Raw genomic sequence first — 63,029 nt, 5'->3', positions numbered from 1 at the left:
TCCTAGGAATGAGTAAAGTATTACTAGGAATGAGTAAAGTATTACTTGGAATGAGCAAAGTAATCCTAGGAATGAGCAAAGTATTACTAGGAATGAGTAAAGTAATCCTAGGAATGAGTAAAGTATTACTAGGAATGAGTAAAGTAATCCTAGGAATGAGTAAAGTAATCCAAGGAATGAGTAAAGTAATCCTAGGAATGAGTAAAGTATTACTAGGAATTGGTAAACATTACTGGGAATGAGTAAAGTATTACTAGGAATGAGTAAAGTAATCCTAGCAATGAGTATCGTATTACTAGGAATGAGTAAAGTAATCCTAGGAATGAGTATCGTATTACTAGGAATGAGTAAAGTATTACTAGGAATGACTAAAGTAATCCTAGGAATGAGTATCGTATTACTAGGAATGAGTAAAGTAATCCTAGGAATGAGCAAAGTAATCCTCGGAATGAGCAAAGTATTACTAGGAATGAGTAAAGTAATCCTAGGAATGAATAAAGTAATCCTAGGAATGAGTAAAGTGTTACTAGGAATGAGTACAGTAATCCTAGGAATGAGTAAAGTATCACTAGGAATGAGTAAAGTATTACTAGGAATAAGCAAAGCAATCCTAGGAATGAGTAAAGTATTACTAGGAATGAGTAAAGTAATCCTAGGAATGAGTAAAGTATTACTAGGAATGAGTAAAGTATTACTAGGAATGAGCAAAGTATTACTAGGAATGAGCAAAGTATTACTAGGAATGAGTAAAGTATTACTTGGAATGAGCAAAGTAATCCTAGGAATGAGCAAAGTATTACTAGGAATGAGTAAAGTAATCCTAGAAATGAGTAAAGTATTACTAGGAATGAGTAAAGTACTACTTGGAATGAGCAAAGTAATCCTAGGAATGAGTAAAGTATTACTAGGAATGAGTAAAGTATTACTAGGAATGAGTAAAGTAATCCTAGGAATGAGTGAAGTATTACTAGGAATGAGTAAAGTAATTCAAGGAATGAGTAAAGTAATCCTAGGAATGAGTATCGTATTACTAGGAATGAGTATAGTATTACTAGGAATGAGGAAAATATTACTAGGAATTGGTAAACATTACTAGGAATGAGTAAAGTATTACTAGGAATGAGTAAAGTAATCCTAGCAATGAGTATCGTTTTACTAGGAATGAGTAAAGTAATCCTAGGAATGAGTATCGTATTACTAGGTATGAGTAATGTATTGCTAGGAATGACTAAAGTAATCCTAGGAATGAGTATCGTATTACTAGGAATGAGTAAAGTCATCCTAGGAATGAGCATATTATTACTAGGAATGAGTAAAGTAATCCTAGGAATGAGCAAAGTAATCCTCAGAATGAGCAAAGTATTACTAGGAATGAGTAAAGTAACCCTAGGAATGAATAAAGTAATCCTAGGAATGAGTAAAGTATTACTTGGAATGAGTAAAGTATTACTAGGAATGAGCAAAGCAATCCTAGGAATGAGTAAAGTATTACTAGGAATGAGTAAAGTATTACTAGGAATGAGTGAAGTATTATTAGGAATGAGCAATGTATTACTAGGAATGAGCAAAGTATTACTAGGAATGAGTGAAGTATTACTTGGAATGAGCAAAGTAATCCTAGGAATGAGCAAAGTATTACTAGGAATGAGTAAAGTAATCCTAGGAATGAGTAAAGTATTACTAGGAATGAGTATCGTATTACTAGGAATGAGCAAAGTAATCCTAGGAATGTGCAAAGTATTACTAGGAATGAGTAAAGCAATCCTAGGAATGAGCAAAGTAATCCTCGGAATGAGTGAATGAATGAGTAAAGTATTACTAGGAATTGGTAAACATTACTAGGAATGAGCAAAGTATTACTAGGAATGAGTAAAATAATCCTAGGAATGAGTAAAGTAATCCTAGGAATGAGTAAAGTATTACTAGGAATGAGTAAAGCAATCCTAGGAATGAGCAAAGTATTACTAGGAATGAGTAAAGTAATCCTAAGAATGAGTAAATATTACTAGGAATGAGTAAAGTAATCCTAGGAATGAGTATCGTATTACTAGGAATGAGTATAGTATTACTAGGAATGAGTAAAGTATTACTAGGAATTGGTAAACATTACTAGGAATGAGTAAAGTATTACTAGGAATGAGTAAAGTAATCCTAGCAATGAGTATCGTTTTACTAGGAATGAGTAAAGTAATCCTAGGAATGAGTATCGTATTACTAGGTATGAGTAAAGTATTACTAGGAATGACTAAAGTAATCCTAGGAATGAGTATCGTATTACTAGGAATGAGTATCGTATTACTAGGAATGAGTAAAGTAATCCTAGGAATGAGCAAAGTAATCCTCGGAATGAGCAAAGTATTACTAGGAATGAGTAAAATAATCCTAGGAATGAGTAAAGTAATCCTAGGAATGAGTAAAGTATTACTAGGAATGAGTAAAGCAATCCTAGGAATGAGCAAAGTATTACTAGGAATGAGTAAAGTAATCCTAAGAATGAGTAAATATTACTAGGAATGAGTAAAGTGTTACTAGGAATGAGTACAGTAATCCTATGAATGAGTAAAGTATTACTAGGAATGAGTAAAGTATCACTAGGAATGAGTAAAGTATTACTAGGAATGAGTAAAGTAATCCTAGGAATGAGCAAAGCAATCCTAGGAATGAGTAAAGTATTACTAGGAATGAGTACAGTAATCCTAGGAATGAGCAAAGCAATCCTAGGAATGAGTAAAGTATTACTAGGAATGAGTACAGTAATCCTAGGAATGAGTAAAATATTCCTAGGAATGAGCAAAGCAATCCTAGGAATGAGTAAAGTATTACTAGGAATGAGTAAAGTAATCCTAGGAATGAGCAAAGCAATCCTAGGAATGAGTAAAGTATTACTAGGAATGAGTACAGTAATCCTAGGAATGAGAAAAGTATTACTAGGAATGAGTAAAGTAATCCTAGGAATGAGTAAAGTATTACTAGGAATGAGTAAAGTAATCCTAGGAATGAGCAAAATATTACTAGGAATGAGTAAAGTATTACTAGGAATGAGTAAAGTCATCCTAGGAATGAGTATCGTATTACTAGGAATGAGTAAAGTATTACTAGGAATGAGTATCGTATTACTAGGAATGAGTAAAGTAATCCTAGGAATGAGCAAAGTAATCCTAGGAATGAGTAAAGTCAAACTACGAATGAGTAAAGTATTACTAGGAATGAGTAAAGTGATCCTAGGAATCAGTAAAGTAATGCTAGGAATGAGTAAAGTAATCTTAGGAATGAGTAAAGTAATCCTAGGAATGAGTAAAGTATTACTAGGAATGAGTAAAGTATCTTTAAGTGCAGGAAACATCTGGACTGTTGGATCCCATGTGGAACCCGGTACAGGGGACTCTCATAACGATGGTAAACAACACCCATTAACTACACCTGCTTTATCCAGTTCAGGACCATGTGGGGGGCGGAGTCTATCTCAGGTGCCATTATCAGCATGGACAGGCTCTGCCCCTTGTGACCCAGAACTGGATCAAAGAAAGTGTAGATGATGGTTGTTTTTAGGTGGATCCTGAACCTTTAGTGTCCAATAATAAAACATTTAGAGGGAGTTATTAGCTTAATGTCCAGATTAGACTAAAAACAGGTGGGCACGAAGACAGAAGCTGCCAACCCTTTATGGTAGATGCAGAGGCAGGGCAGGCGGGCGATGGTATCCCCTTGCTGCAGATCCTCCAGGCAGATCGCACATTCTCCTGCATCCTTAGTCAGGACGTCCTCTGTAAGACATGACACCACAGGTACGAATCAGGAGGGGGCCGTGCTGCACAGACTAGAAAAATGGCGGCAACCTTCAGTAAGTAAATGGGGGGAGGGGTGTAGAATTAAGGAAAAAAGTGGTTACATGATGTAAAACATAAACCAAATGGAATAAAAACAGATCGTTTTTTAGGATAGATTAGATTAGATTAGATTAGACTTTATTATCTCACAGTGGAGAAATTCACTTGTTACAGCAGCTCTTGTTACAGAATAAAGTGCAGAAAGACAGAATAAGGTGAACATGCATCACAGCAAGAAGGTGCAATATAAATTATTTACAAGAAAAAAAAAAAAGTCTAAGAAAAGCAAAAATATGTACCATTATAAATATAAAAGATATATATATATACTATATATATATATATAAAATATAACAACTTCACAGACTATATACATATTTACATGGTGATGGTGGGATATAAAGAATATGATGATATTGATAATGGGGGGTATTGCACAGTAAAATATAAATAAATATTACACAGTATTATGACTATACAGATAAGTTGTACAGTCTGACAGCAGTGGGAATGAAGGACCTGCGGTAGCTCCTTCCTACACTGAGGGTGTCTCAGTCTGCTGCTGAAGGAGCTGCTCAGCCCCTCCACAGTCTGGTGCAGCGGGTGAGAGGTGGTGTCCATGATGGATGTGAGCTTGGCCAACATCCTCCTCTCACCCACCTCCTCCACAGAGTCCAGCGGGCAGCCCAGGACAGAGCTGGCCCTCCTGACCAGCTTGTTCAGTCTCTTCCTGTCCCGGTCAGTGCTGCTCGCTCCCCAGCAGACAACGGCGTAGAGAACAGCAGAGGCTACCACAGAGACATAAAATGTCCTTAGCAGAGGCCTGCATACTCCAAAGGACCTCAGTCTCCTCAGGAGGTGGAGGCGACTCTGGCCCTTCTTGTACAGGGCGTCTGTGTGGTGTGACCAGTCCAGTTTACTGTTGAGGTGAACACCCAGGTACTTGAAACTGTCCACCCGGTCAATGTCCTTCCCCTGGATGTCCACCGGTGTGTGGGGTAGTGTCCTTCTCCGGAAGTCAATCACCATCTCCTATATATAATAATCCTGTATTGTAGGTTTTTACTCACTTCTGGATAAATACTTGTAATCAAAACACAAGCTTTATCAGCCAACTTCACACCTTCTAACTTTTACATCCTCCATTTTTACACTCGTCTGTCTGGAGTCGGGACCGATGAGCGTGATCACCCACGTGAACAGCTGGTGCTGGAGCTGGTGGGTGATGCTGGGTGAATGCTGGCGATGGGACAGTCACATTACATGATGTCTGTAGAATTGACAACGTTTTATCTCACAAATGTTTTCCTGGCACAAAGAAAGTAAATCAAATTACATCATTTAAATAAATACTCCCTCTTTAAATAATGTTACTGAAGATGTTCCTGCATCAGTTGGTCTGTAAACAGTAGTTACTGTGAAACCCCCCCATGCCTTCCCCTCATTGCTCTGTGGGGACAGTGTCAAATCTCGGCCTCATATTGTGGTGAGCCAGCAGCAGAAACCTCCACCTCTGTCAGTGTGAGGGTGGAGCTGCTTTCATCCCAGCCTGCTATGAATAGCATTGGTCTGTCTCTTAAGTGGAAGTCACCATAAACCCATCACCTGCAGCAAAACACACAGTCATTAGGACTGGGCTGACGTAACCTTGGATTAACCCACATAGGCCTGCAAAAGCTTGTTATTATGGGCTGGAGCACATGGTATACAGCTCAGCTGAGGGCAAAAACATCTCTAATGTATTGACAGTCTGCATGCACGCTGAAAACATCAACTCTCTTTTTACATGAACAACAGCTTTAGTCCATCAGGACGTCAGCTGGATGTTCACAGTCCTGGAAATGTTTCGCTGTAGTCAGTAAACTCCTTAAACTCCTCTGTTTGAGGCAAAAAACATATTCCCAACCTGGAGGAGGCACTCCACCCTTTTCCACTCAGATTTTAGTCCCATTCCCACCAACGTCTCCAGCCTGGGTCAGAACGGGTTGGTTCAGTAAGCCCTGATTGCTGCTGCATTTCTTCAGCCAAACGTACCAACCAAGGAGGAGGAAAGTGGAGATCCAGCAGGTTTGTCCTCTTTCTTCTTCTCATGTGGCTTTAAATAACAATAAATCCTTTGTATATTTGACCATGGAGCTGTTCCTGCTTTCTTCCGATTACTGAGTCACACATGAAGTCATGAATCTTTCCACCAATCAGAGGACTGCAGTGTGTCAAGCTCCACCCCTTAGGATAGGATCAGTGAGACTGGGACCCCCAAAAAAGAAGAAAAAAAACAAAACAATGAGAAATGTGAGAAAAGGGCTGGATTAAAAGACCAGAGGGGTATTGCACGAAACCAGAATAAAGAAATCCAGGATAATTAAGCAAGCCCAGCTTGACCTAGCTTGCGCGGCCTATCCTGGCTTAATTGGTTGCACGTTTGCTGAGCCAGGATGAGAAGGTGCGGCTATGTTAAGCCAGGTGAAGATAGTTGGGATATGTGCGTGTGCACGGCATACTGAAGCAGACCTCGTGATCGCTCACAGAATCACCGATGGGGAAATGGATAAAAGTCGCGCGTCCTACGTCACGGCCGCTGAATAACAGCTCCTGACGGAGTTCTCTGACGAAGTTAAGGATATTATAAGGAAAAAAGGCAATACCAATGCCATAAGTAAAGAACGCGAGAGAGCCTGGCAGACAATAGCCGACCGGCTCAATGCGTAAGTAGTCAAAAACTGTACAATTAATAAACAGTGCTCCACTGGAACTGTCATAATTAGGCTACAATTAAAGGAGTTACTTTTCAAATCCACTAACTGTTGTATACTTTAAGAGTGACAAGCAGGTGCATGTTACTCAGGAAATGTAGAGTATGATTAGGTGCAAACAATCATCCACAATGTGTCATTTAATCTATTTTCCTCATGTTACGTTTTTATCTATTTTATCTTTCTGTCCTTCATAAAGGACAAACCTGTCTGGCCATAAAAGGACCTGGCAGCAAGAAAAAATTAAATATAAGAACATTTTGCAGGCTGGTAAGTGACTCCAAAGTAGATAACTGTGAACAAATGAGGTGAATAGATGAGCTGACATGTTCAATGTCTGTATGATTGTAGCAGTTAAAAAAAGGCCTATAGAACTGGCACAGGGGGCGGCCCACCAAGCCAGGATGTGACTCCAGCAGAGGAACTGGCCTCCATTTAAATAAAGGGAGGCCAGTGATGGAGGGGATCCAGGGAGGGACAATAACTGACTCTGTCCCAGCCACAGAAACTGTCCGCTTCATACAAGGTACATCACGTACTGCAATTCTACTGCACATGGAACACAATCAAATATAATATAGTGTCTGACTTTGGATAACCTTGCAGTGTCTGGGAACATAATTACACTTTTGGAGCCACCAGAAGATGATCCGGTTAGTACAGTGTCTCGAAATCACAGGCTTGGTATGTTCTGTGAAATCTTAATCCGAGTCCTCTCGCTGCATGTATACGGCAGGGGGAAGGCACATCTGCAGCTGCAGAATGCACATCTGCAGATGAGGAGACTGTGTCAGTGGAGTCCAGAAGGCTTGAGACATGTTAGTTTTATGGGATTGGCCTGCTTATTTATTCCATGAAGGATATGAAGTCAGTGATGTGGTGCTAATAGAAAATGTGTAGCAGGACCCGGATGCTGCACAGTCTCCTAAGCGGCCTGGTAACATTGTGAGTATTGGCTAAAGTACATCTACGTTATGCACAAATCCTGCTGTGCTAACTGACATTTCCTTTACAGACCTCACAAACTGTCAGAACGCTTTATTCAGGGCACCTGGAGAGAGAGATAGAGCTGGCAGATGTTAAAAGCTGACTCAAAAAGAGAAAGCTCCAAGGAATAGAGCTGGATCTAGAGATTAAACGCCGGACACTCAGAAAACTGGACCTGGAAATCCAGAAACTAGAAAGAGAAGTGAGTGTTTCAATGCACACAGTAACCATATCTGCAATACAGTGTTTTAATCCTTGTTAGTTTTGCTGTCGTAGGATCCAAGCAACCAAGACAAATGACTGCTTAATAAAAAAAAAAAAGAACTAGAACATTGGTGTCCGTCCTCTTTTCATGAATGTAAAAGAATTTCAAAGAACCACCAGTGCTAAACAAAATGCTCACACAGGAAAAGCTCTTTTATTAAATAAAGGGGCTAAATCCAAAAATTAAGTGAAGAAACCTGCAATATATTGCTCCCTGACAAGTCTGCCATTAATGTTGTCCGGGAAGATGGGAGCATTTTCCCAGTCAACATCAACAGCCACTCGGGGGGGGGGGTCTCTCCTTTCTTAGGCCTGCAATGTTATGCAGTACTACGCATGCAGCAATAACATCACAGGCTCTGTCCGGGGAAACCCTCAGGTGGTGCAGGCACTGAAACCGAGATTTCAGAAGGCCGAAGGTCATCTCGATTCGAGCCCTTGTCTTGGTGTGTGCATGGTTGTAGGCCTGCTGTGGTGGGGTTTGGGGATCTGCAAGGGGAGTCAAGAGGAATGACTCACAGGCGTATCCTTTATCGCCCAGCAGCACACCAGAGAATTCACCTGATAATACAAAATATAAGTTAGAAAACAGAGTTACACACACAATGTCCAAGGTGCTTACAGTACAAATGTGTGGGCTACTTTGTGAAAGTCTCTCATAAATTGGACTAGCCCGAAAGACTCTAGAGTCATGCACTGAGCCAGGCCACTTCGCCTCTAAATTGCTCACAAGGCAGTCAGCATCACAGATCATCTGAAATATTTAGTTGTAGCCTATTAAGGTCATTAAATGCACAGAACAGATTCATGTAGGTCATAACCACAAATCACTCTTACCTGAACATTGATGCTGTGGAAGGATTTCCTGTTAATGTAATCTCCCTCATGTTCACCTGAGGGGCGTCTGATTCTTATGTGTGTGCAATCCACTGCCCCAATGATGTTAGGGAAAGCTGTAACAAAAAATAGTGAGTATCCAACTGTGACAGATATACTTAGAAACTAATGGGTGCACATTAAAATTGAGGTTACCTGCAATCTTGTAAAACTCCTCCTTGATGTAGAGGGGTCTTCTGTGGCCAGGGAAGGTGATGAATATATTGCTGAATGATTTCAGCGCCAGACAAACGCATCTGATTGTCCGGCAAATGGTTCCTTTATTGAGGTTCTCTGCATCCCCAACAGAATAAAGGAAGCTCCCACTCGCAAGCCATCTCAATGTGACACAGATCATCTGTGGTACAGTGAGGGCATGGCTTCACGCTGTCTGGTGCTGTATTTTTGGACTCAGCAGCCTACATAAATATCTTAGTCCATCACCCGAAAATCTGTATCTCTCAATGACATAGTCATCTCCAAAGGCCAGAGGATCTGACCTGTCCCTGAAGACTCGTTCACGTCTGAATGCTCTTCTGAGGATGCGGGCTTCCTCGTCCAGCACATCCTCATCCAAAAAGGGCAAGCCATTATAAAGCGGGAACAGGTGAAGGGGAGTTGGACCAGAATATTCTACATTGCCCTCGTCACGGATTTCTTTGAATACACCTTTGTAACCTCATCCGCTGTGTTTTGTAATCTCAATTAATGCAATAAAACACATATTTATAAAACCTCTGACAGCAATTTGACGAGCAGTCTTCATTAGCATAGCAATATAACACTTGGTCTGATGAAATCATGCACTTATGACCAAGTTGATATTGTGGGATGAAATCGTGATCCTGTATTTAAATAAAATGACTAAAAAAAATAAATAAATAAATAAATTATATGCACTGCACTAGCACTACACGACAGCACCTGGGTCTAACTGGACTCAAAAGCGGTCTGACTAACACTTAATTATGACGTCCCATCTTGTTTGAATTCATGCTTGTGTTGTTCTTACTCTCAAATGTAAGTCGCTTTGGATAAAAGCGTCTGCTAAATGACTGTAGAATAGAATAGAATAATAATACTGCAACTCGAATCCATATAAAAAGGCTGTTGCGATTACGAACAGATTTGGATTAAATGTACAGCGACTGTATTTGTAATATTTTAATACTGGATGATTAAAATGACGCGCCATACTTAGGAAGACCATGGACATGCTGTAAAACACATTAATTCCTCATAGAATTGACGTTGGACATGCAGGTGACTCGCTAGGATTAATCTTAGCCTGAGCAGTTAGCCTGGTCTGGAGCAGGCTAGCTGCAGCGGATAAATCACCACAGTAACTTGGCCGGGATTAGTTTGAGCTGCGTTCATGCAACCGACTTAGGGCTAAATTCAGCCAGGATAACCAACATATCCCGGCTTAATCCCTTATCTTGGTTTCGTGCAATACCCCTCAGGTACACAAAGTCCGAAAAAACATGTAAACACAGATGATGTTTCCCCATGAACACGAACAAACGGCTCCTCTACTGAAAGCTCACATCTCACAGATTCCACAGCTGGAAGTTTCATCTCGCTACGACCAAGATTCACCGAACCAGAGACAGAAGAAGACCCGATTTATGCTGCAAGTTTGTAAAAGTCAGAAAGCATGTTTAGGCTGTCTAGGCTGTCTGGCCTAAATTAAAACCGCATTTATTAAAAAAAAATATAGAAAGTTTCTCGATGACTTTTGGGAGCATTTTCCCGTCCAAAAACCATGATGTTCTACCATCTGCAGGTTTAGACAAAGAGAAACGTCGGTTCTTCTTCTTCTTTCTTAAGTTCCAGCCAGAAAACGTCTCTTCATGTTAATAAACCCGCTCTCTCCTGATTACATCATCACCGCTGTAGCAGGGAAGAGAGACACGGACGCCATGTTTGGGTGGTCAAAGCCAGCGGCCAGAAAAAAAACAACTTTAAGGTGCGATTAAAAAAATTAACGGTTTCAATTAATCGTTGTATTAACGCGCGATTAACACGTTAACGTGGCCAGCACTATTTTTTATATATATCGTATAGAATTAGAATTAGAATTAGAAAACTTTATTATCCCCTTGAGGGGCAATTTGTTGTGCAGCCAGCAATGACAATGAAAATGACGCCACATTCAATTTAAAAATAAAACAAGCAAACAAAACAAAACAACAACATCACACAGGTTAATTTAAACACCCACTATTCATTAAGCCAATGGAAGCCGGAATAAATGAATTTTTTAGTCTAGGCTGCTGGTCTCATTAGATTATAATGGCGGAGCCCAGGAAGAACAGCTAATCCTAGAGAAAAACAGAAAGAACTACAGATGGACGCTGATTCTCACGTATAGTTTGTGTTCAGAGTGAGAATGTCCATCTTCGGGTTAAAGTTGGCTTTTGTCGTTGTGATCTCGGGTGACTTCCACTCTATGGTGAGGTGAGAACGATCCAGAGCTTACTGAGACTATGTCCACATGGCACTGAAGCCGGTTCAGGTGTGAAAATGGTGGCGAAAACTAGAAGAAAGGCTTCACCATCTTGTCACCATCCGTCCACCTTGGTACCTTCAGACCTGGTCGGTTTCATGGAGGCTCATCCCTGCTTCGTGGGGATGAAAGGGTGGATTGCTGAAATACTTCATCGTGGGGACGGGCCCTGAGAGTCAAGATCAGGGAGGCTAAGGACAATTACAGGAGAAAGCTGGAGGGGAAACTCCAGCAGAACATGAGAGGTTTGGAGTGGGATGAAGACCATCACTGGTTTCCGGCCATCCAGCAGCGGAGGAGCTGAGGGCGATGAGGACAAGGCCGACAAGATGAATGTTTTTAACAGCCCCCTTCTAACTGGTCAGGAGCAAGCCACACCACCCTCTCTCCCTCCCTCTCCTACTGCACCTCTGCCTCCTCACCTCAATGTCACTTGTAATCAGGTTGAGAAACAGCTTAAAGCCGGGGGCCTCCAGCTCTGTCTGTGGGTTGGATCGTACTGGTCCAAGTGTGTTGTGGTCAAATGTACCAGTAAATGCTGACTGGGTGCCTTCAGTCTAAATAAAGTGAATCTGGCATTCAAAAAATGCCATTCTGGTTCCTGACAGAAACATTCAGACCCCTGCAGACCGAGGAGGAGGAGGAGGAGGAGGGAGAGGAAGAGGACTAGCAAGAGCGACTCGTCTCAGTGTTTCTCAGCAGGTTGTAAATCCGAGCTAAGGTTGTGAAACTTCTGCCACATGGTGGAAACATCTGTCTTATGTGTGTGGTAAGTTACCACTTCCTGTTTGTTTTATGGCTGACTCAGTGACAGAAAACCCAGGAAATATCAGGAGGTGATTCTACACTTAGCGATAAAGCTGCCGGTACAGCACTAGGGTTGGGTTCACAAAATCCATTATTAGAAATTATCGAATTGAATCGATTCAGATGAAAAAAAATCCAATATCAATTCATAAAACTTGAATATCCATTTTTTATACATTTCAATGTTGTGACTAATCTTGCGTGACTTACCGAGGCTCAGTGAGATCTTAGCATATATACACACAACTGGCTTCCTGTGTTGCCTCCGTCCAATCAGCTTCTCTTGCCAAGATGACGTCACATTCAGATGTTTTCATTCACCGGTGTGGATTTATTTAGCTGTAAAATATTTTGCAGCGTATTACCGCTCACTTTGGCAACTAACGCTAAGACTGTGAGCTCTCACTTTAGCAGCTAAAGCTAAGACTGCGGGCTCTCACTTTAGCAGCTAACACTAAGACGGTGGGTGCTCTCATATTTGCAGCTAACACTAAGACCGCAGGCTCTCATATTAGCAGCTAACACTAAGACCGCAGGCTCTCATATTAGCAGCTAACGCTAAGACCGCGGGCTCTCACATTAGCAGCTAACGCTAAGACTGCGGGCTCTCACTTTAGCAGCTTACACTAAGACTGCGGGCTCTCACTTTAGCAGCTAACACTAAGACGGTGGGTGCTCCCATTAGCAGCTAACGCTAAGACTGCGGGGTCTCACTTTAGCAGCTTACACTAAGACTGCGGGCTCTCACTTTAGCAGCTAACACTAAGACGGTGGGCCCTCACATTAGCAGCTAACACTAAAACGGCAGGCTTTCACATTAGCAGCTAACGTTAAGACCATGGGCTCTCACATTAGCAGTTAACACTTAAACCATGGGCTCTCACATTAGCAGATAACGCTAAGACAGTGGGCTCTAACATTAGCAGCTAACTTTAAAACGACAGGCTCTCACATTAGCAGCTAACGCTAAGACCAAGGGAGCTGCCAGGTTCCACAACAGGAAGTGATGTCACCACGCAGATATGTATTTTAAAATAAATCCGACATGGTCATTTAAAGCCACATTTCTTCTAGATGAAAATATGACCCTGGATGCAACCCTGACAATGATGGAACAACCAGAAATTTCTTTTGTTCCCTGGAGACACTGTGGTAAAAACAAGATCAGACTGGTACCTGTCCTCACGTGAACATGCAGTCGTAAAATAAGACACGTTCAGAGTCCAATCTCTGTTCAGGTTTCACTTACAGTAATAATGTGTCTTCTTTTCTGATCGAGTGTCAGACTGATTACAACCATGACACTGACAGACAGGAAGACAGAGACATGTGACCCAGCTGAACAGGAAATCGGTTTTCTGAAAGAGGAAGTCAGCTTGTTACAGACTGAAGTGTGTCGCCACACATGATGATAAACTGCAATTAGATTCTGTGGTTGTTGAGCTTCATCACTATGATGTTTCTATCCAGAGTCCACGGAGGACGACAGGCGGAAGTTCGAAAGCTCCAGCAGCTCCACATCTCCTCTGCCTCCACCTATAGCCAGTCTGTGTCCTGCAGTCAGGTGAAGAAACAACTGGAGACCAGTAAAACAAGGCTGCAGGTCCTTTATAATATAACAATGTCTGAAGCTTTAATCCCAGTATAAACCAGTCTGTAGCAGCTTTTAATCCCAGTATAAACCAGTCTGTAGCAGCTTTTAATCCCAGTATAAACCAGTCTGTAGCAGCTTTTAATCCCAGTATAAACCAGTGTGTAGCAGCTTTTAATCCCAGTATAAACCAGTGTGTAGTAGTTTTTAATCCCAGTATAAACCAGTGTGTAGCAGCTGTCAGACTGGGAGGTAAAATGATGTAAAATGAATGTATGAATAGATTTAGCAGCATTAAGGTCGACCAGAAGAAAAAAGCAGAATTTATTACTAACAGAACTTTGTAGAAATAACACACAGACCAACAGTGACCAAACCTTTTCTCATCTCATCGTTCTCTCAAGTCTTGGCTTTCAGGAGAAAAAATATTGTTATTGAAACAAACACACAACAGAAACTATTTCCATGTTTCCACTTTTTCCTCATTTCCAGTTATTCCTGCTACTATTTACCTGCTATCCTCACTAAACCAACTCCAGCTCAGCTGCTTTGTGGCGCCACCGTGCATCAGAAACGTCTTCTTGGCTTTATTCCAGCCATAGAGGAGCATTATTTTTCTTCTTTTCACACACACATAGAACTTTCTGCTCACTGGTTGATCTTTGGCTGCTCCTGATTGGACGTTACCGTCAATCTAAGCTCTCTGATTGGTGGAAAGTCTGACAGGAAGTGACTTCATCATCATGTCCAGGTCCAAATAGAGGTCTCTTAGCAACATAGTAGTGATGGTGATGTTTTTATGATGAAATGTGATAAATAATGCTGTTATCATGGATCATTGTGGATTTACCAGATAGAGTCTCTGAATAAAACTACATTTAGTGGCTGGATTGTAAACCTCCTGGATAGGATAGAAATGTCTGGAAACCTCCGTAGATCAGCTAAAGGGTAAAATATCCATCACATTTACCCCACAGAGCTACACACCACCACTGCTGAGAGACTGGTGATGGTAGAGAGAGACTGGTGATGGTAGAGAGAGAGACTGGTGATGGTAGAGAGAGACTGGTGATGGTAGAGAGAGAGACTGGTGATGGTAGAGAGAGAGACTGGTGATGGTAGAGAGAGACTGGTGATGGTAGAGAGAGAGACTGGTGATGGTAGAGAGAGACTGGTGATGGTAGAGAGAGAGACTGGTGATGGTAGAGAGAGACTGGTAATGGTAGAGAGAGAGACTGGTGATGGTAGAGAGAGACTGGTGATGGTAGAGACTGAGACAGACCAGTTTTACTACCATCTAACATGATGAACGTCAACTCTGAGTCCTGTCATCTGCAGGGATCAGGGATTACAGCAAATAAACAAATAAATAAATTTGAATGAAAACAACAATACTTTTTTCTTTAAAGGGGGATGATTTTAAACAAATTTTCTATCTTTAGTTTTTATGAAATTTTGACCTTTGACCGTTTGTAATTTTCTCAAACATATAATCATCCATCGATCATTTCAGTGCAGGTTTAAACCCAACAACCAAAAACGAATTAACAGAAAGAATCTAGATCAGGGTGTCATACTCTGGTCCTCCTATTAGGCCTGGGTGATATGAACCAAATTTCATATCTTGATATTTTTTACCTGATTCATGATATAAAATATATATCTTGATCAAATATTTTAGTCAAGTAACCAAAGAGACAGCTTTAATTTACAACTCTGAGGACTAAATGCACTTTTATTAAGTGAGCATTAAACCAGCTGCCTGGAATTAGAGTAGCTGGATATTAAATTAAATACTTTCAAACAAAATGAATGAAAAATACTTTTCAATGAACAAACAAAAATAGTTATGCAAAATACAAAATGAAAAGATACTTTGAACTCAAAACAAGCTATCTGGATATAAATGATACTCCCTCGTTTTATATTGTGTGTGAAAAGTTGTGGTATAGTTGAAAATCTTGATATACTGCCCGGCCCTAGCTGCTATCCTGCAGGTTTCCCTGCTTCAACACTCCTGATTTAAATCAAATATCAATACCAATAAGGTTGAGGAGGATGTATGTGCCTTCTTGGTTGCTGTAAAGCTGAAAGCTGTTGCACAGGCTGGTGGGATTTGTAGTTCTAGGTTAATAAAAGACTGATCTCCGTGGAACGGGATGTCCCGTCTCCGTTAGTTAGACGAACCCTACGGAGCTCGGTTACATTCTCTCTCCACTGCCGTGCACATGGTTGACACGGCAGAGAGGAGGATGTGCAGCATTTGAAACAGGCAGGACGGAGTGGACAGAGAACTAAGTGGATCTAATGTTTACCAAATGAAGAAAAAGCAGTTGCCTCTCAGCTCCAAGCCCATTTATCCCACAACAATCTGTATGAGCATTTTCAATCTGGTTTCTGTCCACTCCACAGCACCGAATCCGCATTACTTAAAATCACTAATGACCTCCTCCTGGCAGCTGACTCCGGTCTCTTATCTATTCTCATCCTCCTTGATCTGAGTGCGGCCTTTGACACCATTTCCCACTCCATCCTTCTGGATAGACTCTCCTCCATCGGCATCACTCACACCCCCCTCAGCTGGTTCAAATCATACATCTCCGGCCGCACTCAGTTCATCCAGTTGAAAACATTTACCTCCCAGTCATTCCCAGTCACCAATGGCCCCAGGGCTCTGTCCTTGGGCCCCTGCTGTTCCTCATCTACCTCCTCCCCCTCAGTTATATTTTTAGAAAACACCACATACATTTTCATTGCTATGCGGATGACACCCAGCTCTACCTCTCCACCAAGCCTAACTCTACCCTCCCACCATCTTCCCTCACAGATTGTCTTCAAGAGATTAAATCCTGGTTCACCTCAAATTTTCTTAAACTAAACAGCAGCAAAACAGAAATTTTACTAGTAGGCACCAAATCCACTCTCTCCAAATCTGACAGTTTCTCCATTCCCATTGATGATTCTTCCATTTCCCCCTCCCCTCAGGTAAAGAGTCTGGGTGTCATCCTTGACAGCACTCTGTCTTTCACATCACATATCAATAACATAACCCGGTCAGCATATTTTCACCTTCGCAATGTCAACCGCCTCCGCCCCTCCCTCCCCCCTCACACCGCCGCCATACTCGTTCACAGTCTTGTCACCTCCCGTCTCGACTACTGTAACTCCCTTCTGTTCGGTCTTCCCCAAAAAACTCTTCATAGACTTCAGCTGGTTCAGAATGCAGCAGCCCGGGTCATCACAAGAACCACCTCCACCCATCACATTACCCCTGTTCTGCAGCAGCTCCACTGGCTCCCCGTCACCTACCGCATCCACTACAAAATCCTGCTGTTCACCTACAAGGCCATCCATAACCTCGCTCCTCCCGACCTTTCTGATCTCCTCCATGTCTCCATACCAGTCCGTTCCCTCAGATCCTCCTCCTCCATCCACCTCATCGTCCCCCCAGCCCGCCTTGTTACCATGGGAGCAGAGCTTTCAGCTGCTCTGCTCCTCATCTCTGGAACTCCCTCCCCCCAGACCTCCGTAACTCTGATTCAATACAACTTTTCAAATCCAAACTCAAAACACATCTGTTTAAACTGGCATCCTCACTGTAATATTTCACACTGCTTTTATTATTGTTTTATGTATCCGTTAATTTATGAATGTATTTATTGATTTGTTTTACTCTTGTGTTTTATCCTGTAAGGTGACCTTGAGTGTCTAGAAAGGGGCCAACAAATAAAATGTATTATTATTATTATTTAGCACAGAGATATTCATCAGTGCAGATTTTAACATTTCTGCGAGGTGCAGATCAAAAGCCTGTGTTGAGCACCGTCTGCTCTTTGGGTCTGAGCACCTGATTTGAAAAACAACAGGTCAGGAAGGGAGGTGATAAGTTTGGTAGAGGGAGGAGAAACGGAAAATCCTCAAAAACAGCAGCATTAAAGGAGAGACAGCCTGGTCCTGCTGGATAAAAGTGAATATTATTTTAAAACAGATTTGACTGTGAAAAATGAGTAATTATTTAACATTTGTCAGCTGGTGTCAGGCCAGGGTTCCTCTGACAGGCTTTTTCCATCTTCTGCTTCCTGTCAACATGAAATGTGTTGCCGCTCGACTATGACCAGGCAATGGGTCCATTCGGATTTACTGCGTCTATCTACCGTCTGCCTTCATGGTCAGATGAGAAGTCTGAGGTGTCAGGGCTGACTATATAAGCAGCGTAGCCACGTTAGACAAGTGTGTCGATGTCATGAAGATCTTTTGTCTTCGTCACTGTGGAAGCGATTGATGCCCATTTTTCTTCAGGGTGATGTAATTGTATAGCCAGGGTATAATTTCTTCAGTAATGGTTCAATGTCACTTACTAACTGTGTGTTTAAGAAGCCTTCGTAGTTACTGACCAACGTGGGCGAATAAGAAGAAGAAAAGCTTCATTAGTCCCGCAGTGGGGAAACTGCTTTGTTGCAACAATACAAGTGCAGTAAGCAGAAGCACACAGGTGATATCAAACAAGAACACACACACACACACACAGGTTGGACTCACCTCAAAGCATGCCTTGGGCTCTGGAACCACTGTCCTCAAGAAGGGTAGGCCGCAGGTAAATGATAAACTTTGTAGTCGTATCGACGGACTTGCGGCCGCATGTTCTGGACACTCGGGTGAAGAGAGGGGCGGAGCTGTCAACTGATCACCACCTGGTGGTGAGTTGGCTCAGATGGTGGGGGAAGGCCTGGCAGACCCAAGCATGTTATGAGGGTCTGCTGGGAAAGTCTGGCAGAGTCCCCTGTCAGAAAGAGTTGCAACTCCCATCTCCGGCAGAGCTTCAACCATGTCCCGGGTGAGGAGGGGGACAATGAGTCAGAGTGGGCTGTGTTCCGTGCCTCTATTGTCGAGGCGGCCAGCCACAGCTGTGGCCGTATGGTCGTCGGTGCTTGTCGTGGCGGTAACCCCCAAACTTGTTGGTGGACACCGGCAGTAAGGGATGCCGTCAAGCTGAAGAAGGAGTCCTATCGGGTCTTTTTGGCCTGTGGGACTCCAGAGGCAGCTGATGGGTATCGGCGGGCTAAGCGGAGCGCAGCTTCGGCGGTCGCTAAGGCAAAAACTCAGGCATGGGAGGAGTGTGGAGAGGCCATGGAGAATGACTTCTGGACGGCTTCAAGGAGATTCTTGTCCACCACCCGACGGCTCAGGAGGGGAAAGCAGTGCTCCGTTATTACTGTGTACAGTGGGGATGGGGGTCTGCTGACCTCGACTCGGGACGTTGTGAAGTGAGGGGAGGAGGTTTTTTCACTGCAGCACCAAAACTTTATTAATATTACAGTCTGTCTTCACCACCGTCATGATGTCATGTCTTAGTTTTACTTTGTCAGAAAATACTAACGTGAGCGGCTGTAACAGCGACTCTGTGTTACAGTTAGTGCCATACCATGGTGACCATTATATATAAAATACAACTCTATCAAAGATGACTTCTTTCTGACATTTGAGAAAAACATATCTGGTTTTTATTTTGGTTCGTATATGATTTATACCATTATATATTTCATGGCAAAAACGATAATGGAGTAAAGAAAATGTAATTTAACATTAAAGGGCATCAGAAGGCTGCATAAATAACTTCACTCGTGTTGGTTATACAAGGCAAACACCTTATATATTTTATACCTGCACTTTAACCTACTCCTAATTTGCATCAGCAAGAAATACAAAACGAGATGTATTTAATAAACTCTTCATTTGTTTATACAATTTATATATATATATATATGTATATATATATATATATATATGTATATATATATATATATATTTTTTTTTTAATTGGCTGATTAATCAGTAATCGGAAATTTTTTCTGCCAAATATCAGAATCGGCATCGGCCTCAAAAAATCCATTTCGGTCGGGCCCTAATCCTAAGTCATCATTCAAAGCATCTACAGCTAATTATTGTCCTTCAAGTTATTTAAAAATACTAATCTGTAAATGTATCCGCTGATGTGTTTACTAGGGATGTGAATCCCCTCCACTGAGGCTGATTCAATACGCATCTCGATATGCTGCCAGTGGTACGATACATTAATGATACGTCTGGACGTCAGGACGCGGACCACAACCTCCTCTGTTTATCAGAACACCCCACAGCACACAAATTAGCAGTGGTCAGGACATTAGACGAGCGGGCCAACATCATCACAGAAAAAGAGGCTCGACAGGAGAAGAAAAAACACATTCAACTCGCACTCTGTCAATTTCCAACATGGGCCATGAACAAGTCCAAAGACGAAAACATAAAGAAAGGAAGACTAAACACATGCAAACTGAAAACAAAAGCATAGACATAGTAACCACACCATACATCCGAAGGATAACCGAACCAATACAAGGACCATGAAGAATCACAGAATCAACTCTGCCGGTAAACCTCACACAGAACTACAGCAGCTTCTTGTTCATCCCAAAACAAAATAGCAGAGGACCAGAAATACAGAGTTCATTCATTCATACAGGTCGTGGGTACACTGGAGCCTATCCCAGCATTTTAGCAGGTGAGAGGTAGGTACACCTGGACAGGTACACCTGCAACGTAATATTTGAAATACATGCAGATCCTGCAACACCTACATACGAGGGAAGGGGAGGACCTTCAACATGAGGAAAAAGGAACATCAAAAAGAATGCGAGAGGGGAAACAGCCGGATGAGAAGAAGAGGAGAATTTAAAATCAGTCATATTGGATCCCTGCAGGAGGAACAACCACGTCAAGGACTGGGACAACCTGAGGATTGTCGGATTGGAGGGAGAATAACTAAAACGCTGGATAAAGGAGGCAATCGAGATCAGGAAGCGGGCTAGCAAGTCCATAAACCGGGACGAGGGGGCGTGCATCCTCTCACACACCTGGGACTTCACCACACGGTCCAGACAGAGGATGTTTTATTCCTAATATACTTATTTATTTGGAAAATTTCTTTTTCACCTCTTATTAAAAAAAGAAAAAAACTAGAAGCACAGAGCGAGGGCAGACCTCCGCCAAGCCATTGTCTTTTTTGTGTTTCTTTTTTTTTATGATTATTGTTGGTTTTATTTTTAAACTAGCAGCTCTAATGTCTAAATGATCTCTATGTCCCCATGGACATGGATCACCCCAAACTTGCTCTTTATTCCATTTCTGACTTTTCCTGGAAATTTTTCAAAATCCGTCAATAACTTTTTGAGTTGTGTTGCTGACAGACAGGCCAACAGACCTCATTACTCTGCCGTTGTGGTGTGTCTCAGTGATGGAGTCAAGGAAACCAGTGTAAACAAAACAAAGGAGATGACTGTGAGTTATAGGAGGACCTGAAATAAGTGGAACCAGACCGAACGGGACGGATATTATCCTAGCAAACGCGCCCGCGATGCATCTCTGACCTGTAGGTGAACCTTCGCCTGCAGTTTTCCCCTGCTCCTGTCCGACTGGGAGCGTTCGTCCCAGCAGCAGACAGACGTCCTCCACCGTGTTTTACTGAGAGGATGCTGTGGACACTGTGGACAGGGCCAGCTTTCCTCCATAGACACTGCTGAAAACGGTCGTCAGATGCTTGAATCGGATTTTGCTTTTCAGGTCTGAGAGTCTTTGGGTTGTTCAGTTCCCAGCAGTGCAACATGTTTTTAATGAGGAACTTCTTCTGCTATTTGAGATCAATAAATCTCTGGTGGACATTTTAAATGCTGCAGAGATGTTCGTACATCGTTCTTCAGCAGGACTGTGTGACTCTCCTGCCAACCCTGGTCCTGAAAGAACTCCTCAGGCAATATTTTTAAATGGGTGTTGATGTGTTCTGTGGGGTGTTGGCAATCCATTCTTTGATTTAGATGACTGACACCTATATCAACCAACCAGAGTCAAGGAATGAGGGCCGACACCCAAATTCATCTCCGAAACACCAATGAGGATCCAGAAGGAATCCAGAACCAGTATATTATAGAAGGAGGACACACTCGAGCCTAAAATTTTTTCCTTCTATAAATAACCTAAACCTTCGCTGATGGCTGTGTGTTTACATCAAGGAGGAACATTGGCCAATCAGAGAGCAGAGGAGAAATGACCTGCTGTCATGGCGGAAGAAACACTGGATTTTATTCCCAACAACAGAAACACAACAATTTTGGTGAACAGCCATCAATCTGACACTAAATTCTACGTTTTCATGTCCAGCTTAACGTGACACCATGGGTAACGTTTGCTTAGCTAGTTAATGCTAACACAACTAGTAACATTTGTTATGCTAGTTAATGCTAACACGACTAGTAATGTTTCTTATGCTAGTTAATGCTAACGCGACTAGTAACGTTTCTTATGCTAGTTAATGCTAACGCGACTAGTAACGTTTGTAATGTTAGTTAAGTAACATTTGTTATGCTAGTTAATGCTAACGTGGCCAGTAACGTTTGTTATGCTAGTTAATGCTAACACAACTAGTAACATTTGTTATGCTAGTTAATGCTAACACGACTAGTAACGTTTCTTATGCTAGTTAATGCTAACGCGACTAGTAACGTTTCTTATGCTAGTTAATGCTAACGCAACCAGTAACGTGTGTTACGCTAGTTAATGTTAACGGACTGCTAAGAGAAGGGACTGTGGTGTTGTTGAAAGTTAATAGCTAATTTGGGAGATAGTTAAAAATTATTTGTTCCTTCAATCAAGGAAATGTTCAGTCAGCGACACAAACATCCCATACACGGTGTCCTGCAGCCAAAACTTGTTATAAATAAACTTTAAAATGTCTGACTGAATAGAAAATGAACAGCCTTTGCAAACTTTTGAGACTATTTCTTTACCAATGTTTGATAACTTATTATAACTAGATTGGTGTTTTATATTCCATTATGTATTATCAGTTATTAAAATCGGTTTCTGTAGATGAATCATAGCTTTCATTGATGCTTTGATGTATGACTGATGGTGAAACCAGAATAATTTTGAAATTTCCAGATCAGAAACCCATTTCAATAACTACAGACCAGTCCAGATATTCATGTTGCTGTCCACACCGGCAGATATGAGGTCATTAGGACTCACCACCTCAGTAATGGCAGCACTGCTAAATACAACACACAAAACGGCCATCCGATTTGTCTATAACATGAACAATCATGCAAAAAAATCTAAAATCAGATCTCAATCCGAATGGAGCGTTCAGACCTGCACTGTGAACGTTAGCCTACATGTTAATGGTGGGGGCAGTAGGTGATCTGGATATTGGACACTAGCTCTAAAAGGCTTTTAAGGATGAACCTGCAAACGTTGAATATAAAAAATTAGTAAATAGTTTATTGATCTCTGAGGAAATTTGTACTGATGTCGTTACCGCAGATGCAAAGCAACAAGAAGACTTAAAAGAAGTTTTTGTCTGTAGCTTCGATGCAGGAAGATTTGACCGACCTTTCCAGGCCCATGTTTAGCTTTAGTGAAAGCCAGACTGGTTTAGAAAACGTGGTCTCTGACTCAAATAGAGAAGCTGCCCAAACAACCACACCACACTTTACACAAGATCTGAAGGAGGAAGGAAGGAGGAGGACGTTGTTACAGCCTGGACCGTCACATGAAAAAGTTAATCGGAGATGATGTGTGGGATGGTTAGAGGCCTGTCGGCGAGATTCATGGGGCTCTCTCAGCCGAGTCAGGGATAAAATGTTGGTAGCTGGGTGATGTACATGACTTACCGTTGTATGTGACTCTGGGTTTGGTTAAACACAGAACCAGGTGAAGGTCCATCTCATCTGAGGACACATACTTGGAGCACACGGGGCACTTGAACCCTGAAAACAAAGGAAAATAGAGCAATGATTAATACAAGACAGCTGGAGGAAAATCTTCATCTGCTACGGTCTGGGTCTGGGTCTCTGCTGGGGGGGGGGGTTCATCTGCTATGTTATGGGTCTCTGCTGGGGGGGTGGGGGGGGGGGGGGGGGGGGGTTGCTGATGCTTTTGCAGCGACACATGAAACAGCACTTTGTTGTGGGAAGATTAAAACTCTGACGTCATCAGTCCACTGTAGGTTACAGTCAGTTTTTGATTCTCAATTAAGATTAAGATAGAGGCGGTGATTTTGAGGAAAATCCCGTATAAAAGAGAGAATTTGTTTAACTTCAGCAGAACAAGCACTGATTTCAGTCAGGGTTGGTACAGTCAGTTAGGTGAGTTTACTGCTTGAGTTTCTGTCTTGGTTTCGGGTTATTGTTTACATTGCTGGTGTGGGGCTCTGTCGTTAGCACCTTCTCTCTTCAACCAGTTGAGGCCGTGACGCGGGTCACACCCACTGTGTACTGCTCAGGGCAAAGCAGATAGAGGCGGTTTCAGCCGGGTGCAATCAAGCAAAGTGTGCTCAGCTGTGTCAGCTCCAGGTACTTTTCCACACATGGTGCGCTGAAGCGTCAGCGAGGCGTCAGCCTTTGTGTCAGCCCACGTCGGTTTAAGACCACAAAGGGTAAAGACCTGCGAGTCTACTTGCGCGAGTCCACCGAGAAAGGGCACAAGCTTAAACCTCCTCACAACTATATTAACGCACAATGTGCTTCAAACCCATCCCTGTCAGATATGGGTACAGACCAAGACGTATCACCCATAGACACTGCAATCCGCAAAACCTGTCCTTTCCAATGGCATGCACATCAGTCACACCCTCTGTTACCTTTGGTCTCTGGAACTGTCAGTCCGCAGTTAACAAAACAGAATTTATCAGTTCATTGATAAATCTCTCTGACATTCAGGTCCTAGCCCTGACTGAAACCTGGATCCGTCCAGAAAACACAGCTACACCAGCTGCCCTTTCTGTCAATGCAGAATTTAGCCAAACACCTCGCTCAGCTGGACGAGGAGGTGGAACGGGCTTTCTTATTTCTACAAAGTGGAACTTAACTTCTGTCCGTCCTATGGCTAACTGCTCATCACTTGAGTATCACGCAGTAAAGGTCTCTACACCCATCACTGCATACATTCTGGTCATTTACCGCCCTCCGGGTGGCAGTATAGCTGAGTTTGTCTCTGAAATGGACATGATTCTCTCTGACATTCCTGATGATGGCACACCACTAATTGTCATGGGAGACATGAACATTCACATTGACAAACCACAGGCAACTGACTTTCTGGCTCTTATCTACTCTTTCAATCTCAAACGGGTTCAGACTCCTCCAACACACAAAGCTGGTAATACTCTTGACTTGGTACTGACCAGAAACTGCTCCACAGCCGACCTGTCTGTCACCCTGCTGCACCTCTCAGACCACTTCCTGGTTAAATTCTCTGTCTTCCTTCCTCATGTCAATCAGGTGGCTCCAAAAATGGTGTCCTACCGCAGAAACTTGAGATCCCTCAGACCTACACAGCTGTCTGATGAGGTTTACTCTACCCTCCCTTCCCACTCAGACTTCTCCTTACTGTCTGTTAATGAGGCTACAGAAACACTCTGCTCCTCTCTCGCCTCCTCTCTGGACAAACTCTGTCCTCTGGTGTCAAAACCAGCCAGACAAAACCCTCCCAGTCCATGGCTCACAGAGGCTCTAAGGGATCACAGAGCCGGACTCAGGGCGGCAGAAAGAAAGTGGCGCAAATCAAAAGAGCACGCTGACTTGTCTGAGTACCAGCAAAAACTTGTAACTTTCACATCCAGCCTAAAGGCGGCCAAGATAACCTTTTATCAGAACAAGATCCGCAATGCTCCCAACACACGACAACTGTTCATGGCGTTTAACTCTCTTCTATCTCCACCACCTGCTCAGCCTTCCACTGTGCTGACTGCAGAAATGTTTGCTTCCTACTTCACTGAAAAGGTCGCTACCATCAGTAACCAATTCACTGAGCCTGACCAACTCAGCCTTACCAAACCAGCTACTGGTGCCTCACTCTGCTCCTTCCGCTCTCTAAATGAGGACGAAGTCTCTAAACTTCTAGTCAGCTCAAAACCCACAACCTGTCCTCTTGATCCTGTTCCCTCTGACATCCTGCAGAGCATTTTACCTACAGTCAAATCTGCAGTAACTCATATTATCAACTCCTCTCTTAAATCCGGTGTCTTTCCTTCTGCCTTCAAGCAAGCTCGGGTTACCCCGCTGCTGAAGAAACCCACACTCAACCCAGCCCAGGTTGAAAACTACCGGCCGGTCTCACTGCTTCCATTCATGTCTAAATTACTAGAGCGTGCCGTCTTCAGTCAGGTCTCACAGTTCCTCCAGGACAACAACCTGTTAGATCCATATCAATCTGGATATAGGCAAGGTCACTCTACTGAAACTGCTCTCCTGTCAGTTACTGATTCCCTACGGCTTGCCAGATCCACTGGTCAATCCTCAGTCCTTATACTGCTGGACCTGTCGGCTGCCTTTGACACTGTCAACCATCATATACTGTTCTCCAAACTCTTAGAGCTTGGCATCTCAGGATCTGTCCTCTCGTGGTTTACATCCTACCTCACAGGGAGATCATTCAAAGTATCTTGGCGAGGGGGCGTGTCCAGATCACATGGGCTAACAACAGGGGTGCCTCAGGGCTCGGTGCTCGGCCCTCTTCTCTTTTCCCTATACACCTCCTCACTCGGTGCAGTCATTAGCTCTCATGGTTTCTCCTACCACTGCTATGCAGATGACACTCAGCTTTTCCTTTCTTTCCCACCTGATGACACAACCGTCTCAATGCGAATATCAGCATGCCTTGCTGATATCTCTGCATGGATGAAGGATCGCCACCTTCAGCTAAATCTGTCCAAGACTGAGCTTATTGTCTTCCCAGCCAGTCCTTCTTTACCGCCACAGATAAGTGTGCAGCTTGACTCAATCACACTTGTGCCTACATCTTCTACCAGGAATCTTGGTGTCATGGTAGACAACCAGCTGACCTTTAAGGACCATGTTGCCTCGGTTTCCCGGTCTTGCCGATTTGCTCTCTACAACATCAGGAGGATCAGACCCTACCTGACTGAACACACGACCCAGCTCCTGGTCCAGGCTCTGGTCATTTCACGCATTGACTACTGCAACTCCTTACTGGCTGGCCTGCCTGCATGCTCAGTTAAACCTCTGCAGATGATCCAGAACGCAGCAGCACGTCTGGTCTTCAACCAGCCCAAAAGAGCTCATGTCACTCCGCTGCTAATCGCTCTCCACTGGCTTCCAGTTGCAGCACGCATCAAATTCAAAGCTCTGCTTCTGGCTTACAAAACAATAACCCAAACGGCTCCGGGCTACCTTCACTCCTTAATCCAGAGCTACACTCCCTCTCGAAACTTACGCTCTACCAGCGAAAGACGCCTAGTGCTCCCACCACAACGTGGCGCAAAATCAGTAGCTAGACTCTTCTCCTCTGTTGTTCCCCGGTGGTGGAACGATCTACCAAACTCCGTCCGATCCGCAGAGTCCGTATCCACTTTTAAGACCAAGCTAAAGACTCAGTTGTTTAAGGAGCATTTCCACATTTAGCTTAACTAAATGAGTCAGAAAGATTTGTCCAGCTTTTTTGCTCAACCAAGTACTGAAGAAGCTGTGTGCACTTATGCCCAAGATGATATTGTGTGATGAAATCATGCACTTATGCCCAATTTGATATTATGTGATGAAATCATGCACTTATGACCTAGTTGATATTGTTTGATGAAATCGTGATCCTGTATTTAAATAAAATGACTAAAAAAAAAAAAAAAAAAAAAAAAAAAAAAATTATATGCACTGCACTAGCACTACATGACAGCACCTGGGTCCAACTGGACTCAAAAGCGGTCTGACTATCACTTAATTATGACGTCCCATCTTGTTTGAATTCATGCTTGTGTTGTTCTTCCTCTCAAATGTAAGTCGCTTTGGATAAAAGCGTCTGCTAAATGACTGTAGAATAGAATAGAATTCTAATTAATGATTCAATCCAGTTTTATTTGTATAGCACCGATTCACAGTGTGATCTTTACAGACATAATCAATGAGAGCCGATTCATTGTGCTCATACAAGCCAGTTCATAAAAATAACAGCGTAGCTAAGGAATGAATGAGGGAAGCCCAGGTCTCTGTCTTCCTCCCAGTATGAGGGGAAAAATGTCCTACGACTGGTGCTGATGAGTCGACCGTTACTAACGAGCAGAGCTCTGGAAGCTGCCACCAGAGAAACCCTGGAATCATCAGGAAGACGTCAGACTTAACTCGACACTAAAATGCTCCAACTCTTGTTTCTAGTAAAACACATGAAATATGTCTTTTATTTATAAAAAGTTGAATGGTGCATTGTGCAGGACAACAATCTGTTGGATCCATTTCAGCTGAACCTGATGTGCTGAAGCAGGAAAACATCTAGATCAGATTCAGGGATACCAACCTCATCCTGGTTCAGGTTCCACATTTAATCTGGTCTCCAGTGGGTCGGTCCAGTAAAATGACAGCATAACTTACAAATAATGTTTTAGTACTAATAAGTACATTATCAAGATGTTTATATTTAATGATCTTTTAGAAAACATGATAAACAACCTAAAATTTCTGGAGAAAAAGAAGACAAGTTTTAACAATATTTATCATTTACATTAATTATTTTATGTTTATTACGATTTAAAATGGATCCACCAAACTTATGATCCCACTGGAACTGAAAAAATAAAATAAATTTTATGTCAGGATTTGGGTAAGTGGTAAGTTACGCTGCTCCAAAAAAAAAAAAGGGAACACTTAAACAACACAACGTAACTCCAACTCAGTCCCACTTGTGTGAAATCAAACTGTCCACTCATGAAGCAACACTGACTAAAATCAGTTCCACATGCTGTTGTGTAAATGGAAAAGACAGCAGGTGGAAATTATAGGCAATCAGCAAGACACCCCAATAAAGGAGGTTCTGAAGGGGCCGGTTTGGCAGTGGGTCAGTAATGGTGGGGGGTGGCATTTCTTTGGGGGGGCGCACAGCCCTCCATGTGCTCACCAGAGGTAGCCTGACTCCCATTAGGTACTGAGATGAGATCCTCAGACCCCTTGTGAGACCATATGCTGGTGTGGTTGGTCCTGGGTTCCTCCTAATGCAACACAATGCTAGACCTCATGTGGCTGGAGTGTGTCAGCAGTTCCTGCAAGACGAACGGGCAGCCAGTCCATAGCATCAATGCTATATAAATTTCATTTCCATTGATCATTTTTGTATGATTTTGTTGTTGGCACATTCAACTATGTATAGAACAAAGTGTTTAATAAGAAGATTTTATTCATTCAGATCTAGGATGTTATTTTAGTGTTCCCTTTATTTTTTTGAGCAGTGTATTTTAAATGTACATACGTGTACATCTGCAGTAGGGATGAGCAATACCAAACGTTTTCCTACCAGTAGTTTATGGTGCTGTTTTCATGGTTATTGATACTGATACTTAAAGGAAAACCACAGGATTTTATGGTGTGCATTAATATTTATTGCAAGTGCAATATGAAACAAAATTCAACATAAATACTTTTGAATTGAGTAAATAAAACAGATTACAAATTCTATTTCTTAAATTTTATATTGAGAAATATGATATTAAATGGTAATATAATAAATATAATCTAAATATAATATGATCTAGGCCCGATGAGGACTGGAGTTGGACATTACTCAGTTTAAGTCCTGTTCAGCTTTCCCAGCTTTCTGGAGGACACAGAGCGAGTGAGGATGAGTTTGTGAGTCTTCAAACAGTCAAAACTTTGGGTTGAGAAAGTCAGCCTGAATGGGGCTGTCAGAGAAAACTCTTCCAGCTGGCTGAGATGGAAGTCTGAGGAAAGACCGGGAGGACTGGAGACAAGGCAGGAATTATCTCTCAGCCTAAAACCAGAAACAACACGGCTGCAAACTGTTTGACACGAGACACATTAGTGAAGGTTTAACTGTTCTCTTACAGGAGGAGGGCTTTAGTAGTTCATCTAGAAAACACGTTTTTATTTTGGCTATATGAATTTATCTTCAACCACAAACACCGGTTTCACCAGCCTAAACAAGGGAACGTGGTGCAGCAGGAAGCTGTTTGAGGGGGGAGCATTTTAACTGTTACACCACTAAACCTGCATAAGAGCAGGGCTGTGTCCGAATGTCCACCCTACTCCCTAACCTCTCGTTCACGACATAGGGCTGCACTACCGAGTGACTCATTCGGACATGACGCTGCCTGTTTTTTCTTCGCCGCAGACCATGTGACTATGAGCTGTCACCACGGCAACCACAACACTCGTCAAGATGTCATTCCCAATCCAATCTAAAGTTGTGTGTGAATATTTTTATTCCTTATGTTGTATTTTATTCTTTGTTTGCTTATAGGTGATTTCGCGCTGCTTGATTTTTTTCACCTCCTTGCGCCATGTTTAGTGTTTTTTACCAGGAGCACAGCGGCTCCTAACTTAAACTTTTAGAAGCGCAAGCAGAAAATTTAGGGGCGCACACTGAAATCACCTTGCAAAGCAAATATTCACATTTCCTCTCATTTTCACTGTATTAGTGATAAAAACTTGAACAAGAAATTCAGAAATTACAGTGTTTACATTCACTTTTTATTGTGCAGCAGTTCTTACTGGCTGCATACAAAACAAACAGACAGAACTTGTCAAATTTGATTTTCACTTTGTAGTCGAAGCAGAACGACAGCTTTGTCCCCATCCTCCCCCACAGGACATGGTACGACTGGTCCATGTAGTTCCTGGTAATAAACAGCCACTGTTCCCACTCCTCAGTAAGAACAGCAGCCATTGGCTGTCCTACAAGTCGTTAATTAGCGTCATCAGCCTGGTACATATAGTTGTAATGGATGCTGCCATAAAGAGGGATGTTGTAGGAAAGACAAAAATTAATAAAAAGACAACCTAAAACATTTTTTGGGGTGATATCTACCATTTATCATGTGTGTTTAAAAATATTATGATGTGGTTTTCTGCTTCTGGGTATCTATTAGGGGACAAAAGACGTGTATTAGATTGTGTTTGACAAAGTTTAAACCATAAATTGAAGCAAAATGTCTCAGAAACTGTATGTAACATATATGTCACGTCAGGCTCTTATGGGTTAAATATTTTTGTCCACACTCATCATCAGCAGCTCGTTTTGGTTAAAATATTTTTCTGTCATAGGTTAAACATGACGGATGTACCGAAGGAACATGATAAAACTGTTTCAGATAACTAAAAAAAAGTACAAATTAAACAAAAAGTCAAGGCAAAAGCTTTCAAGGTTCAAAATAGAACATGAACAAAACGGACCACTAAACTGCTTGATCAACTCCATTTAAAAACAAAATATTCATTCTAAAAATCAGGTTTTCCGGGAGAACAGACATAAAATGGACATATAAACATTTTTGTCGATATTCTAATGAATAAGCAAGGAACTAAAAGCAAATTCTCAGAATCTCTCCTTATATATTTTATTTTAAATTGCTTGTTTTTAAATAAAAAAATTAAATTAAATAGAATGCAAACAAAAGTGAGGCTAAGGTATTGTTCCGACGTGCGACTTGACCACGTGGTAGCGAAGTATGACACGCTTTGCAGTTTCTTCTCAACACTCTCTCGGCACTGAATAAAGCTTTGGAAGTGCTGTCAGAGAGAAATGTTTAGGGAGTTGGTATCGAGGGTCAATTTCCTTAATTAGCTGCTTGAATCCGTCATTTCTGACTGTGTTTATTGGTGTCTTCGTCATTTGAACCTTGATTTGTGTCCTTTTCAGTAACCTGGTCACCCAAGTTCTCGGTCAATTTTTCTTCAGACAAAACACTCATTTTGTCTGTTGCCGAGTTGGCTGCTGCAGCCAAAACATCCACACGTGTGATCCACATCAAATTAGGTTGACGTGGCTCTGTTCCCAGAGTGATTGGTTCGGTACGGTGCTACTTAATTCAGATTGGCTATTCTTATGTCTATCAAAAAAAAAAAAAGGACAAATGAATTCTATTGCAATAGTCTCACATTTATATTGAGAAAAACTTATTCTGCAATACATCTTGTTATTGTTTTTCCAGCCTGGTCATGAAACAGAGGTGAACATCGTCTGAATGCAGCTGCTGCTAGAAGACCAAGCCTCGTATGAGAGGGTCTGACCAGCACCGCTCCTCGTTAGGAAGATAAACTCCCTTCATTCACCTCCGTCTCCAAAAGTCTCCAATAACCAGAAAAACTCGCTAGAGGGTCTGAAAACTTGCTAAATACAACCACAAAGTCGCTACGCTGGTAATAAATTCCCCCAAGACCCGCCTCTTTCCACACATTAGCCAATCACAGTGGTCGCTCGTCCCCGCTCACACACACATTGGCTGTCGTCTTCTTCGTTGGTGTTCGTCTCCTTTTCTCGTATTGAAGTTAGTTTGAGGCAAACCAGCAGCTAATTTGTTATTACTGTGAACTACTGGGCTGAAGAGGGAGCAGAAGTTTGTTAGCGACTAAATAAATTCAGTTATAACTCCTACATGAAAAAGACCGGTAAAAGATATCGGTGGCCATTGTAGAGAAGATGAAACATTCACCCACACTGTCTCACATTTTAGTTGCAAAATGCGACCGTTTGGTCGCAGTCTGGAGCATTAGAATGTCCTGAGGTATGAAGCCGTCCCTGAGCTGGTGGAACGGGCTTGAATGCTGTAACCTGATTGGACGACCACTGCTGAATGGTCAGCGTCACTGGTCCGTGTCACTTCAGTTTCTGTCTATAGGAAGGCAGCAGCAGAACTGAGGTGTGATAAGGAAGGGCCTTATCCGTGTTTGTGTAAGGGGTGTAAACATGATGGAGTGTGTTCTTGCCAGCGTAGAACAGCTGATGTGTTGGTGGTATCTCGGCAGGACTTTCCTCAGGTTGGTGCTGTTAAAATCCCCGGCTACAATACACGCCGCCTCCGGCCATGAAGTCTCGGCCCTGTCGATAACTTCAAACAGTTCTTCCATGGCCTCGTTGGTTTCAGTGTGAGGTGGAACATACACTGCTATCATGACAACCAATGTGAACTCACGCAGAAGATAATAAGGCCGGCATCTGATCACGAGGTGCTCCAGGTCCAGAGTACAGCCCGTAGAAATAATTCCCACGTCTGAGCAACACTTGTTGTTCACCATGAAACTGACACCACCTCCCTTCCTCTTTCCTGAATGTATAGTTACATATAATTACGTTCATATATTAACCGTGAATGTAAACTCACCGACCTCTCGGATGTTGAATCAGACTTTTACCACATCCTGAAAAATGCTGGGGCTGTGACCCCCTCCAAATCCATTTCAAAGCTATACAAAGCTCTTCCTGTGCCAGAGCTGATAACACTCAGCATATAAAGGCTAAATAGGAAAAGGAATCAGGGACTGGTATTAATATGGAGGCGTGGAACAACATCCGGTCAACGTCCAACCAGCAGGGCTCCAGATTAACTTTTTTGTACGAGGAGCACAGTGGCCCAAGATCAAGCTGCTTCAACTACTTCTGGTGGCAAGTAAAAAAACAGTTAGAAGGAGGTGGTAAAGCCCGATTCAATCAACCCTGGATGAGTGGACTGGAACTATCTTTGAGATTTTTAGAATGGAAAAACTGACCTACCAATTATGAATTGAGAAGGACCAATTTTACCAAATTTGGAAAAAATGGATCTTATTCATCACCCCCACAACAGCAGACTTTATTTGATCTCACTGGTGTCTTTATTACTGTAATGTTGTTATTTCTTTTTCTCTGACTGTTTACTGACTTATATTTCTTTTCCATCCTCATCCTCAGATAGATTACCTGTAAAACACCCTCATCCATCAGCTGTTGACAACAGTTCCGCAGCAGGACATGATGAAAAAATGAGTCAACGTTTTCACGTTGAAATCTGCGTCAGTAAGTGAAGCACGAGGCTTATATACGGCTCTACGGTGAGGCTTGACCACAGGTCTGTAGCGGTGGCGAAACATCGTACTGTAGCCAAGTCCTTCACAACACCCTCATCACACAGGGCGGGGGAGGGGGGCCCTGTTCACTGTGTTAACTGAGCACTGGTCTTTGGCGAGAAAAGAAAGTTATGTTTGTTTTTAACGTTTGCAATCTCTTTGTGTATCTAATAGCTGGTGGATTATTTAGTCGCGACCTTTTAGTCTAACTTGAGAGGTGTTGGTAACTCGCGTTGAATAAAACCAAAGCGATTGGGGCTGTGGGAGGAGTCTGCAGCGCTGCAATGCCAGTGGCGCTTGATTTGATTTGCAACTGAAAACAGCACAACAGTAAACTGAGAAGGAGTAAAACATCGGATCATTTCAGTTTTATCGCCCAGCCTTAGGATACTGTACATGTCACATGCTTTTGTTTCCCCCCTTGCCGTTGAGAGGAAATATTCTTTGATTCCAAAACACATTCAGTCTGAAAGTTAAAATAAGGAAGTGTGAGAAAGATGTTATGAAACCTTAAAATGCCAGTCTGCATGTTTCTTTCATGTTTGAGGAAACCGTTTCAGATTAAACTATTTCCACTTCCTGTTTGCTCTTTGATAAAATGTTTCTTCTAATAACTTGAATGTAATAACTTGAACATAATCTCATCTGTTTCATGGTTTCTGATGTTGGTGGGTGAGGATGTGACTGGTTTATGGAAGCAGGCAGGTTTGCACATGACTGTCCCTCAGAAGACAACACTGCCCAGCAAAAGGTCCTGGTTTCTTTTAAACATACTGGACTTTAATAATATCAACATCTCATCTGGCTGAAAACTAAAAATCCATCCTGTTAAAACATCTTCTCTGGCAGACTATGGAGGTTTGTGTTACTAAATGTGAAACTGTTTAAGAGGATCTGAGGATCGCTTGGCTCTTACTTTCACATCCCAAATCTAAGTGTGGTGGTTACGGCTGAATCATTTCTACTGCTCAACCCTCCCCCTCTGTTTATTGTGTTTCGGTCAGGGGAGGGACTCTGAATTTTCTTTTACATGAAGAGGAAAGGTCAAGGGTGAGGGCCACACCACCCTCTAAAAGAAGACATCCTAGGACTTCAAACGAAGGTATAAAATTGGTTGTCCGGTGTATGTCCCCACATACACCGGACACATTGACAAAGATGGCGACAGAAGGAAGACAGGACACCCAGAAATGTTTATTCAGCATCAATAAGGATGTCAACATTAACATTTAAAACTGTGCTTCCTGTTGTGGAAATTCATTTACCTTTTTATTATCACTAACTGCTAATCAATACCGTTCACTAGTGTTAGCTAGTTTGCTAATGTTGCCAACATTCGTCCGCATAGCCCTCCAAGTGTGTATTATACCATTATAACTAGGGCTGGGCGATATGGCCTACAAACATAATCTCAGATTTTTTATAACCAAATTCGATTTCCGATTTTAATAGACTTTTTTCTTTTACAAAACATAAACCTATTAAAAAACATTTGATTATATAGATGAATGCCAGCAAAAATAAAGCATATAATGTCATAGCTTTTCCACCATATAAACGACCTCATATCTTACATGGAAATATGTGACACAATGCATCCTTGATCTCTTTCCATCTGGATCTTATCATACAGGATCCACTGCAGAAATAATTCCCCTGATGAAGGTTGTCTCTTAACAAGGGTTTGCAGCATTTCTCACTGCAGTTATACGTACAGCTAAATCCCAGGCGTGAGTGAAGGGTCGGGGGGGGGGGATCCCGAGGCGTTCCCAAGCCAGCCGAGAGATGTAGTCCGTCCAGCGTGTCCTAGGTCTTCCCCGTGGCCTCTTTCCGGTGGGACATGCCCGGAACACCTCACCAGGGAGACGTCCAGGAGGCATCCTAATCAGATGCCCGAGCCACCTCATCTGGCTCTTCTCGATGTGGAGGAGAAGCGGCTCTACTCTGAGCCCCTCCCGGATTCTCGCCCTATCTCTAAGGGAGAGCTCGGTCACCCTGCAAAGAAAACTCGTGTCGGCCGCTTGCATTCGCGATCTTGTTCTTTCGGCCACTACCCACAGCTCGTGGCCATGGGTGAGGGTAGGAACGTAGATCGACCGGTAAATCGAGAGCTTTGCATTTTGGCTCAGCTCCTTCTTCACCTCGACAGACTGATGCAGAGTCCGCATCACTGAAGAAGTCGCACCGATCCACCTGTTGATCTCCCGCTCCATCCTTCCCTTACTTGTGAACAAACCCCAGCGATATGTGAACTCCTCCACTTGGGGCAGGACCTCGTTCCTGACTCAGAGACAGCATTCCACCCTTTTTCTGGCTGAGGACCATGGTCTCGGATTTGGAGGTGCTGATTCTCATCACAGCCGCTTCACACTCAGCTGTGAATCGCTCCAGCGAGAGCTGAAGATCACGGCCCGATGAAGCCAGCAGAACCACATCATCCGCAAAGAGCAGACACCCAATCCTGAGGCCACAAAACTGGATCGCCTCAACACCTCTGCTGTCCCTAGAAATTCTGTCCATAAAAGTTATGAACGGAATTGGAGTCAAAGGGCAGCCTTGTTGGAGTCCTGCCCTCCTGGAAATTAATCTTATTTACTGTCGGCAATGCGGATCAAGCTCTGGCGCCGGTGGAACAGGGACTGGACAGCTCATACAAGGGGGTCCAGCACTCCATACTCCCAGAGCACCCCCCACAGTAGTCCCCTGGGGATATGGTCAAATGCCTTCTCCTAGTCCACAAAGCACATGTAAACTTGTTGAGCAAACTTTCATGCCCCCTCCAAGACCCTGAAGAGGGTGTAGAGCTGTTCCACTGTTCCATGACCAAGACGAAAACCACACTGCTCCTCCTCAATCCGAGGTTCGACTATCCGACGGACCCTCCTCTCCAGCACCCCTGAATAGACCTTACCAGGGAGGCTGAGGAGTGTGATCCTCCTGTAGTTGGAGCACACACTCTGGTCCCCCTTTTTGAAGAGGGGGACCACCACCCCAGTCTGCCAGTCCAGGGGAACTGTCCCCGATGTCCACGCGATGCTGCAGAGGTGTGTCAACTAAGACAGCCCTACAGCATGCAGAGCCTTAAGGAACTCTGGGTGGACCTCATCCACGCCCGGGGCCCTGCCACGGAGGAGCTTTTTAACCATCTCAGCACCCTCAGCCCCTGAGATGGAACAGCCAACACCAGCGTCCCCAGACTCTGCTTCGTTGTTGAAAAATGTGTTGGTGGGATTGAGGAGGTCTTTAAAGTATTTCTTCCACCGACCAACAACGTCCCAAGTCGAGGTCAGCAGCCCCCCATCCTCACTGTACACAGTGCTAATGAAGCACTGTTTCCCCTCCTGAGCAGCCAGACGGTGGACCAAAATTTTCTCAAAGCCGTCCGTAAGTTTTTGCAATAGCGACTGCCAAAGCCACGTTCCACTTAGCCTGCCGATACCCATTAGCTGTCCCTAGAGCTAGCTTCTACAGCCAAGGATTAGATCGCTATGGGTCCCCGCCTTCGGCTGCCGCCCAGCTCGCACTGCACCCGACCCCTATGGCCCCTCCTGCAGGTGGTGAGCCCACGGGAGGGGGGGCCCATGTCACCCTTTGGGCTAAGCCCCACTGGGCCCCATGGGCAAAGGCCCGGCCAGCAGGCGCTCACCTCCTTGCCCCACCTCCAGGCCTGGCTCCAGAGGGGGGCCCTGGTGATCCACGTCCGGGCAAGGGAAACCTTAATCCACTGATTTGACTCCTTATATTGGTCTATTGAGCCGCACTTTGTCTGGTCCCTCCCCTAAAGACCTGTTTGCCATTGGTGACCCTGCCAGGGGCATAAAGCACCCGACAACATAGCCCCTAGGATCGTCAGGACGCGCAAACTCTTCCACCGCATTAAGGTGGCAGCTCACCTTACCAGTTGGTTTTAAGGGACGAGGAATAGGAAGAGGTAAAACAGAGAAATGGGATTGAGCCTTAAATCTTTACCAAGACGTCATGTCTCAGGATCTAGGTATTAAACTACACTCACCATCCTCTTCATCAGCTTCACTTCTTCACCTGCTTGTTAAAACAAACATCCAACCAGCCAATCACTTGGCAGCAAGTAATCATGTAGACATGGTGAAGACGGAGCATCAGAATGCGGAAGAAAGAGGATTTAAGAGACTATGAATGTAGTATGGTTGTTGCTCTGAGTATCTACTGGGATTTTCACTCACAACCATCTCTAGGATTTCCAGAGAATGGTCTAAAGAAGAGAAAATATCCAGCAAGCAGCAGTTGTCTGGACCAGGATGCAGTAGAAGACCACACCGGGTGCCTCCTGTCACATGACAGATGTCTGAACACACAGCATGTTCAACTTGATAGAAACTGGAGCAAAACACAAGAGGCTGGATGTGCCAACTTCCAGATGTCGACCTAAACTGGACTTTACTACCAACTGACTGTAGGAGGAATTTTGATCATGACATGATCACATTTACAATTTAACACTTAAATCTAATAGCAATTTCTAGATATTTCTGAGCTTTTATAACCCAGCCTGTAGCAACTGAAGCTTTTAATCCTAGTATAAACCAGTCTGTAGCAGCTTTTAATCCCAGTATAAACCAGTCTGCAGCAGCTTTTAATCCCAGTATAAACCAGTGTGTAGCAGCTTTTAATCCCAGTATAAACCAGTCTAACAGCTTTTAATCCCAGTATAAACCAGTCTGTAGCAGCTTTTAATCCCAGTATAAACCAGTCTGTAGCAGCTTTTAATCCCAGTATAAACCAGTGTGTAGCAGCTTTTAATCCCAGTATAAACCAGTCTGTAGCAGCTTTTAACCCCAGTACAAACCAGTGTGTAGCAGCTTTTAATCCCAGTATAAACCAGTCTGTAGCAGCTTTTAATCCCAGTATAAACCAGTGTGTAGCAGCTTTTATTCCCAGTATAAACCGGTGTGTAGCAGCTTTTAATCCCAGTATAAACCAGTCTGTAGCAGCTTTTAATCCCAGTATAAACCAGTCTGTAGCAGCTTTTAATCCCAGTATAAACCAGTGTGTAACCGCTTTTAATCCCAGTATAAACCAGTGTGTAACAGCGTTTAATCCCAGTATAAACCAGTCTGTAACAGCTTTTAATCCCAGTATAAACCAGTCTGTAGCAGCTTTTAATCCCAGTATAAACCAGTCTGTAGCAGCTTTTAATCCCAGTATAAACCAGTGTGTAACAGCTTTTAATCCCAGTATAAACCAGTCTGTAGCAGCTTTTAATCCCAGTATAAACCAGTGTGTAACAGCGTTTAATCCCAGTATAAACCAGTCTGTAACAGCTTTTAATCCCAGTATAAACCAGTCTGTAGCAGCTTTTAATCCCAGTATAAACCAGTCTGTAGCAGCTTTTAATCCCAGTATAAACCAGTGTGTAACAGCTTTTAATCCCAGTATAAACCAGTCTGTAGCAGCTTTTAATCCCAGTATAAACCAGTCTGTAGCAGCTTTTAATCCCAGTATAAACCAGTCTGTAGCAGCTTTTAATCCCAGTATAAACCAGTGTGTAGCGGCTTTTAATCCCAGTATAAACCAGTCTGTAACAGCTTTTAATCCCAGTATAAACATGTCTGTAGCAGCTTTTAATCCCAGTATAAACCAGTCTGTAGCAGTTTTTAATCCCAGTATAAACCAGTATGTAACAGCTTTTAATCCCAGTATAAACCAGTCTGTAGCAGCTTTTAATCCCAGTATAAACCAGTCTGTAACAGCTTTTAATCCCAGTATAAACATGTCTGTAGCAGCTTTTAATCCCAGTATAAACCAGTCTGTAGCAGCTTTTAATCCCAGTATAAACCAGTATGTAACAGCTTTTAATCCCAGTATAAACCAGTCTGTAGCAGCTTTTAATCCCAGTATAAACCAGTCTGTAGCAGCTTTTAATCCCAGTATAAACCAGTCTGTAACAGCTTTTAATCCCAGTATAAACCAGTGTGTAACAGCTTTTAATCCCATTATAAACCAGTGTGTAGCAGCTTTTAATCCCAGTATAAACCAGTCTGTAGCAGCTTTTAATCCCAGTATAAACTAGTCTGTAACAGCTTTTAATCCCAGTATAAACCAGTCTGTAACAGCTTTTAATCCCAGTATAAACCAGTCTGTAGCAGCTTTTAATCCCAGTATAAACCAGTCTGTAGCAGCTTTTAATCCCAGTATAAACCATTCTGTAGCAGCTTTTAATCCCAGTATAAACCAGTGTGTAGCAGCTTTTAATCCCAGTATAAACCAGTGTGTAACAGCTTTTAATCCCAGTATAAACCAGTCTGTAGCAGCTTTTAATCCCAGTATAAACCAGTCTGTAGCAGCTTTTAATCCCAGTATAAACCAGTGTGTAACCGCTTTTAATCCCAGTATAAACCAGTCTGTAACAGCTTTTAATCCCAGTATAAACCAGTGTGTAACAGCGTTTAATCCCAGTATAAACCAGTCTGTAACAGCTTTTAATCCCAGTATAAACCAGTCTGTAGCAGCTTTTAATCCCAGTATAAACCAGTCTGTAGCAGCTTTTAATCCCAGTATAAACCAGTGTGTAACAGCTTTTAATCCCAGTATAAACCAGTCTGTAGCAGCTTTTAATCCCAGTATAAACCAGTCTGTAGCAGCTTTTAATCCCAGTATAAACCAGTCTGTAGCAGCTTTTAATCCCAGTATAAACCAGTGTGTAGCGGCTTTTAATCCCAGTATAAACCAGTCTGTAACAGCTTTTAATCCCAGTATAAACATGTCTGTAGCAGCTTTTAATCCCAGTATAAACCAGTCTGTAGCAGTTTTTAATCCCAGTATAAACCAGTATGTAACAGCTTTTAATCCCAGTATAAACCAGTCTGTAGCAGCTTTTAATCCCAGTATAAACCAGTCTGTAACAGCTTTTAATCCCAGTATAAACCAGTGTGTAACAGCTTTTAATCCCATTATAAACCAGTGTGTAGCAGCTTTTAATCCCAGTATAAACCAGTCTGTAGCAGCTTTTAATCCCAGTATAAACCAGTCTGTAACAGCTTTTAATCCCAGTATAAACCAGTCTGTAACAGCTTTTAATCCCAGTATAAACCAGTCTGTAGCAGCTTTTAATCCCAGTATAAACCAGTCTGTAGCAGCTTTTAATCCCAGTATAAACCATTCTGTAGCAGCTTTTAATCCCAGTATAAACCAGTGTGTAGCAGCTTTTAATCCCAGTATAAACCAGTGTGTAACAGTTTTTAATCCCAGTATAAACCAGTCTGTAGCAGCTTTTAATCCCAGTATAAACCAGTCTGTAGCAGCTTTTAATCCCAGTATAAACCAGTCTGTAGCAGCTTTTAATCCCAGTATAAACCAGTGTGTAACAGCTTTTAATCCCATTATAAACCAGTGTGTAGCAGCTTTTAATCCCAGTATAAACCAGTCTGTAGCAGCTTTTAATCCCAGTATAAACCAGTCTGTAACAGCTTTTAATCCCAGTATAAACCAGTCTGTAACAGCTTTTAATCCCAGTATAAACCAGTCTGTAGCAGCTTTTAATCCCAGTATAAACCAGTCTGTAGCAGCTTTTAATCCCAGTATAAACCATTCTGTAGCAGCTTTTAATCCCAGTATAAACCAGTGTGTAGCAGCTTTTAATCCCAGTATAAACCAGTGTGTAACAGCTTTTAATCCCAGTATAAACCAGTCTGTAGCAGCTTTTAATCCCAGTATAAACCAGTCTGTAGCAGCTTTTAATCCCAGTATAAACCAGTCTGTAGCAGCTTTTAATCCCAGTATAAACCAGTGTGTAACAGCTTTTAATCCCAGTATAAACCAGTGTGTAGCTACTGGATTTTTCAGAGTTAAAAAGCCAAAACAGGAGTGAATGTTGAACCTTTTGATGCAACATGTTGAGAAACCAGAGTGTTGGGCCAGAATAATGTTTGCAGGTTTGTATTTTCTGAACCTAGCAGCAGAGAGAAGCAGAGGATCACCACACTGATCAGGAATACTGAGACAACAGATGTGAAAACCTGAGCTAACAGAAAAGTTAGTGTTTTATTTACTGTGCTGTCAAAGACCAACCTGAATAGCTGCGAGCCAAACTTCACACTGTTAAGCAGACTTCCTTCCACCTCGAACTTCATAAGCACCACATCACTGCTCCCATCTAATCTGCAGCTTGGAGAGCTTCCCAGGCCTCTGGGTTCATTATCCACGGTCCTGAACTCAGCTTTCCTGCAGCTCCTGAATCAGCACATCCTGCAATCCATGCTGTTAAATGGGATTTATGAATCATAGTTTTATTGATCGGTTCACAGATCACCCATCGGCATGTCAGCGCCTCACCGTACAGCTCAGTGAGCTGGCCCACCCCAATCATTTCCACATTAACTCTAGCTTCTGACTGCAGGAACCAGACAGGATGGAGGGGGAGGAGGTCTCAGTGTGGTCCTGTCAGAGTCCAGAACTCATCCTGACTGCAGACCTCCTCTAAGCCACTGTATTTATTTTGGACAATGACAGAGGTATTATTGTTCAGTTAAAAGGACTAATGGTAGGGCTGGGCGATTAGACCTAAAAATAAAATCTCAGATTTTTTTTTACAACAAAATCCGATTTCCGATTTTAATCGATTTTTTTTCTTTTCTTTTACAAAACATAAATAAACTTATTAAAAACATTTATTTGTTTATATAGATGAATGCCAGCAAAAATAAAGCATATAATGTCATAGCTTTTCCACCATATAAACGACTTCATATCTTACATGGAAATATGCGACACAATGCATCCGTGATCTCTTTCCATCTGGATCTTATCATACAGGATCCACTGCAGGAATAATTCCCCTGATGAAGGTTGTCTCTTAACAAGGGTTTACAGCATTTCTCACTGCAGTTATACGCACAGCTAAATCCCAGGCGTGAGTGAAGGGTCACTTCACTGAAAATCTGTCAGACAAACACTGTTCTGGTGTGGAGGGAGGGCTAAGTCTGCTGCTAACTAACTATGGAAAAAAAATCCAGATTTTCATAAAAATAAATCTCCAGAAATGGAAAATTCGATTTATCGATTTTATCGATTAATCGCCCAGCCCTAACTAATGGCTAAATTATCCCTGTGATGCAATATTTTAAAGAGAAGGGAAGACCACAGGGAACCAATAAGAACGCTTTAATTAGTCACACGACTATCAGGAAGTCATACTGGAACCCTTGTAAAGAAACAGCTTTGCTATTTTGCTCCACACCACTCATCATCGGTGGGGACTGTGTAGAGGTGGTGGAACACTTCCGTTTCCTGGGAGTCCAGATCAGGGAGCAAACACCTCTGTGTGGTGAAAAAGATCTAAAAACATTACTTCCTGCCTTTTTCTGTCTGGAACATTTATATTCACACGGAATAAACCTTTAGTTTTAAAGGAAAATAGAACATTGATGGAACATGGCTGCAGGAAATGTTGGTACTGTGTGTTTAGGTTTATTAATGTTCAAAATCCACCAAGGATAAATGTGATTTTGTTGCAGTAATGTCATGTTCTGTATGAGACGGTCGACTAGTACAGTGATTCTGTCTGGTTTTTGGGAAGAAGATGCTGCATGGAGCTCCATCAGCTTTGAGCAGCAACATCACAGATAAAGGCAACGAATCCAGAAAACTGGCAGGAAACAAAGTGAAGCAACGAGGATCAAACGCTGGAATCTGACTCCAGTTTCAAGTTTAGTAAATGGTTGGGATCTTTATTTTCATGCACAGTTTGTGTAAAGTTATACAAAGGAAGCTCCATGACCTGCAGTGGTCCGACGTTGCCTCCAGGCATCAATCCCCAAAAACCTACCAAAAGAAATGATCACATTTCTGTAGGTTGTTCTTATTTAATCTGTTTTAAGAAATACACATTGTCCATAACCATCATCATAATGCAAGCAGTAGAGGGTCATTCTTTGAGCTCAGGGGGGGCAAGGAGATTACCACCACAACATGAAGATGGACATTAGGGAGACAAAAGTCCGACATCTAGACCTGTAAATGTTAGATGCACCAGCTCCATCTGCAGCAGGTCGTCCTACCAACACCTGAGGAGCCGCTGGCATGACGTTGCGTGGATGATTCACATCACTGAGGGGCGCTCTGAAGCTATGGGTTACAAAAAGAATAAAAGAAAGAATGGGTGGAGGTTTGGGTGGAGAGGCTGGTGGTAACAGGAGGTATAAATAAATGTGATTTCAGGGAAGTAGCATCAGAAGATGCTCCACTGTGGTCATAAAGGGATGGACATGGTCAGCAACAATACTCAGGTAGGCTGTGCTGGTTAAACCAGGCCACGTTGGTACTAAGGGGCCCAAAGTGGGCCAAGAAAATCTCCCCCCACCATTACACCAGCAGCAGCCTGAAGCGTTGATCCAAGGCAGGATGGATCCATGTTTTCATGATGTTTCCAGCAGATTCTGAGCCGAGCATCTGAATGTGGAGCTGAAATGGAGACTCATCAGACCAGCAACGTGTTGGTGAGTGTGTGTGAATTGTAGCCTCAGTTTCCTGTTCTTAGCTGGCAGGAGTGGCCCAGACTCAGACCCGCAAAATGGATCAGGATCTGAAAACTTTATTAGGACTTGACTGAGGAAACAGTGAAGAAAAGGCAGTGATTTTGATACTGAGCCTTAAACACTGCGTTAGACCAGAGTGAGGCTTCTGGATGGAGCTTCTCGGTGAGGAACCAGAATTGCGTTTGTGTCCGAGTCAGTCCCGGTTAGTTTAAATCTACCTGATGAGACAAACCAGTTGCTGCTTAACCTGCTTCCTGGCATCGGTAGCAGCAGGTGGCTGATGGTCTCTGCACGGATCTGCTAGCGTTGGAAGATGCTCATTTGATTTATTGCCTGATTTTGACATTGCAAGTTACAGAGGCTCCACCTGTGGTGGTCAGGCCTCCTGGACCGGTAGGAGGGAAGACGGTTTTGGAGATGAACTTCAAGCTTAGAAGCTTGACTGGTTTTTCATCACCAGTATTAGTAATCTCTGAGACCAGTCCAGACTGTAAGAAGCAGCCTGGTTGTTGTTTTGGGGTAATCTGCTTGGCCTGCTGACTGATGGAAGACCAGCGTAATGAGATCAGCTCTCAGCCTACTTCCTGTCAGCTTACACTAAGCTTCCTGCCGGGACCCTGAAACGACTTCCATAAAGCTCTTTTCACTCCTGAACTCGGGAGATTTTCAGGAGAACGTTCGGACAGTTTGGTTGTTTTCACACCACCAATCACAGCAGGAGGAGTTCAACAGAAAGTCTGGAGCCACAACTCGTCCATTTACATTTCATTATTTTTGTACTTATTCTTATCTATCTAATCTATCTTAATCTATCTATTTTTGTTTTATTTGCTAACATTTTTGTACTATTTTCATTCTTTTTCTGAGGAAAAAAATTCTAAGGAACATCTGAGTCTGGTTCATGCAGGAGGTTTCCAACCACTGGTCCAGTTCTGAGCGCCAGAGTCACACCACCAGGCTGACCTGAGTTTTCAGACAATAACTGTTGGGTGTTAGTGTGTAAATGCTCTGTGATCTGATCAGCTGATCCCAGTGAACTCTGCACTTGATATAAACTGTAAAGATAAACTCATTTAATAATCCTGGACAGTTCTACAGCCGAGCAGACAGATCCTAGACAGAAAAGATCTGCTGCTTTGTGTGAAGTAACCCTTTAAATGAACCATTATGCTTCATATATTTGACTTTGCATGAGAGCTGAGTAAATAAGCTCCGACAGAGAGGGCTTAAGATGGTTTTCAGTGTGAAGGCCATCAGCTTTAATGTGAGTTAATTATTAACTCTCGTCTGCTGACCCACTCGTCTCTGCTTGTTTTAGGAAATACAAAAAAATACGAGCGCACACGGACTAAAGAAACTATGTTGTAGTTGTAGTTTGTGTCTAGAATGAAACTCAGATTAAACCCAGATCTCAGATTTATTTCCACCTAAAGACCAACAGGAGGCGACAACGGCCAAAAGGAAACAAACTGATGCTGAACTGTGACGCTCGGACGTAAACAAGGTCCAAAAGGCCAAAAGTTTCTCAGTCACTTAGACTTAAATTATACACACACACACACACACACACACACACACATATATATATATATATATATATCTATATATATACACACATATATATATTTATATATATATATATATATATATATATATATATATATATATATATATATATATATATAAATAAAAGGACTGGGAATGTTAAAGTGTTAATCGCGTGTTTTTGTTTTTTTCTGGTCGCTGGCTTTGACCACCCAAACATGGCGTCCGTGTCTCTCTTCCCTGCTGCAGCGGTGATGATGTAATCAGGAGAGAGCGGGTTTATTAACATGGAGAGACTTTTTCTGTCTTGAACTTAAGAAAGAAGAAGAACCGACGTTTCTCTCTGTCTAAACCTGCAGATGGTAGAACATCGTGATTTTTGGACGGGAAACTTTTTATTTATTTATTATTATTTTTTTAATAAATACGGTTTTAATTTATGCCAGACAGCAAAGGTAAAACATGTTTTCTGACTTTTACAAACGTGCAGCATAAATCGGGTCTTCTTCTGTCTCTGGTTCGGTGAATCTTGGTCATATTAAGATGAAACTTCCAGCTGTGGAATCTGTGAGATGTGAGCTTTCAGTAGAGGAGCCGTTTGTTCGTGTTCATGGGGAAACATCATCTTTGTTTATATGTTTTTTGGACTTTGTGTACCTGGTCTTTTAACTATTGTTGTCTTAACTGTGTGTGTTGGTGACAGAAATGGTTTTACTGAGCTGGTAGCTGAGATTCTGGACTTTCTGTGGATACCACACATGTTTATAGTTACATCTACAGACCTGACGCTACACCTGGAAACCAGATGTTAACCCTTAACTCCCGGTAGCAGGAGTTAGGCAAATTTTAAGTTTATAAAAGTACACTTCTAAGTATACAAGTACACTCATCTATATACTACTAGTGTACTAGGTAAATACTTCTAGTCCACATTGTATTTAACTGAAGTATACTTCAAGTATACTTTTATGAATTTATAATTGCTAAAACTTGTAGGAACATAAAGAAAATGCAGCTGAGCATGCGTACTGTTTACTGTAAAGTTCCAGCACTATGTGATCCTGAGCATGCACGTTTACAACGAGGTACTGCCTGCAGCCCAAAACTGTTTTATTCTGCTTAATTAATGTAAGCACGAGTCCATCACTTGACCTGATTCTTTACTTGGATCGAGATATACTAGTATTAGTACTTTGTGGCAGAAAAAAGTATTCTTAAGTACAAGTATAAGCTTTAGTATAAAAGTACAAGTTGTAGTATTAATGTACTTATTCTCAGACTTTTCTTTATACTTTTCAGTATTAGCTAAGTATACTTCACTGTACTATTCTTAAGTATATAAAATATAGTATATAAAAGGTAAACTTTAGTACTCTGTCTCAGTGTTAGTATAAAATAAGTATACTCATAGTACGCTTGAATAAACTACTTTTTGCTAAGGGTTAGCATGATAGTGATGTGGTCAGAGGCGCTGAGGTGTGGGAGGGGCCTTGTAAGCTCCTCTCTGGGTGGTGTAAACCTGGTCTGGTGTGATGTTTCCACATGTTGGAAAGTCTGTGTGTTTTTGTTGTTTTGGAAACACTCGTTGGGTCTGTGTGGCTGAAATCCTCAGCCAGGATGAGAAAAGCATCAGGGTGGTCTGTCTGCTGCTCACTGATGTGTTGATACAGTTCATTCACTCCTGCTGTTTCCACTGGCGCTCGGAGGAAAGTAAACAGCAACGAGCAGCATAGCTGTAAACTCCCTCAGAAGGTAGAACGTCGGCATTGAATGAACGTAAACTCCACTGAAAGTGAGCTGTGTTTGCAGACCACAGCGGCGTCACGACACAGGCATTGCTGATGTAAACAAAGTCCACCGCTGCGTCTTCCTTCCTCAGCGAGAGCTGTCTGCACGATAGCAGGTTAGCTGCTCGAGCTGAGTGGCGTGGTCCATAACGTTGTTATTGAGCCAAGGTTCTGTGAACACATAAACACACACACTCTCACAGCCTTCTGAGTTGTCCGTAGAAGACGTAAATAGTCCAGTTTGTTGTCCAAAGAACGTATGTTGGCCAGCTCGAAGGTGGGAATAGCTGGCTTGTGTGGACTAGCTGCTAGCCTAGCTTGGATACCTCCGCGCTTGCCCTGCTTCTGCTTCCTCTCATGTCGCTTGTGTGGCCTCCACTGTGAGCGAGGTGCAGGGCTGGGGTCAGTAAAACTCCTACAACGGTCGTCCAAGTCCAACCGTTCTAGGAGGTTTTAATAAGACTGGTGTGTAGTCTACTGCAATAATGCAACTGTGGTCAAACTAAAGCATCAGGGATGTCCCAATCCAATCACATGACTGGAAATCAGGGCCAATCACATGATTTCAAATGATCAGAAAAGGATGGGATTGAACCTTACATAACAACAAGAATGACCCTGTTCACCGGGGGTACAGCCCTGGACTAACATGCCGAGTCAAGTGGACCCTCGATGTGTATGAATGACTCTGGCCCCACGTAGCATTTCTCTCAACTGTACTTTGTTATTTCATGTTCCTGTATGCTTTATGTTATAATTATGTTATAACAGTACAGCTGTTACACTGGAAATAACTATGTAAACATACAAGCCACAAGAACATCAGCTTGGAACTACTTTTTACACCGTGCCGAACATCACCCTGGAACTACTTTTTACACCGTGCCGAACATCACCCTGGAACTACTTTTTACACCGTGCCGAACATCACCCTGGAACTACTTTTTACACCGTGCCGAACATCACCCTGGAACTACTTTTTACACCGTGCCGAACATCACCCTGGAACTACTTTTTACACTGTGCCGAACATCAGCTTGGAACTACTTTTTCCACCGTGCCGAACATCACCCTGGAACTACTTTTTCCACCGTGCCGAACATCACCCTGGAACTACTTTTTCCACCGTGCCGAACATCACCCTGGAACTACTTTTTCCACCGTGCCGAACATCACCCTGGAACTATTTTTTCCACCGTGCCGAACATCACCCTGGAACTACTTTTTCCACCGTGCCGAACATCACCCTGGAACTACTTTTTACACCGTGCCGAACATCACCCGGGAACTACTTTTTACACCGTGCCGAACATCACCCTGGAACTACTTTTTACACCGTGCCGAACATCACCCTGGAACTACTTTTTACACCGTGCCGAACATCACCTGGAACTACTTTTTAAACCGTGCTGAACATAACCTGGAACTACTTTTTACACCATGCTGAACATCACCCTGGAACTACTTTTTACACTGTGCTGAACATCACCCTGGAACTACTTTTTACACCGTGCCTAACATCACCCTGGAACTACTTTTTACACCATGCTGAACATCACCCTGGAACTACTTTTTACACTGTGCTGAACATCACCCTGGAACTACTTTTTACACCGTGCCTAACATCACCCTGGAACTACTTTTTACACCATGCTGAACATCACCCTGGAACTACTTTTTACACCGTGCCTAACATCACCTGGAACTACTTTTTACACCGTGCTGAACATCACCTGGAACTACTTTTTACACCATGCTGAACATCACCCAGGAAACTACTTTTTACACCGTGCTGAACATCACCTGGAACTACTTTTTACACCATGCTGAACACCACCCTGGAACTACTTTTTACACCATGCTGAACACCACCCAGGAAACTACTTTTTACACCGTGATGAACATCACCCTGGAACTATTTTTTCCACCGTGCTGAACACCACCCTGGAACCACTTTTTACACCGTGCTGAACATCGCCCTGGAACTATTTTTTCCACCGTGCTGAACACCACCCTGGAACCACTTTTTACACCGTGCCGAACATCACCCTGGAACTACTTTTTACACCGTGCCGAACATCACCTGGAACTACTTTTTACACCATGCTGAACATCACCCTGGAACTACTTTTTACACCGTGCTGAACATCACCCGGGAACTACTTTTTACACCGTGCCGAACATCACCCTGGAACTACTTTTTACACCGTGCCGAACATCACCCTGGAACTACTTTTTATACCGTGCCGAACACCACCCTGGAACTACTTTTTTCACCGTGCCGAACATCACCCTGGAACTACTTTTTTCACCGTACTGAACATCACCCTGGAACTACTTTTTACACTGTGCTGAACATCACCCTGGAACTACTTTTTACACTGTGCCGAACATCACCCTGGAACTACTTTTTACACTGTGCCGAACATCACCCTGGAACTACTTTTTTCACCGTGCTGAACATCACCCTGGAACTATTTTTTCCACTGTGCCGAACACCACCCTGGAACTACTTTTTACACCGTGCCGAACATCACCCTGGAACTACTTTTTCCAGATGTGTTGCTGCATCAGATTCATTATCAGCTCATATTTTCCATCACATGGTGAAACATCTCCGTTTCATCATCTGATGTGAACTCAATGAGTTAATGAGATTTATAAATCACTGTATTCTGGTATTATGTACATTTTATGCAGAGACCCAATTAATCAACCAAATCAATGTTCTGAAAGCTGCACCAACCACCTCATCCTGACCTCAACTGTGCTCATGCGCCATACTTCCTGCGCACAAGCTGGTAACAACCAGTTAACCGGATCACACTAGTTAACTTGCATCTTATATGATGCAGCTTAAAGTGGGACCACCAGTTAAATGTCATCAGCCAACTGACTGAGAGCTGCTAATAATCATTCCTGTTGAACAGATTATTGATGAATGAAAACCTGCCACTCACTCAGAGTTCAACTATGCATGTTCCAGTTAACACGTGTGTGCTCATTCTGTCTGGAGAACTGAAACTGATCAGCATCCTGAGACCCAAACACCAGAAAAAATCCGCTTTCACTTTCTTTTTTCAAATAGGACCAAAACAATTCACACTGAGAACAAAACACATTCACACTTCATTTCTCTGTGAACACCTGACTGACTCACCCACAGCAGAATTAAACGAGGTTTGTCAAAAGCAGGGATCAGAAACTCTAGACCTCTTGGACCAGGTCCTGCAGGTTTTAGATGTTTCCCTGCTGCAACACCTGGTTCACATGAAATAATTCTCCAGCAGCTTGTTGTCAAGTTCTACAGCAGCCTCTTAATGAATCAGGTGTGCTGCAGCAGGGAAACATCTAAAACCTGCAGGACACAGGTCCCTGGACTAAAGTTCAGAGTTAAACCTGAAAACAAGAAGAAAAGCAGAAATACCGACACCTGAGAGGCCAAAACCAGGAGTCTGCCATTGTTGCCTAATATATGAATCAGTCTTGATTAATAATCGTGGTTATAATGTTCACACTGAATATTTAAACATAAACAAGCATAAGAAGTGACTCTGGATGAAAGTGACCAGAAATATTTTTATGTATTTGGTGAAACTTGTTGGAGCTGCTGTGACCTTTCTGACTCCACCAACACATAACTGGTAAACTTCCAGTTCTGCCCTCCTACCTGCGAACAGATGAGGGGACAGGTGAGCTGGTAATGATCCCACCAGCAGCCGCGGAGCCTCGTGCCCGCCTTCTGCGCGCTCTCTGCCCGCCTCCTCCGGGCTGCTGCCTCCGGACTCCGGTGAGCTGTAGGCTCCGCCGCTGTTTGTAATGTTGATTCCGGACTGAGGTCTGGTACTGGTACCCCTAGAGCCCCCCACAGACCTGGTCCCGGCACCGAGCCCTGACTGGCTGGTGCTGGATGTGGCTCCGGAGCCTCTAGACGCACCGTGACCGTGGAACCTGACCCCCGCGGCGGCGGTTCTCTGGACGTTGCTGCCAGACGTGGAGGAGGGCAGATCCGAGCCGGAGTAGGCTCTGGTTCGCCCGTTAGCGGCTGGATTAGCAGGAGAGCTGCTCTGCTTTGCCCCCATGTTAACCTGGACTGGTTGCTCTGTGAGATATTAAAGAGGCAGTCTGCGAGCCACTGCGGGACAGTGCGCCAGATTTCCGCTTGAAGCAGATGGCTGCACGGGACAGACGTCCTGGAAGAGCACGAGACCAGAACAAACTCTCCGCTACGATCCCATCCAGCGGGTCTAGATGTCTGGCAGCCTCGGGTTCAAGCGGCCGTTTGTCACAATATCCCCAGACGTGTGGAAAAGTTTAGACGCCGTCAACATTGTATTCCATCAGTAACGGCTGCGCTCGTGCAGCAGGTAACGTGGTTCCGCTCCTCGTCTGATCCGCTCCGCCATCGCTCGTGAGCGGCGTGGGGGAGTGAAGAGTCGGGCTCCTCACGCCTCCCCTCCCCGCAGCACAACACGGAAGCGATGGAGGAGAAAGTGCTGCTGGACGTGTTAGCGGCGGTAGCAAGGACACTTGGTGTGCGCGCGGGCTAACTGCCAAGTTCAGGGAGCTCACGTGGACTTCCGCTCAGCCCCTTCAAATTAAAACAGTCTGGAAGCTGAACCCAGCAGGGGCGTACCCAGGAAGCTTATAACGGGGGCCAATCACGTTTACCTTGTTTCACAATTTCAAGCTCGAGAGTAGGTGACATAATCACCAGGTAACTGATTCCTGATACACCAACTCAGAAAAAAATAGCCGCTACCAAACAAGCTAATATGAGAGTGTCTGCAATGATGTCGTTAAAAAAAAAAAAAAAATTCACAAATCAAATGTAAAAATGTGCACCATGAGAGCACCAGCTAATCAGAATACTTTATTAATTCCGGAGGAAATTGTGTAATTTTAGTGATACATATATTGTAAAGGATAAATCTGAGCAGTCCGTGCAAATTCTAATAAATGTTTTGGACAGAACTCACAGTATTTGTTTCCAAACAATACTCTCTCCATTGATGCTTCACATGAATGAAGCGTGTTGGACGTCAGACCTCTATGATGTCACATGTTATTTATTTTATTTTCATTTGACTCAATTGTACTACTTCTTATTGACTTATTTATTCATTCAGTCATTTTTAGCTGGGGGGGGGCTTGGCGTGTGTGAAAGATTTCATTGAGTGTTTTTATTCTTATGTTTTTAATCATGTAAAGAACTTTGTGTTGCCTATGGCATAAAAGCGCTTTATAAATAAAGTTTGATTTGATTTGATGAAGGCAGTGTCAAAAATTTGAATATATAAAAAATGGCTCACAAATGAACGGCTCACAGCTGGGAATCGATTCCCATCGTTCATTAAAAGAGTCGTTCAAAAGAATCGATTCGTTCATGAACATCACATCTCTAATGCAAATGTATGAACAGTTATATTTAGCTCCTGGCTGACAGCAGGCACAAGGTATTTAATACTTCATGGTTTATAATGTTTTGTATATTTTTTCATGTAACAATGATGGCTTAGCTAAAATTTTAAACGGTAATTGTTTCTTATATGACTGACATAGAATTTCTTTGTATGTAAGAGAGGTTGTGTGATTAGATGTTTCTGTTTTATTTCTTTCTTACGGTGTGTTCACATTGTTTCAGTACAATTCATATTTATTATATAGCGCAATAAAACAACTTCACTTGACCAAAGTGCTTCATAATACCAACTGTAGTCAATAAATACATAAAAACACAAATAAAAAAATAAATAAACATAATGAAATAGAATCATAACATCAAGCCAAAGTAAATTCCAATTTTTTCAAGCATGTGAAGGCCAAGGAGAAGAGGTGAGTTCAGTCTAGACTTAAACTGACCTACAGTATGAGAGGACTTGACAGACAGAGGGAGGCTGTTCCACAGTCTGAGCGCTGCCACAGAGAAGCTCCATTACCTCTGATTTTTAGCCTGGCTTTAAGGACAACCAACAGGATCTGGTCAGCTGACCTAAAGGCTCTGGGCGGAGTGCAGGGCTGCAACAACTCATTCAAATAAGATGGGCCCATAGTCTGCAAACACTTAAAAACAGTTAATAAAACCTTAAATTTGACAAGAAAACAGACAGGAAGCCAATGTAAGGAGCACAAAACAGGGAAGATGTGTTCATGTCTCTTAGTTTTAGTCAGTAGGCGGGCTGCAGCATTGTGTTCGCTCTGTAGGCGCTGAAGGAGCCCTGGTCCAACCAAACATACAAAGGGTTACAATAATCCAGATGCGAAGTTACAAATGCGTGGATTGCTCTTTCAAAATCAGTCCGAGAAAGAGAGGGATTGATTCTGGCAAGAGTCCTCAGATGCAAGAAGCTGGCCTTGAGAACAGTGCTAATGTGTTTGTCAAATTTAAAGGCTCAACCATCAGCCCCAGGTTCTTCACTAGAGGACAGCAGCAGGAGGACAAAGGACCAATCACACTGTCACGTCTGTACAGGAGATTACTCTGTCCGAACACCACAGTCTCAGCTTTATTCTTTTTAGGTTCAGAAAGTTAGAACTTAACCATGCCTGTGTATCGACTAAACAGTTCTGCAGGGTTTTAACTGTTGCCTGACTGTCACTGGCAGTTATAGGCAGATAAATCTGAATGCTGTCTGCAAAACAGTGAAAACAGACTTTATTCTTTTTAAAAACAGACCCCAGGGGGAACATATAGAAACTAAACAGAACAGGCGCTAGCATCGACCCCTGAGGGACACCACAAAGGAGACAGAGAGGACGAGTACTGTCCTAAATTCACAGAAAAGCTTTTATTGGAGAGATAGGACCAAAACCAGTTAAGTGCTGTACCCTTTTGTGCCTGTATGTGTCTCCAGGCAGGTCAGAAGGATGCTGTGATCTACATTGTTGAAGTTGTTTCAGTGCTATGCCACAATTTAAAGCCAGACTGAACTTTTTCACCAATTTCATTAAAATCAAGGGAAGCCTGCAGCTGGTCATAGGCAACTTTTTCTAAGACCTTAGACACAAATGGCAGTTTTGAGATGGGTCTAAAGTTAGATAGCATATTTGGACCAAGGTTACTCTTTTTGATGTGTGGCTGGACCACAGCATGCTTAAAGGCAGAAGGGAAACAGCCAGACATCAGGGAAGCATTCACCAAGTACACATTACCTGAATCAATACGATCAAAAATGTCTTTAAACAGATGACTTGGGATAATATCTAGTAGACACGAAGAAGGCTTTAGCTTTATAACCATTTTAGTCAATTCGCATTGAGACACAGGCTCAAAATATTCTAAGGCAACATGGCAAACTGATGGAGCCACTGGTTCCACACAAGATAAAAGAGATGGTCTAAGATCAGAGATTTTGTCTCTGAAAAATGTCAGGAAATCTTCACAAAGGACGGTTGATTGTACAACAGTTTTTCTGTGACATGGACGAAGGAGAGACTTCAATGTGTTAAAAAGCATCTGAGGTTTGTGACAGTTTGTAGAGACAAGGTTTGACAGGAAACTATTTTTTGCAGCTTTAGCTGGTCGCTGATATTCAGTGAGCCTGTCTCATAGTGGTGTGGTTCAGTGGGTAGAGTGGTCGTCTTGTACCCTGAGGGTTGCCGATTCGATCCTTGGCCTGTCAAGCAACCTGAGCAAGGCATCCAAGGTCCACACTGGGAGCTTGTGCAATGGTGCCGCTGGTCTGGTCCCAGCACAGCAGCACCAAACTGTTTTTTATCTTATTTAGGTTTTCCTTTACTTTGGATGCAAGGATCGGGTAGACAAACTCCCCGTTGTCTGCGGTGTACCTAGTTTTGAAGCCACCAAGCCCTCCAAATGCAACACCCCCCTCCAACCTGTCACGGAAGGTTTCGTGAAATGGTGAAATGGGGATCGTACACTCATTGCCCTGGCTCCCATACAGAACAAATGCTGCCAGCCTTTTGGCATCACTTGTGAACAACCGTTGGTGGACCCAGTAATCCCTCCAGCACTCCTCCTGACCCTTAACCATTCCGCTGACCTGGAGCTCCACCTCCCTTTCCCAGCCTCCTAATCAGTTCAGAGACTGTCAACGCAATCCATGTGCTTTTTGGAGCACTAGATAAGAAGAGTAGACTCAGAACTGGATCTCCAGTAAACCTTGATTAAACTTGAACCCCTCCACGTCTTCTGTGCTTCCAGGCCCCAGCTCCTCCTCGAAGCAGGTGAACGCAGCAGGTACGCTAGTACTGAGGCCAAATGAGGAGGGAGTCTAAAAGTCTATTCCTCAAAATTGTGGTTTTAAAATAGAGATGTGATGTTCATGAATGAATCAATTCTTTTGAACGACTCTTTTAAATGAACCGATTCACAGCTGTGAGCCATTCATTTGTGAGCCATTCTTTTTATATACAAATTTTTGACACTGCCTTCATCAAATCAAATCAAATCAAACTTTATTTATAAAGCACTTTTCATGCCATCAGCAACACAAAGTTCTACTTGATTAAAAACATAAGAATAAAAATACTCAATGTATACACACACGTATACACACACATGCCAAGCCCCCCCCCCCCCCCCCCCTTCCAGCTAAAAAAATGACTGAATGAATAAATGAATGAATAAATAAGTAAATAAGAAGTAGTACAGTTGAGTAAAATGAAAATAAAATAAATAACATGTCACATAATAGAAGTCTGACGTCCAACAAGCTCCATTTATGTGAAGCATCGATGGACAGAGAGTATTGTTTGGAAACAAATACTGCTAGTTCTGTCCAAAACATTTACTACAATTTGCACTGACTGCTCAGGTTTATCCTTTTTTATCTATATTTTTCCTATATTTTTTTAATCTTGTTAAGTAGATTTTATATAGGTACATATTTTGATTGTTTGTCATTCTTATATATTGTGAAATTTTGTAAGATATTGTGAGAACGAGCCAGTCTTTTGAATGGCTCTTTGAAAGGAACGGCTCCTCAAGATCCGGCTCCCTTCAAAGAGCCATAAATCCCGTCTCTAATTTAAAATACTTCATGAGATTGATTTAGATCAAAAAGGATCTAACGGTCATACACTAGCAACCCAGAGATATCGCGGCACATAAAACACAACGATGCAGCAACAAGCAATAATTTAAGCAGAGCAGGTAGATGACTGACGGTACACCCTGGTGCCATCCCGCCCCAGGGAGTGTTCATGATTCACTGTGAAGATTAAATAAACATTGTCAAACATCAGTGTGAGCAACCATAAGTTCGCCGCTCAGAAAAACAAGATTATTTTGTCATTTTCAGCAAAAAGTCGTCGGAGTTCCGAGGACAACTGGAATCATGACTCCCACTGCACCAACTTAGAAAAAAAAGCTAATATGTGAGCGTCTATTATGATGCCGTATGGAACTAGAAAACCACAAACCCAATGTAAAACATAGCAGCCAGTCTATTTGATAATGATTAATAAACAACATTGACAAACATTTCACAAACAACCCACCCTACCAAGCTGATAATCAACAACAACTCACTGCTGTTTATAATTTAATATAAAGACTACTACTACTAGGGGCAGCCATCTTTAAATCTTCAACCACGGGGTTCGCTACCACTTATGAGTTCTCTTGTTTGGAAAAACAAGTTCACTGCATCATTTCTGGCATAAATTCCTTCAGAAAATGAGCTCAGAAGACAAGTGGAACACACGATAACACTCTGACCAGGAATATACTCTTTTAAACCTTGTCCTGTACAACATCATGGCAGCTGAATGATGGTCTGGCTGCTGTGTTGTGCCCCTTACTGAAAGCTTTATGGATTTAAGGGAAATACTGTAAAGCTTTGTGTAAATAATTTACCCATTAATGCCAGACCCGACAGAGGGAACGAATAGAAGAGAAGAAAAAAAGAGAAAGATTCTGTAGAAAAGATAGAAAACAATCGTGGGATCACATCCAGAAAACAACAACAATAGCAACAACAAAAACAGACAACCAGCTGCTACACTTGCAAAGAAACATAAACCACAGCAGACAATCATCAGAAGCACCTGAAGGAAGACAGACTATGAAAACCAGGAACAAAAAAGTATAAGTGTGTGTGCATGGCTGAATGCTGGATATTAAGGATGAGCTGTGTTAAGTCATCATGAAGTGCAACTACACCTCAACGAATCAGAGGCCCCAAGCTCCGGGCATCAAGACAGCCCACCGTACAGATGACCATGCCCCCCACATAGAGGAAGGCCACAGACAGAGCCCCTGGTCCCTCACAGGCCCTGGGGGGCCAAGAATATACATGCTTTTAATTATGTGTATATAGGGGTAGGCAATAAATTAAATATACCCATTGTATCGTGAGGTATTCAGTATGTAATATATAAAATGGCAACATCCTGATCATCACGTATAAATAGTCACAGCAGTATTTTACACTGTCTACATGTGATTTCCTTTATAGTTTGGTTTCTCTTAGTCACAGCAGACAGATCTTCCTACCAACTCCAGATCTGACACACAGCGGTACATGGATGCCATGCTGTCAACCCGGGACCACGGACCTCAGATCCCCGTATGTCTAAATCTGCATCTGACCAGAAATCAGCTCTCACAGCTTCAGTTTGACTATTAGCATGATAGCTCGAAATTCAAAACTTGATTGACAGGCGTTTACCTTGTTTCCATGCCGATAAAAATGATGAGCTACCAGCTCATCAGCTCAGATGATGAGCTACCAATTGGAATTTTGATGCCCAGTGCAATTTCAGAGGTGACCCGGGCCAATCCAGGCCACCCCCAAAATCATCAATGGTATACAAATCTATTATGAATATAATTCAATAAACACATCAAATCAATAGGTATTTACCTTATTTGGTAGAAACATGACGTTTTGAAAGAATCAAAGGGATTTAAACCTTGTCATGATGGGATCAGCAGGAAAAAAATATCATGTCTTCTTCTGATTGTTTCTGTGTTGGATGATGTTTCTGAGCATGCTTAAACCACCTGGACATTCTGTGACATCATGAGTTTCAGGGACGACTTAAAAATTGGCGGATACAACGTTTCTGTTAGAAACTGAAGGAGTGAAGGATTATTGATCATTTTTACAGTCAAAAGGTTCATAATGAAAAAGAAAACCTTCTTTTTCTGAACTATAGTCAAAATGTTACGATCGTATTAAATCTGGGCATCACGTAAATAAAACCGATCGATCACTTTATCCAATGTCTTAAACATGTCAGATGAATTCTGATCCGATTGATTTCAGTCCGATGGATGAAATATTTGTCCATGCAAATGTAGCTACAGCTTTAGTTTCCAAATGACATACATCTTTTTCCAGATTCACAGATCCTTAGTAGCAGGTAGGGTAGTTACTCTAAAAAAGTAATTAGTTACTAGTTACACATTACTCTGTAAATTGTAATGAAATTACTTTACTCGTTACTGCATTTGAAAAGTAACACCACTACTTATTACTTTACTATTTCTTAATTCACCATGTAGTCATGGACAAACATCACCACCATAAAACCACAAGAACAACATCCCTGTCTGTGGAAAGAAAATGGACACACTTGTCTCATCATCATTTTATCTAGTATTTTTCTAAACCTGTGCGATTCAATAGTCGACAGGGGGAGCATGTCTCCTACAATGAACCTGCAACTAGCTTGTTAATTTCTGTCTGCTGAAAGTCAGGTCTGAGTCTATCAACACTCCAAGGTTACCAACTTGGTCGGTGATTTTAAGAGCCCGAGTCTCCAGGAGTTTACTGATGCTGACCCTCTTCTCTTTGCTACTAAACAGAATAATCTAGGTTTTGTCTTCATTTAATTGTAGAAAATTCTTCCTCATCCAGGTGTTTATTTGCTCCAGACACTGACACAGTAAATGTGCTGGGCTGCAGGCATCTGGTGACAGATACATAAAGTTGGATATTATCTGCATAACTTTGATAATTAATGCTATAGTTCTGTAATATTTGACCCAAAGGGAGCAGATACAAGTTGAACAGAAGAGGCCCAATGACTGACCCCTGGGGGACTCCACAAGTCATGGCCACTTGCTCAGATTCATAGCTACTGATCAGAACTAAATAACTCCGGCCTTCTAAACAGGACCTAAACCAGTTAAGGACTGCTCCACGCCTACGAATGAAGACGGCTGTGTAAAAACTGATCTCCTGACTGAACCACCTTTAACTCCCTGGGGCAAAAACAATAGATTTACTTCAGGAGTTATATGACAAGTTTTAATACCAGGGGGAGAAACTGTTCTAGCATGGCATTAAGAAGCAAAAAGAAGGACGCTGAAGTGGAAGATCCAACTAACAATGACGGGGCTATGCTAGCTGAAGCGGTGACGTTAGCCTCTATCCGCGACACCATTGATAAAACCATGGCTAAAGCAATGTCGGGTCTGCAGGATAATATGGCTAAACAGCTCTCAGAATTGCAGGTTGGCATGCAAGCGGATGTTAAAAAACAGCTTGGTGAATTGAGAGCCGATATTAATCGAAAGATGGAAGAAAACACGGAGAAAATAGAGGCCAGCCTCCTAAGACTTAATGAAGCCGAACACCGTATATCTGAGGTGGAAACTTTTCATTTGGAGGTGCAGGAGGCATTGGAGCAGATGCAGAGAGCTCAGTTGGAGCTTAAATCTAAAATCATTGATCTTGAGGGCTATTCCCGTCGTAATAATATCCGGATATATGGTCTTAAGGAGGGAGCTGAGGGAACATCTATGCTTCTTTTTGTGGAGGACTTTTTGAAAACTGAATTGGGTGACAGCATTGGGCTGACCGAGCTGGGCATAGAACGAGCACACAGGGTTCCTGGACCAAGACCTGCCAATTCTGCATCGCCACGCTCGACGTTGGTGAGATTTTTAAAATATACCACCAAGGAGAGAGTAATTGGTGCGGCATGGAGGAAGAAAATAACTATGGATGGGAAACGGGTGTTCTTCGGCCATGACTACGCAACAGACGTGATGGATAAAAGGAGAGAATACTCGATCATTAAGAAAATATTGAAAGAAAAAGGAATTAGATTCCACACCCCAATGACAAAGATGCGAGTTTTTTTGGATACGGGCGCTGTCACCTATGAGAGCGCAACACAAGCCTCTGAGGATCTACGGGCGAGGGGTTTCCAGATCCCACCGGGACCGGAGAGCAGAAGGAGAGATCTACCGCAGCAAAGTACCCGCTGGGAAAAAGTTAAGAGCAACCGACGACGAGTCGGAAGCGAATATCAACAAAAGATACGAGAAAAACTCCGCAGGTTCAATCGAAGTTCCGAACCGGTCCCAGAAGACGGATAATCCACTTTAAGTTTTTTCCTTCACCCAGTAGAGGACACTGAGAGCATGCTACACCTTCTAAAGGTATTTGTAGTTACTATCATGTGTTGAACTGCGATATGTTAGCATGCTAAATACACTGGTTTATTGATGTTAGCCTTCTTAATTTTAAAACTGAGGTGGTCAGTCTATAATCTGAATGAAAGTCACCCGCAGAGACAGTTTAAGGGGGCCCCCCCACTTAGTGGTGGGAATATCCCCCTATACAAGAGGTTCATGGATAACCTCTTTGATGGAAGCCCAGTGTTTAGATTGTTGTTTTTGTTGTTTTTTTTTCTTTTGTTGTTACTCTATTGAGTTTATTATATGTAGGGGTTGTATGTTGTTTGTGGGGATACGGGAGCGGTTGTCTGGTATTGATCGAAATATAAATGCATAACAAAGAATATAAGATTGTCACTTTCAACGTGAATGGTTTGACTAGTCCTATCAAGAGGGGGAAAATAGTATCCAAGATAAAGAAGGAAAAGGCAGAGGTTATATTCTGGCAAGAAACTCACCTAACAGATCAAGAGCACGAAAAGATAAAGAAAATGGGCTTTAGACATACTTATTATTCATCATTTAAAAGGGGACGTAAAAGGGGTGTAGCTATTCTCTTGTCTAATTCCGCCCACTTTGAGTTTTTGTCAGAAATTAAGGACAAAGAGGGTAGGTTTATTATGGTAAAAGGAAAACTAGATAACAAAGAGGTAACACTGTTGAATGTCTATGCACCTCCAGGTAGCAATAAATCCTTCTTCACAAAGTTATTTCAATTAATTGTATCGCACTCCACCGGTATTTTGATATGTGGGGGTGATTTCAATATAATCATGAGTTCTGAGTGTGACACAAGTAACCCAAAAAGGACAAATACTAGCATCGAAAGATGGATCAAAAGAAGGATGCAGGATCTCAGTCTGATAGATGTTTGGAGAGACCTTCATACCCATGAAAGACAATACACATTTTACTCAGGCCGTCACAACGGTTACTCAAGGATTGACTATCTATTTATGTTTAATTCTGAGAGACACAGGGTGAAAGAATGCGAGATAAGTCAGAGGGATCTTTCAGATCACTCCCCTGTCCATTTAAAATTACATCTGGACACTAAAGATAAAATAACAACATGGAGACTAAATATCAGCATTTTAAATAGTCCTGACTTTAGGGAAAAAATAAAAAAGGAGTTCAACTCATATCTGGAGGACAATGATGATGGGAATGTAAACCCAGTAATATTATGGGATGCTGCTAAGGCAGTATTGCGGGGGAAAATTATATCAGAAAGCGCCTTTATTAGGAAAGTAAGATATCAGAGACTCATAGACCTGCAAAAACAACTTCTGGTTTTAGAGCAACAACATAGTATAAAAAAAGATCCATTACTTCTCCAACAAATGAGACCGATCAAACAGGAAATAGACAAGTTTTACTGTGATGAAGTGGAAAAGAAACTTAGATTCTTAAAACAAAGATATTATGAGGCAGGCAGCAAAGCTGCCAAGATACTAGCTTGGAGACTACGAAAACAGCATTCAGAAAATACAGTGTATAAAATCAAGGACCCTGCTACTAAAAAGATGATTTATAAACTAGAGGGAATTCAAAAAGTATTTGAAAAATTTTACCAGGCTTTGTATACCCAACCCACAACACTAGATCTAGGCAAGATTGAGGAATTTTTAGATCAATGTGATTTGCCCTCCCTTGGTAAACTACAAAATGAAAAACTAATGAAAGATATAACAACAGCGGAAATTGATAGGGCCATTTCCTCTTTGAGGTTAGGTAAGTCACCGGGGACTGATGGATTCCCGGGAGAATGGTACCGATCATTCAGGGAGCAGCTAATACCGTTACTACAGAGGAGTTTTAATTATACACTTCGTGAAGGTGTTCTCCCTCCTTCTTGGAGGGAGGCTGCAATCTCGTTGATTCCGAAGGAGGGTAAGGACCTAACTGAATGTGGTGCATATAGACCTATTAGTGTTTTGAACCAAGATTATAAAATATATGCATCCATTCTAACGAAAAGAATTGAGGAATTTATGCCCTCCTTGATTGATGAAGACCAGTCGGGTTTTATTAAAGGTAGGCAGACTCATGATAATATTAGAAGGACACTTCACATTATTGAACATATACAAAGAGGAAAACAAGGGGCTATACTACTGAGCTTGGATGCAGAAAAGGCTTTTGATTCAGTGGGATGGGATTTCCTCTATAAAGTTATGGGCAAATTCGGTTTTCATGGAAAATTTATTCAGAATATAAGAACTTTGTACACCGCCCCTATAGCTAGAATTAAAGTAAATGGGGGCCTCTCTAAACCTATATATCTGCAACGTGGCTGCCGCCAGGGCTGTCCAGTAAGCCC

At 42.5% G+C, this 63,029-nt stretch overlaps 1 protein-coding gene across 1 annotated transcript; it reads right to left on the bottom strand.

The window, feature by feature from the left end:
- Nucleotides 1–3,319: 3,319 nt before the first annotated feature.
- znrf2b (zinc and ring finger 2b) lies at nucleotides 3,320–51,910 on the bottom strand. The gene is made up of 4 exons (XM_041988193.1): nucleotides 50,999–51,910; nucleotides 23,319–23,414; nucleotides 3,659–3,764; nucleotides 3,320–3,562 (listed from the first exon to the last, which is right to left on the bottom strand). Exons 1-4 carry the CDS (start codon nucleotides 51,408–51,410, stop codon nucleotides 3,415–3,417), a joined length of 762 nt encoding a protein of 253 aa, XP_041844127.1. The 5' UTR covers nucleotides 51,411–51,910; the 3' UTR covers nucleotides 3,320–3,414.
- Between the last annotated feature and the right edge of the window lie 11,119 nt (nucleotides 51,911–63,029).

The sequence above is a fragment of the Melanotaenia boesemani genome, chromosome 6 (genome assembly GCF_017639745.1).
Source record: "Melanotaenia boesemani isolate fMelBoe1 chromosome 6, fMelBoe1.pri, whole genome shotgun sequence".
Taxonomy (NCBI): Eukaryota; Metazoa; Chordata; class Actinopteri; order Atheriniformes; family Melanotaeniidae; genus Melanotaenia; species Melanotaenia boesemani.
The sequence above is the reverse complement of the archived record's forward strand: the minus strand, read 5'-3'. Positions and strand labels throughout refer to the sequence as shown.

Excerpts from the sequence above, each read along its gene's own strand:
- znrf2b (XM_041988193.1), bottom strand. The coding sequence starts at position 51,410 with ATGGGGGCAAAGCAGAGCAGCTCTCCTGCTAATCCAGCCGCTAACGGG. Across the intron at positions 3,765-23,318 it reads ACCCAGAGTCACATACAACG|AGGACGTCCTGACTAAGGAT; the intron begins GTAAGTCATGTA and ends CATGTCTTACAG. Across the intron at positions 3,563-3,658 it reads CTCTGCATCTACCATAAAGG|GTTCAGGATCCACCTAAAAA; the intron begins GTTGGCAGCTTC and ends TGGACACTAAAG.